Source organism: Gossypium arboreum, chromosome 8 (assembly GCF_025698485.1).
Source record: "Gossypium arboreum isolate Shixiya-1 chromosome 8, ASM2569848v2, whole genome shotgun sequence".
In the NCBI taxonomy this organism is placed as follows: Eukaryota; Viridiplantae; Streptophyta; class Magnoliopsida; order Malvales; family Malvaceae; genus Gossypium; species Gossypium arboreum.
In genome coordinates this window covers 100,007,065-100,079,153 of record NC_069077.1, presented here as the reverse complement: position 1 = coordinate 100,079,153, position 72,089 = coordinate 100,007,065, and the positions used below count along the sequence as shown (strand labels likewise).

At 36.9% G+C, this 72,089-nt stretch overlaps 1 protein-coding gene and 1 non-coding gene across 2 annotated transcripts; one reads left to right on the top strand and one right to left on the bottom strand.

Annotated features, from left to right (window-relative positions):
- Window positions 1–16,238: 16,238 nt before the first annotated feature.
- LOC128280082 (small nucleolar RNA R71) lies at window positions 16,239–16,345 on the bottom strand. Its single transcript, XR_008270263.1, has one exon. It is a non-coding gene; the product is annotated as a small nucleolar RNA R71 (small nucleolar RNA).
- A 29,728-nt stretch (window positions 16,346–46,073) lies between these two features.
- LOC128296634 (uncharacterized) lies at window positions 46,074–48,400 on the top strand. Its single transcript, XM_053032073.1, has 6 exons — window positions 46,074–46,306; window positions 46,352–46,699; window positions 46,901–46,970; window positions 47,087–47,264; window positions 47,640–47,833; window positions 47,942–48,400. The coding sequence occupies exons 1-6, from the start codon at window positions 46,074–46,076 to the stop codon at window positions 48,398–48,400; spliced, it is 1,482 nt and encodes a 493-aa protein (XP_052888033.1).
- The last annotated feature ends 23,689 nt before the right edge of the window (window positions 48,401–72,089 follow it).

The following is a 72,089-nucleotide window of genomic DNA, read 5'->3' as shown; positions in this document are numbered from 1 at the left end:
ATTCAATCGAATCAAAATCTAAGTTTCGATACTCGAAAACTTACCTCGGATGTTGTCGAGCGATTCCGATGGCTATTCGACTACTTTTTCCTTCCCTTTATCGGATTTGGTCCCCTTTGCTCTTGAGCTTAATTTAACAAATAATTTGATTCAATCATTTGAGTATCGAAAAGAAGAACTCAAGGCACTTAGCCCACATATATTCACTAGACATTAAAGTCACATAAGTACGAATTCATGAATCGACTCAACACACAAAGCCTTCAACATGCTTACTTGATGGCCGAACAACACAACCTCTTAGGCACTCATTCATGGCCGATTATGCATGTTGATGTTGAGGCCAATTACATGTTTAACACCACACATGAATGGCACACATTTTACTAGCTAATGCTTTACATATTGTAGCTCAATACTTATAATATAGCATCAAGCACTCATATGGCCGATTATACTTAGTCATACTTGCACCAATCAACAATAAATTCCAAGATTTTCACATCATATGAGTACTAGGCGAATGTACTTGCAATTTCACAACCATTCTTCAACATTTTCTTCTTTAAACAAACATATTTATCACTTACTTCATAACCAAAACATCATGTGCAAACATATACACACATATAGGTGCAAGGTCAATTCTCAAGGTGTTCACAACCATCTAAAACACAAATTTTACCAATCAAGTAACAAGCATAAATCATGCTCATGAATGCATCATGGCCGAATACATCACATTCATACCCCTTTCAACTTCGGTCATGGTTAAACAAAGAACTCAATGTCCTACTCAAGAATACTAAAAGAAATTTCAAGAGTAGTCAATCCTTCATTACATGCATCATCAACAAGCTTCACATTTAGCATGCAATGGCTTTAACACAATATCAACCTTGGCCAAACACCATTTTCATGGCATAACAAGGATTTGAACCATGGCTAACATGCACATCAAGTTAGCAACCAAAACAAGCATGAATCTCATGACACAACCTCAAACATACCTTAATCTTGATGCAAGTATGACCAAATCTCCTTCTAGTTCTCTTCCAAGCCAAGCATGAAGCAAAACTCCTATCTTCTCCCTTAGTATTTTCGGCCAAGAAGGAAAGAACAAGGATGAACAAATTTTTTCTTGTTTTTCTTTCACATACACGGCAATGGGGGAAATGCCACACTCACACACATTTTTTTTCTTCTCTTCCCACAACTTAATTATTAAATCATTTCCCTCATCATCCATTAACAAAACATGTTTCAACATGTTTTCTTTGCCCATAACCCTTGTCATGGCCGGCCACTAAGCTTCCTTTTGGGGAAATTTGACATGCAAATCCTTATTTTTGCATGCATGATTAACTAGTCATCACACATTTCCCCATCATACTTTCAAAGTTTACTACTAGGTCCTTTCTAGTGAAATTCACCTTTATAACACTAAATCGAATCATCAAAAATGCCACACACAAATGAACACATATCATAGGCATCAAAATAAATTTTAAATTATTTTTATGCCTCGATTTTGTGGTCCCGAAACCACATCCCGACTAGGGTCAATTTTGGGCTGTCACAAATAGAGGCATTTCCATACATCATCTCATTTCCGCAATAATCATGGAATCAAATGAACTTTCATCTATTCCACGATACTTTATTTACGGGAATGCAATTGAAATCATCACATATATTTAAAACTTACCAACTCAACCCCGAGCATGAACATAGCATCTATTAGCCATGAACTCAAGGTACTTACTTTTTCCGTTGTCCGTACTCAACTCGATAAAGTCACCCTTCCGTATAAATATTCAATCGGAAATATATATATAGAGTTCGCACACATAGTGCTTAATACTCGATCACGCACACTTAGTGCCATGTGATTTAAGCCCGCACACATAGTGCCATATAGTCCAAACTCGCACACTTAGTGCCATACATTTCAAGCTCGCACACTCGATGCCAATCTCAAATCACCGTACACATTTACTTCTCGACACTTAGTGCCGAAAGCCAACTTTCTACACATTTCACTATCTCTTTTACATTCAACAATATCATCTTTTCATCTCATTAAACACAATTGCATAGATTTTACAATCATTTAAGCAATATCAAATATATGCTTAATGACTTACCTTGGAGGTTGTCAAGCGCTTTCAACGGCTATTCTATCACCTTTTCTTTTCCTTTATCGGAGCTAGTTCCCCTTTGCTCTTGAGCTTTATGTTAACAAATAAATTGATTTAATTGTTTTGAATACAAAAGGGGAATCCAAGGTACTTAGCCCTTATAAGGCCGCACACACTTACATCCACATACTTAAGCTCAATAATTAAATATAGCATCAAGTACTCATTTTACTCATGTGGCCGATTGTTCTAAGTCGAGATAAAGCCATCAACATGCTTAGCTATGGCCGAATATACACAACATCTTAGGTACTCATTCATGGGCCGATTATGCATGTTGATGTTGAGGCCAACTACATGGTTAATACCACTCATGAATGGCACACATTTTACTAGCTAAAGCATTACATATTGTAGCTCAATACACATCTATCATTTACTTCATAACCGAAACAACATCACAAGAAAATACATACTTTGAGATAATATATATATCATACCAATACATCATGTGCAAACATATATACACATATAGGTGCAAGGTCAATCTCAAGGGGTTCATACCGTCCAAAACACAAATTTTACCTATCATGTAATAAGTATAAATCACACTTATGAGCATACCATGGCGAATACCTCACACACCATCCCTTTCAATTTTCGGTCATGGTTTAACAAAGAACTCCATGTCTTACTCAAAAATGCTAAAAGAAATTTCAAGAGTAGTCAATCCATCATTACATGCATCATTAGCAAGCTTCCCATTTAGCATGCAATGGCTTTAACACAACATCAACCTTGGCCTAATACCATTTCCATGACATAACAAGGATTTGAACCATGGGCTAACATGAACATCAAGTTAGCAACTAAAACATGCATGAATCTCATGGCACAACCTCAAACATACCTTAATCTTGATGCAAGTATAGCCAAATCTCCTTCTAGTTCTCTTCTAAACCAAGCATGGAACAAAAACTTCCTCTTCCTCTTTAGAATTTTTGGCCAAAGAAAGAAAGGAAAGGATGAACAAATTTTTTTGTTTTTTTTTCTTACCTACACGGCAATGGGGAGGGGAGAAGCCTTCACACACACATTTTTTTTCATTTTTTTATCACCCATACACCTTAGTTTAATGTTTCTCCCTAATGCACCAACAAAACATGTCTATGACATGTTTTGCCCATCCTCTCTTGTCATGGCCGGCCATCACCTATAAAAAGAGGGGTATTTGACATGCAAATCCCTTATTTTTGCATGCATGATCAACTAGTCATCACACATTTCCCCATCATACTTTCAAAGTTTACTACTAGGTCCTTTCTAGTGAAATTCACATTTATAACTCTAAATCAAAACATCAAAAATGTCACACAGGAATTAACACATATTATAGGCATCAAAATAAATTTTAAATTATTTTTATGCCTCGGTTTTGTGGTCCCGAAACCACATTCCGACTAGGGTCGTTTTAGGGCTGTCACAAGTGAAATTTAGTCTGTGAACCCCTCGTGTCCGACTCCGGCGACGGTATCGGGTACGGGGTGTTACAGGATACACGGCTGTGTCGCATGAATGTGTGTCACACATGGCTGAGACACATGCCCATGTCTTAGGCTATGTGGACAAGAAATTAGCCAAAATCGAGCCATTTCCTTCACCCACCTCAAGCATGCACCTAAACACAATTTGTACATATGACCGAGGCATCAAAACATATTCAAATATGCATAAAATGTCCAATTCAAATGATCAAATACCATTCAACTGATATGCCTTATAGGCACCTCAAAAGCCAACATAAAAATTTACTTAAGCATATACATGCACTTGATACTTTTCATTCATCAACACCTAAATCATTTTCATCTCAAACTTATCATAAATTGACCTATACCACTTCAGCTTAAACTAACCATTTGTACCATACCATTCACCCATAATGTAACCATCATCAAATTGGCACCAAACAACCAACTTATACATACCAAAATCCTTGTCTAAGCATTTAAATAAACATTAAACACAAGTCCACCTATACATGCCATTATAACCTTTGCTAAAACATTAAGAACTACTGATATAATCACTAGATAGTATGATAGATCTCTGGCAAACTTCCAAACTGATCAAGCTTCTAATAATCTGAAAAGTAAAGGAAAAATAACAATGTAAGCAATGAATTCTTAGTAAGCTTGTATAATTTTTAAACATTTTATTTCAATAATGAGCTTTATAAGGTAAACATAAACCTATACCAATGCCACAAGATTTATCAAACCTTCCATATACTTACTTTAACTTAAAAGACATTATCAACTCACAAATTAGTGTATTTATCCACAACCTAGATAAATTCATCCATAACTTAAGTAAATTTCTCACATATAAGTAAACCCTTTAACTCATCAATGCATTTACATTATTATCACATTACATCTCAATTATGAACTTATTATTTTATTACATTTCCTCACTCGTATCATTTGCATAACACAAGGCATAAGCATAAACATAGACCAATTACGCAAACTTGACACAAGCCTATATATAATCATCAATACACCAGTTAGTGCATATACTCATAATTCACTCGAAATATCATAAGGTACGTCATATCTATGAATAACATCACTTGAAATCATCAATTTTAGGAACATAAACATACTTTCCTAGAAAATTACCTTTTTATTCCTTTTTATAGATTCATGGCATAAGTCTTTTGAATACTTACCGATCCCTTCCTTTTTCATACCCGTTGAATCAAATGAAATAACATCAAATAATGGAAATAATATTTTCACTACAACTTACCTGGTACAATACATTGGCACGAAGACTGCCAGGCTCAAAGCCTGATATAACATACTGGCATAAAGCCTGCTAGGCACAAAGCCTGATATAATATACCGACACAAGCCTACTAGGTACAAAGCCTGATATAATACACCAACACGAAGCCTGTTAGGCACAAATCCTAAAATAATACACTGGCACGAAGCCTGCTAGGCACAGAGCCCGAATATCACTGGTACAAAGTCTGCTAGGCATAAAGCTCGAATATCACTGTCATAAAGTCTGCTAGGCACAGAGCCTGAATAACGTTACGTTTCTATTTCTTAAAACATAGCTAAATGACATTCAAGATTTAATCGGTAATGAAATAGTATGAAACATTCAATTCAATTAATAATAATTGTATAATGAACTTACTGGCTAAATTGTAGAAATATCAAAGTATAGGGGCTTTTTGGTAATTTTACATTCTTCTCGATTTTCCACTCGATCTTGATCTAAATTAATAATTTCATTCAATTCATTAGTTTAGATAGTAAAACAATTTATTTTATGCAATTTAGTCATTTTTGACATTTTTAAAACATTACCCCTAAAATTTTACATTTATTCAATTTAGTCCTTGAGCCTAAAACATGCAAATTAACCATTTTTAATGCCAATTCACATTAGCCAAATGTTCATGGCACACAAAATAGCCCACATTTGTAATAATTTCACAACATATCCTTGTATTTTTACTATTTCAACAATTTACTCCCTAATTAGAAAATTCATTAAAATTACGTAACAAATACTTTTAAATATCAACCAACATTGCAAATTCAAAATCATATAAATTCATCAATGGAAACATTTAATACCTTTAACAGTTTCAAGATCGAAGGTACGGGCTAGCTGGACCTAGTTGCAACGATCTCAAAAACATAAAAATTAAAAGAAACGAGGCTAAAATCACATGCCATGCATGAAATTTCACCATGGTCAAAACTTAGCTTCATGCTTCCATGGACATTCGGTGATGAAGTGAAATAGCTCGTTTTCAGTGAAATCGAAACAGTGGTTTCGGGACCACAAATTTGAGGTCGAAAGAAAATTTATTTTAATACTATTTTATAGTCTATGGTATGATAGAAATTTCGTATGAAAATTACGCTAAGAAATTTCACCAATTACATGTCTTATTTGTTAAAAAGGACTAGATTGAAAAAGTTGCAAAACTTGTTAATTAAAAGAAATAATGATTAAATAGCTTAAATAGTTAATAAGGAAGGACTTTAGGCATAAAATGCCTAAAGTAAATGGCTGAGGCATCATAAGCTTAGAAAAATGACAAAATGATGTGAAATAAGGGCAAAATTGTAAATTTTACCAAATTTAATGAAACAAGTGGAAAATTAATGGATTCTAGACATTTTCATCATCATTTTCAATTCTAAAATAGCCATTGAAGAGGGTTTAGGTTTGTTTTTCAATTTTTGCTTCTTGTAAGTTCAATTCTTACCTGTTTCTTACAATTTTTATGTTTTTGTGATTGTTACAATTAGGTCCAATTAACCTTTACCTTAGTTTTTGATTTTATTGAAAATCTTGGAAGTTACCATTGATGAATTAATATGATTTTAGTTATTAGATGATGAATTTGAGATGTTGATGAGTATTTAAAAGTATTTCATTAAAGAATTTTGATGAAAACATGATTTAGGGATTAATTGAAAAGATGTTGTGACATCCCTAAAGTGACCCTGGTCGGAAAGCGGTTTCGGGACCGCTAAACTGAGTCACTAAATCATTTGAGTATGATAGTTACTGTCTAAATATGTGAAAATGCATGTGTGAATTTTTAATTCTTTGATTTAGTTAATTTGAATGTGAATTGAAAGAAAAGGGACTCATTTGAAAGGATTCAATTATATGTGGCTAATTTTAAGAGGTTAATAAAGGAATGAAGTAAAATAAATGGAGTTGCATGTCAAATAATCCATTTGACAAGGATAGTGGCCGGCCATGACAAAATTATGGGCAAGGAAACATGTTTCCAACATGTTATGTTAGTGGGGTATGTAGAAAACAATAGAATAAAAGCTAGTAATAAAGAAAGGGAAAAAAAAAAGGAAAATGATGATAGCAAAAAAAAGTGTGTGGATGCCTCCCCCATTTGCCGTGAAGTGAACAAAGAAAAAGAAAAAAAAAAGTGTTCATCTTTGAACATGCTTGGCCGAATTGAAGAAGAAAGCAAGAGAAGGTTTGGTCACCCTTGAGCTTGAATTAAGGTAAGTGAGTTCATGTTGGTTCTTGAAAGGTTAGCATACTTTAAGCTAGCTACTAAAATTTCCTACTTAGCCATGTCAAAATCTTGGTTGTGTGGTAATATTGGGTAATCGGCCATGGAAGAAATTGAGGAAAAGGATTGTTGTCTTTGTGTTGTAATGAGTATTTGTGGATGGGTGAAGTTTGAGTTAGTTAAGTGTTCATGTAGATGGTTTGGGTGATAGGAAAAAATCGGCTTGTGTGTGTATGGATAGTTGCGAATGTGTGTATAGTCAAAGAAGAAATCCTTAAAGTGTCTAGTTAATTGATGTTAGGTAAATGGTGTGTGTAAATTATTTAAAATAAAATAATTGTATGAGTATTAAGGATGGTACATGAATTGACCTTAGAAGAAATTTTAGTATAATATGCTTGGATGTTAATAGGTTATTGCTTTAATGACCGGTGTGTCAAGGGATAATGCATGGACTAATTGATTAATATGTGTTAAGGGAAGGTGAATAAATGTCTATTTGATAAGCTATATATATATTCGCTATGAAGGCTGAAGGTTAAGTCATAGAGATTTTGGTGATATTCATATTCGGTCATAAGGGTTATATGTGTAACTTGGCTATGTGGGTTACTGAGTTAAGGTAAATTGCTTATTTGATATGGGTAATCGGCCATAAGCTAGCATGATGGGACTTTAATAAGATAAATTTGTTTGAATTAGCCCAAGAGCTTAGAGGATCGAAGTTGGACAAGGGGAAAGAAAAAGTAATTGAATAGCCGTTGAAGACATTCGACAACATCCGAGGTAAGTCATTAAGCACATATGTTTGATATTGCTTAAATGATTGTAAAATCTATGCAATTGTGTTTAATGGGATGATATATATATATAAATGAAAATGTATGTGTATGGAGTGATGACATTTGTTGAATGTAAAAGAAATAGTGAAATGTGTAGAAAGTTTGCTTTCGGCACTAAGTGTGCGGGCAATACGTGTGTACGGTGACGAGATTGGCACTAAGTGTGCATGCTGGAAATATATGGCACTAAGTGTGCATGCTGGAAATATATGGCACTAAGTGTGCATGCTGGAAATATACGGCACTGGGTGTGCGAGCTCGAAGGGTATGGCACTATGTGTGCGGGCTTAAATCGCATGGCACTAAGTGTGCGAAATCGAGTATTAAGCATCTTTGATGTGCGTACTCTATATATATATATATATATATATATATATCCGATCGAACAATTATATGGAGGGTGTGTCTCCATCGAGTTGAGTATGGACAGCGGATCGAGTAAGTACCTTGAGCTCATGACGAATAGGAAATACGTTCATGCTTGAGGTTGAGCTTGGTAAGCTTTAAATCTATGTGATGATTGCAATTGTGTGATTGTGGTGAAAATGAGTTAGTGTGTGAAAATGCCTCAAATATCTTATTGTGTAGAATATGAAATGTGGATGTATGACTTGGTATGAGATTGAACCGAAAGGTCCGAGGAATTATGGTATAGTTTCGGTATGGATGAGTACCTAGCCTCGTTTATTGTTTCATGTTGTGATAACTTTATTAATGGATGGTGGTTGAATGCTTATGACTTACTGAGTTATAAACTCACTCGGTGTTTTCTTGTCACCCCTTTTAGGTCTCTTGGACTCGTATTGTTTGCGTGTTCGGAACCGTCGTTGAAGTCATCACACCGCTGGAAATCTTTTGGTATTGTCTTCGTAGTTGAACTAGGAGAACATTTGGCATGTATAGGCTATTATGTTTTGTTGAATTATGGGTTGTAAACTTTAAGCCATGTGAAAATGGCCTATGTGGTCGTTGAGTGGGATGCTAGAACCTATAGCCACGAGTCTTAGAAACTTTAATTTTGATAAGGTGGCCATAATTTGTGTCATGTATGATGGATGATTAGTAAGGTCAAGGAAAGATTCATGAAATTGGCATAGTCTACTGCAGTAACTGTTGCGGACAGCAGCAGTGATATGAGATTGAAAAATCACTAAAAATAGTAGAAGTAGAATTAAATAGTGAATAAACTATGAAATTGAACCTTGATGAATCTATTTTCATATGGACGAAACGAAACGACCATATGAGCAGTATACTGAGAGATATTAAAGTTCTCGTGAGACAGGTCCAGAACGGTTTCTGGATCCCCTGTCTCGACTTTGAAAATTTACTATAAATTATCCAGAAAGAATTAGAAGTCATGCCTTATATGTGCAGATTCCATTATGAGTCTAGTTTCATTAGAAACAAACGGCACCAGTATTAAAGCCCTGTACAGAGAGATATTCAAGTTGTAATGCGCGAAGTTCAGTGTAGTCGACCCCTGTAGCATGGGTGACTTTAACTAATAAACTGTACCAATTGGCTCGACCAAAAATTCTAGAAATAAATCCATGGATGGATATATGAGTATAGTTTCAGGGAAAATTTACGGAATTGGTTTTCAAGTTCTGGAACTCGAGATATGATTTTTAAGGTAACAGTGATGCAGTTAGCTAGCCTGCCTGAAACAAAAACTTTCATAATTTCCAAGAGGGAAATAAAGGAAGTAAGCCCGGTAACACCTCGTGGTCGAATCCGGTGACGGTCACGGGTTTGGGGTGTTACAGATGTTGAATTTAGGGTAAATTCTAAATTTTATGGAATTCATGGGTTGTTAGTGTTATATATAAAAATTTCTAAGCTTGTAATGAAGATTAAATTTCATGAATTTCATTTTCCGAGCCTAGGGACGAAATTAGGATTAATTAAAAGTATAGGGGCAAAATGGTAATTTTTTCTAAGGTGTGAATTGGATTGAATTGAATGTAAATTGTATTAAATTGATGTTAAATTCATTCATATAGATCTGGATAGACCAAATACAGAGTTAGATCGAGGAAAAGAAAAGGTGTATATACGAATATTGTCCAGGTAAGTTCGTGTAACTATTTGTGTAATTAAATGATTTAAATTGAATATTGTTGTGTGTGAAATGTATAATTTCTATGTAAAAGTATTGAGAAAATATCCAAGTAGATTTGAAAAGTATTAAATTCCGTTTGAACAAATGAAATTCGATGGACACAAGGTTCCCAATTGATTGTGTTCTTGCATGTGTTGCAGACACGCCATAGCTCGGAATAACGTCCCGTTATTAGCTCTCATGAGCTTTCCATTATATGGTTCTTGTGAGCTTCCTGTTAATAGCTTTTCGGAGCATCCCGATTTGGTTGTGATCCTATTTTTGTTATGGATACTCTATAGCTCTTATGAGCATCCCGATACATGGCTCTTCGTGAGCTTCTCAATTAAAGGCTCTTTGCGAGCTTCTCGATTAATGGCTCTCCGAAGCTTCTTAATATTGACTCACTTGAACCTTCTTAATATTGGCTCGTATGAGCTTCCTGTTAATGGCTCCCTTGAGCTTCCCGTTATATGGCTCAAAAGAGCTTCTTGTTTATGTGCTCGAATGAGCATTCCCGAATATAAATTGACAAGATACAGATTTGTACACTTCAAGTGTACTACTCATGTATCCATCGATATTTCAAATAATTCAACAGGCCAAGCTCTAACATGAGACCACATGAAATTGAAGTGAACCATTACCTGAAAATACATGAATTACATGAAATTGATATATGAACACAAGATGTGAAAAGTTATGTACATGGAATTTTGATATTTAATGAGTTCATATATGTTTCTTGATATACAAATGTAATACATGACTAACATGTTTGCTGAATTTATTTGTTTATGCTATTGGCCAAATTGTTGAATGTATTTTGTATGCTTACTTTTAATGTAAAGGAATGGTACATTAATTTCTTGTTATATGAACTTCTAAGTGGAAACATAAAAATATACACACTTTTTCATGCCCTTTTTAACTCAAATTCATACAGCTTCGAAAAATTATTGTCAAAAATATATAAATAGTATAAAATAATTATTTTGTACTTAAATTATTAACATAATGAATTTTAATTAATTTTATAATAAAATTTGAGTAATTTTGATTATTTTCGACAGATTTACACAAAGGGCGAAAATTAGCTCGGCAAACACTGTTAGAAGTTCAAAACCGAGAAGCAATTTGAAGTATCAAGGTGAATTAATTTTCAACCTAAGTCAGTCCAATTATGTGTATTAATTCATGATATAATTAATTTTAATTTATATCTAATTTAATTTGGATCAAATAAATTATTATTAATTAATTCTGAAAAAAGTGGTCCAGTTGAGCCGAATCAAGTGAACTAACCGACCAAGAAGTGGACAGCCCAAAACCATCCATATGCTAACCCAAATCAGCTTATTGGCTGATTATTTAGCTTGCAAAGAGACCCTTGAAGACTTGTTCAAGTTGCAAACAAACCCCTCCATAATTGGTGGCTTTATAGATTTGCCCCAAGCCTAAATTAGCAAAGTTGAAACCATCAACCTTGCCACATGTGTTTCTGGCCAAGGGAGGGCTCTTTGGCTGATAATTTTAGCTATTTTCAGCAGCCCTCTTCAACTAAAAAACTCCTTTAGGCTGGTCATTTGAAACACATCTCAAGCATTCACATCTTTTCTCTCTTCTCTCCACTTTCTCTCTTTTTTTCCATTCCAAATTCCCTTGCTCTCTTGCCGATTTCTACTCTTGGAAATGGGGCATTCATCAGCAATTTGGAACACCAATTATGTGTTCATAGTAGCCTTGGTCAACGAGGACAACGAAGAAGGAAGAACGGAGCAAACTAGTCAAGCCACGGGAAAACACCGGATTTGATTCTTGTTCCCTATCTCTTTAATTTTTGTTGTTGTTATGATGAACATATCTATGGATATTTATGTTGTTGGGAAGGTTAATTTAATCAATTTAGCTGGAATTTAAATTGTGTTAGGTTGATTGCATTTCGTTTGCTAAAATTGTTAAAATTGTGTTTATGTTGTTATAGGCCTCAGTAAGATGCTTGATTAAGTAAAATCATGACTAAGTTATTCTTGAATTAAAATTGTGAGGTGGCTAATGAATTAATTATTTAAATAGATTGAAATTTTAATTAATAGACACAGTACTTAATCAGTTCATGTTTAATCATCTAAGGTAGCTGAGGGTTAAATTAGCAACAGTATCTGACGATACATTTGCCTTGCATAACTTGCAAGATTATCGTGATTAAACTGTTTCAAGGTAGGGATACCTTGTTACCTCACGTAATCTTTTATGTGCTTATTAGATTTAATTAATTGTTTTAATTGACATAGGGATATGTACAAGAGATTATTTCAATTTAATAAGTATGTATGTGCAATAACATATTTGTCTATTAAGATTTGTTTAATCGATTGAATTGACATAGGGATATAGTCAAGAGATGAATAGATTTTGGTAGGTGAGTATGTTCATAAGTTAGTAGATTATAGAGTTGCTGTGAATTTATTCGTAACAATATAAACATGAGTTTAATAATTCTAAGTTAAGACATGTAATTAATCTAACACAAGTATGTCATCTTGATTTAAATCATCTTTTGAAATCGTGCATTTAAACTTTATTTTTATTTATGTTTACTTTATTTTATAGTTTTTAATCACCTTCTTCAAACAAAATATTTTTCTTCACCAAAGTGTTTTAAATAGCATTCATAAATAATTCTTTTCACATTCCCTGTGGGTACGATAAATTGGCATTTACTTGTCACTTTATTACTTGTTGCGATTGTGTACACTTACACATTTTCGTCGTTCCATGTTTTTGGCGCCATTGTCGAGGACTGTTTTAGAAGACATTATTAGTGAAATTGTTAATTTTTCATTTTGGTCTATTTTTCTATTAAATTTTAATTCCATTTTTTTTGTTTCAAGTGTTTATGAGTATTGATGAAATTTTTGACTTACTTCCCGTAAACCCTGAAATTGAAAGGACTTTCTGACAAAGGAGAAGACAAGCAAACCAAAGAAGGATCGAAGATATGAATTTTGAAAATCTAGGAGGAATATTCGTTTCTAATACTCACAATCCGATCATTGTTGCCGATGATAGAAACTATGCCATTCAACAATATGCCATTCCTCTATTCAACGAGCTCAATCCAAGTATTAAGAGACCTAAAATAAAGGCACAACAATTCGACCTAAAGTCGATCATGTTCCAAATGTTGCAAAATATGGGTCAATTTAGTGGGATTCCTATTAAAGATCCACATCTTCATCTTCGGCTATTCATGGAAGTGAGTGACTCATTTAAACTAGATAGGGTGACTAAGGACGCCTTGAGACTGAGATTATTTCCATACTACTTAAGAGATAGTGTAACACCTCCTTACTTGTATCCGATGTCGGGACAGGGTACGAGGCATTACCGAACTTAGTCACAAGCAAACATACAAAATCAGGCTTTAAAATTTTGTTCAAATCCATTCCATTCATACATAAGCAAATTACCCCTTATATGGGTCTACGATGCCCAAAGCGTACACCGGGAGTGGTTTGGGACTAAACCGAGAACTTTAGAAAACTTTGGAAAAACTTAGAAAATTTTCCTACTTTGGAGAGTCACACGACCGTGTGGGTAGGCTATGTGGCTACACACGCCCGTGTGGCTTGGGACATGCCCTTGTGGCTTGGGACACGCCCTTGTCCTCAGCTCGTGTAACTCTCTGTTTATGACGTCATCAACTCAATTAGGGTCACACGGCCAAATTACACGCCCGTGTGTTTAGGCCGTGTGGTGATTTAAATTCCAAAAATTATGTACAGACTTCACACGGCCTGGGCACACGCCCAAGTCCTAAGGCCGTGTTCTTCATATGGTTGAGACACATGACCGTGTCTCTGCCCGTGTGTTTACTACTAGGCATTTTGTTTCACCTAATTAGGGTGTAGGGGACACACTGTCGAATCACACACCCATGGGGTAGACTGTATGTCACACACCCCTGTGTGTCTATCCGTGTAGACAACTTTGAGGCTATTTTCCAATCCATTTGTCACCCTTAAATGCTCACTCATACATTTTTGATGGCATGCAACATAGTATATTTAGTCACTCAAATACTCATAAACATATTTAACCCATGACTTTGTAATGTCAATATATCACCTATCAAAATCATCATGCTTTCATATGGCATTCCACACGAATTTCATATTCATTCATCATGATAAACCTACTTTCAATTTACTCAATTATACTTTCATATTCATTCATCATGATAAACCTACTTTCAATTTACTCAATTATACCATAGCTTTGGTCATACTTATTAGCCACGATTCATTCATTTAGCACATATGCTATTCATCACACATATCATTCACAAGTAACCACATCAAGCATAACACATTGCATGCATGCATAATTAATTAGGTTTACAACCCAAATAATCAATATGAACCATATAACATGGCCATATTCAAAATGAATCAAATATTACCATAAGCCAACACATTTGGTTAGACCAATATGACATATAACAAAAAGACCAAATCGATATACATGCCATACTCAAAATGTTGAGACTAACTATACCCAAATTTTCCAATTGATAGTGTGGTCGAATCTCTGACATCCTTCGATCCCTGAGCTAGCTTGGCGATACTATAAGAAAATGGAAAAAGAGGGAGTAAGCATATAGCTTAGTAAGTTCACATGCAAATAAATAGCAGCATAATCATTAATATATATAGATACCATTGACATAACATAGTTTACATACGTGTCATCATAAATTCATAGGCATAACTTAAATTTATAGGCATAACTTCCACATTTTCAACCCTACCAAAAGATCATCACACACAGGGTTCATTCATTAGAGCTTTTTGTACATACCTGTACTAACTCTAATACTTTCTCATATTTCCTCATCAATGACTTATTTGTCGAACAACTCACTAATTTACTCGTTGAACACTAAGAATACTATTGGATACACGGAAAACTTGCACATAGTGCTTCAAATGTAGCCACATGCTACCTCATATCACAACCCCACATTGCTTGCTCTCAAGCTAATCACGGGCCTGCTCACAAAGCTGACAGTCAGGACGTAACTACTCGAGCTGCTCACACAAGCTGACAGGTACCTGCAACACATGCCGGGCTACCTAGCCATCGGTAGGACGTACATGACTAGCACCCGGATTCACATAGTCACATATACACATAATATCATGAGCTCATAATCACATAGTTCTTAGTGACATGTCACTCGTATCCTAAAATATTCCTAAGGTTCAAACAGGATTTATGTGCTTATCGTATCACTGTCGGACTTGTTCGTAATGTCATTCTCGTTGACCATAATATCGTTTATACACTCATTATAAAAATCAAACATAGAAATTCATACATTAATAAAGTATTAAAACATGATACAATATTGCATTATTTACACATGAACTTACCTCGGTGCAAAATATGGACAAATAAATTCAATTTAGTCCAAAACCTTGTTCTTTCCCCGGTCTAGGTCCGGACTCTATTTTTCTTGATAATCAAGCTTGAAAGATGAAAAAACCCTAGCTATGGAGAGCTTGAGAATTTCAGCCAAGGGTTGGAGAAGATGGACAAATTTTGGCTTTATTTTCCCTTTTTATTCTTTTATTGCCTTTCTTTCAATTTTTTCCTATTCATGCCCATTTTTGCCCATAAAAATAGAAATTGGGAAAATTTCTATTTAAGGACCTCTAATTAATAATCCATGAAAATTTCATGCTTAAGGCTTCTAGAACTCACATGTTGTAACTTTTGCAATTTAGTCTTAAATGTCAAATTGGACACTTTATCAATGAAATTTCTTCATGAACTTTTCACACAAGCATGCATTCATATCATAGACCTCCTAATAATCATAAGATAATATTATTTCTACTTTGAATTTGTGGTATTGAAATCACTGTTTTGACAAGGCCCTAATTCGGGATGTTACAGATAGAGCACGAGCGTGGTTGAACTCCCTACCGTCTGGTTTCATAACTACCTAGCAAGAGTTCGTTGAAAGTTTCTTAATGAAATATTTCCCTCCATCTTTAACCGCTAAGATCCAAAATGAAGTCACTTCATTTCAACAACTTGATGAAGAATCTTTATATGAGGCATGGGAGCGATTCAAGGAGTTATTATGAAAGTGCCCTCATCACGACTTTCCTTGTTGCATTCAAATGGAGACTTTCTATATTGGTCTCAATATTCATACTAGAATGATGGTGGATGCTTTAGCAAATGGAACCCTTCTTTTTAACTCTTATAACGATGCTTACAAGATTATTGAAAGAATTACCAGCAATAACTATTAGTGGCCAACTAACCAAGCAGCCTTAGAAAGACGAGCATCAATAGTACATAAAGTGGAAACACTTGCTTCTTTGGTAGCCCAGGTATCCTCTATGTCTTCTATGCTTAAGAACATAACTATTAATGGTTTCAATGGTAATCTGGCAAGTCAGAAATTGAACCAGTTTGAGGATATTTCTTGTGAATACTATGGAGATGGCCATTTCTTTGAAAATTGCCCATCGAATCAAGAGTCAAAATATTACATAAGAAATTAAAATTGGAATATTCCACAGTCAAATTATTACAACTTTTCATGGCAGAATCATCCAATTTCTCCATGGACTAATCAATGGGTAGAACATAGTGACTCTTCTATGTCATTTCGACCAATTTGTCTGCCAAAATATTCTCAACAAGTGCAACAACCCACACCAACTGAATCTTCAAGAAATTTGGGAATTTGCTGAAGGCGTACATAGCAAAGAATGATGAACTAATCCATAGCCAAGCAACAACATTGAAGAATTTAGGAGACTAAATGGGACAGCTAGCCAATGAGCTCAAAAGCAGAACCTAAGGTATTTGGCTTAGTAATATAGGAAAACTGAGAAGCAGGGTAAAGAGCATTGCAAAACCACCACTTTACAAAGTGGAAAAACATTGGAGCCCAAGGTTATTGAGGTTCAAGATGAGCCTGTTGTAGGTTAAGACAAAGAGGAAGTTCAACCAGGGGTTGAAAATCTTGTATCATAGAAGTTAGATTCAATTATCCTTGATAAGGTAAACTCTAAACCAGTTAGTTCTGATTATCTAACTCTTTTTTAGATGCAAAAAAAATTCCACAGAAGAGTTGTCCGATTAAAGCTAAGATTCCACCATTGCCATATCCTCAACGATTCCAGAAGTAGCAATGAGATACTCAGTTGAAAGAAATTTTTGATGAAAATGTGGCTTTTAATGACTTCGATGTTGCTAAATCCCAAGATATAGTTGAAGACTGCTCTGCTATTTCGAAGATGGAATTGTTGGCTTCTACAAAATTAGAGTTCAATTCTTTAGACGATCCGTTAGAACATATTCTACTAGAGGATTCACCAAGTGATGATGAAGACAATTAATGCTTGGTTTGGTTAGAAGCTAATTCGAAGGAATTCACTCAAGAAGTTCCACTTGAATCATTAGAGTTATCATATTAGGAGTATACGCAACCAAAGTAGTTGGTTGAAGAGCCAGCTAAATTGGAACTGAAGATTTTGTCTCCTCATTTGAAATATGACTATTTGGGTCTGTCTTCGAATTTGCCTATCATTATTTTAGTTGAGTTCACCAAAGATCAAGTAGAAGAGGAACTTGTGATTTTGGAAAGGCATAAGAAAGGAACTGGATGGACTATTTCACATATTCGAGTCACGAGTTGGAGGACTTGTAAGAATTACAAGAAGTTAAACAAGGCCACCAGGAAAGATCATTACAGGTTTTCTTTCCCTAATAAGATGTTGGATAGATTTGATAGGAAAGAATATGAATACTTCCTAGATGATTATGGTTGGTATGAAAAATGGCCATTTGACACCATCATGGTCAATAACGATCCTAAATAAAATGGAAGGAGTTCTCTTTACTTTCTCCATCATTATTTTATATTTTTAGTTTTTTTTCTCATTTGAATAAAATGGTAGACTTAGATAAAATTTTCTTTGGTTCATTACATTAATTGAAACTCTGTCTAAGAGATTGGAGCTTAAGCGGGACCATCCATGGCCCCTCCAGTCTCTCCTAGGAGTTTAATTTAATGTAATTTTTCAAAAAAAATATTTTTTTAGTTTAATTTAATGTAATTTTTCAAAAAAAAATATTTTTCTAAGTAGCCTAAAGAATTTAGGTATTTGTTTTGTTAAATAAAGGGCCAAGTTTTAACCCAAGCACTAATTTCTTTGAGTTTTTTTTTTAGTTTATTTTCAGTATAGGAGCTTAGGATACAAAAAGGAGCTGCCATTGGGCTTAAGACACTACTAAGAAGGGAAATATTCAACCCTTTTCCGCACAAACCTATAGCCCTTACCTTGCTCCACCACCACTCCTAAGTAGCATCTCACTTAACCCCTTAATGTTACAGCCCTTAACTCCCTGAATCACCATCCTAACCACCTTCATTTGAAGGCTTCAACTACCACACCTGAACTATCCTTAAAACCACCACCCTTTTCAAGTCTAAACCTTACCCTCAGCTACTTACCCACTTGCCTAAAACTGAAACCACCCTTAACCAATTTCCTAAGTTTGACACTGAGAGTCCCTTTATCTAGCACCATTCCACGAAGTGAACAGTTTGGTATAACGGCTAAGCTACAACACATGTAGTTGCAGTTACAATATTACTAGAGATGCTCAAAAATACGGGATGACTCAATCAGAGATGCATTTAAATTATATATTTCATAACCTGTTTATTTTTGTGCATGAATTTTTGGACTTTATACTTGATGTAACACCCCTATCCCGTAACCGTCGCCAGAATAGGTAAGGGGCATTACCGGACTTGTAACTCATGTCAGAACAGTAAAATTTTGAACTTTTTCTTGAAATAAAGATCGTTCGTTTAAATAAGTACTAAGCACAACCAGAGGTAAAATTTAAACTTCACTAAGTAAACATTCAAAAGATGCCATTTTCGCATGGCTTATATACATTAACCAAAAATATTCTTCCGCCACTAGTCTATTTTATACATGCCATAAAATAATTCTAAACATAACAAGAACAAGCGGTGGATAGTGATAGTGTGACTAGTTGCTGACGATCCCCGAGCACAGCTTCAGAATGAGATCTATAAAACAGAGGAAGCAGAGTAAGCGGAGTAAGCATTACAATGCTTAGTAAGTTTTAAGCGGTGTCAACAGATAACAATCAAATTATAACATAGTTGTTCGTATATTTTATTTCACTCTTCCTTCTGGCATACCATCCCTTTACCGAATATGCACATCTCATCATATACAATAGGCGATAAACTTTCACATAAAAGTGAGCTCATGTGACATAAATATATTGTATGATTTCACATAACCTCTCACACTGATCCGATGTCACATAATCATAGGAATAGTCTCATAGATTGCTCTCGTATGCATCACATAACTACCTTATGATTTACTTCAAATCAAGCTCACATATAAACTTGGAGTACATACCTGTTTAACCTTTCGCATTGAATATATTTATAAGCAATTCTTATTACGAAGTCTTATAGCTTTAACCTCTACTCGGATTATCGGCGAGACGTTTAGCTCAAACGAAATCTCCACACGAAGTTATCGGGTCTTACCCGGACATAATCTCCACACGTAGTCATCGGGTCTTACCCGGAATATATTTCCAAGTTTCATGTACATTTAATCACATGTTACAACATTCACATCGACTGTCATATTTGTAATTCATTTGCCTCATCAAATATCTAATAATACACACCTTTCACATTGGTCATTCGGCCACAATATACGCACATCGCCTACATATTTCACACTAGCCATTCGGCTTTACCAAATAAACATATCTCATATATATATTTCACATTGACCATTCGGCTTTACCACATATGCATATCTCATACATATTTCACATTAGCCAGTCGGCTTTACCACATATACATATCTCATACATATTTCACATTAGCCATTCGGCTTTACCACATATATGCATGTTCACATTCATTACATTCGCCATTCGGCCTTATCTCACATATGAATGTTCATATTCACCACATTGGCCATTCGGCCTTATCACACATATGCATGCTCACATTCATCACATTGGCCATTCGGCCTTATCACATATATGCATGTTCATATTCACCACATTGGCCATTCGGCCTTATCACACATATGCATGCTCACATTCATCACATTGGCCATTCGGCCTTATCACATATATGCATGTTCACATTCATCACATTGTCCATTCGGCCTTATCTCATATATACACATTCACATTCATCACATAAAATCCTAAATCAAAATATAAATTTTCATGTATTCACATCACAATTATCCTAATATACTTCACATACCACATATACTATCATGTTTACACTTTGTCTTGACCGAATCTACATCAATCATTTTCCAATGAAAAATTCAATTTCACGCCATACTATCATTTCATATTCGAATACTCATAAACTTACAATTTCACAAATTTTAATATCAAAGATCCGTCTAACACTCATATCTCGTTTTACAATATCACGATTTAGAATTCACGTATGGGTTTAATCAATAGCTTATGAGCAACTAAAACAAGTTTTATCCATGTTTACAACAAAATCACATATTCACTACGAGCTATTTTCCTGAGCAATAGTCACTAAATTATTTATAACTGGAGCTACAAAACTCCAAATCACTTGCCGTTAATTTCCTGAATATAGACTCGTATATCTTCAATCCATAAAATTTTCATAATTTTAGGTTTAGCCAATCAATACCAGATTTTTCTTAAAGTTTCCCCTGTTTCACTGTTTGACTAATCTGACCACTCTTCACTACGAATAAAATTTTTCATTGTACAGAATTCATAATGCGTTCTATTTGATTTCATTTGAAACTAGACTCATTAAGGAGTCTAAGCATGTAAATATTATCTTATAACCATTTTGTACAAATTATAATGATTTTCCAAAAAGCGAGCAGGGATTTTGAGTCATTCGACCTTTGTCCCACACAACTTTAAATATCTCTTTATAGGAAATTTCTTTGCTTCCACGGTCTCTTTTATAAGAACCTAGACTAACTAAGCTTTGATTACATATTTTATTCAGCCTATAATTCCACACCAACAATTTATAGTGATTTTCTAAAATCATGTTACTCTTTGCTGTCCAAAGCAAATTATTACAATTTGCTCTTAAATTTCCAAGTCCAAACACTTATGAACTTACCATTTGAGTTTAAGACATATCATGGCCACATCATATCTTATTAAATCAACTCATTATGTCCTATTATGATTGAATTTACTCAACATTTAATCACTTAAAACTTACCTCGGATGTTGTCGAATCGATTTCAAGGCTATTCGATCACTTTTTCCTTTCCTTTATCCAACTTTGGTCCTCTAAGCTCTTAAGCTAATTCAAACAAATTTAACTTATTAAAGTCTCATTATGCTAGCTTATGGCCGAATATGACAATGAATTTGATAGGTCATATGGCCACCTTTAGCTCAAATACAAAATGGTCATACGCATTTTTAATCACATTAAGCAATTTAATACCATTAATCTAACATTTCCTCATGTGCAACTTTATGACCGAATACACATATCATTAACTCAATATCAATTAACTAAGCACTTAAACAAATTCTCTTTAACTATACACACATTCGGCAATGACAAAGACAATTTAGCAAACCTTAAATTCAACTTATAACAATATATATATATATTCAACATTCAAAGCATTTAACATCACTCCACCATAATTTTTACATCATGGCCGAATGTTCCTTTGAACCATTTACCCTTACATGGCATAAATTTCACCATCAAAACTAACAAGCTTATAATCCCATGACCGAAACCTCTAACAACACCAATTGAGAATACTTCATGGGTTTGAGGTAAAACCAAGAAAGAAACTCATAAATATCGAGATATAAGCACTAACATTGTTCATCTAGATTTAGCATGAAACAACATCCATCACCCTTATAATTACCATAGCCAAAAACCTTACTCATTCCAAAATCCAAATCTCAACTTGGGTCACAAAAATAACTTGATATCTCATCAACACAACATCAACACCAAGCAAGAATGATACATCCATGGCCGAGTGTCATCTCCATCACATAGCAAGATTTAGACCATGGGCTAGGTAGAACTCAAGCTAACAACTAAAACATGCATGCATCTCATGGAACATCATCAAACATACCTTAGTCTAGCAAACCACTATAGCCGATTTCCTCAAAGCTCTTTTTCCTTCTGTTTCTTTCTTCTATTCGGCCAAGAACAACATGAGAGCTTTTTTTTTTCTTTCTTTTTCTTTCTTCTATTCAGCCAAGAACAACATGAGAGCTTTTTTTTTTTCTTTCTTTTTCTTTTTTCATCATCATTTACCTTCCCCTTATTATTTTATTGCCCATACTCCTTATTTTATTTTTCCTAATATAAAGCATTAACCCAACATGTTCATGACATGTTTTTTTAGCCATAACATTTTGTCCACCCTCATGCTCATGGCCGGCCACTACTAATTAGGGGGGAAATTGACATGCAAGTCCACCCTTTTTATTACATGCACTAATAGATCCTTATGTTTTGACCTATCACATTTCAAAAGTGTCACACATAAGTCCTATTGACTAAATTCACATGCAATTTACTAAATCGAAGCTTAAAACTTTCACACATTCATATTCACATATTTTAGACAATAAATATCATATTCAATTAATTTGGTGACTCGGTTTAGCGGTCCCGAAATCGCTTTCCGACTAGGGTCACTTTAGGGGTGTCACAACTCTCCCCCCCCCCTTTAGGGAGTTTCGTCCCCGAAAATTTCTACCGATGCATAGTTTAGGATAACGTCCTCTTATTGAATTATATTCATATAAACATTAGCTCATCGATAGCAATTGTAATTCATTATTGATTTCGCATCGATCTATAAAATCATTTTCTTATCTTAAAACAAATACATAAACATTTCTACAAGTATGCACATATATCTCATTTTCTTGATTTCATAAGCAATAATCACTTAATTTAATTCACAAATGCATTTCAAACACATATTAAGCACATATTAACATGTATAATTCACATCATCAACCCACATATTTGTAACCCACATTTTCATTCATGTATAAGTCAGAACTCGACCAAAAGTACACATATACTCAAACATCCCAATAAATATCCTTTATAACGCCATCATATCTCACTATTCAACTTAACCTATTTCCAACAAAAATCAACTTCCACATACACGAACATTGAATTCATTTAGCACATTCAATCATCGTTAACGATACCCGTATACAATTGATTTGGCATCAAGCCTCATATTGTATACCGGCATGGGGTTTATTTTAGCACATAACCCATATATCCAAAATTATCAGCATTCATCAAAAATTCTTACAGACTTTCAAATGTCGAACTTAATCGAAATAATTTCTTGAATATGATTAACAAAAAAAAAATAGGGGTCATTTAGCAATAGCACATATGACTTCATATACCAAGCATTCCATAGACTAAATCCGTAACACATATATAACATGAATTCATTTCTTAACAACATATCCACCATCTTTTTACTTTCATTTGATTTTCTCATACCTTCCGTACATACCTGTATCACTTATTCTGATCTTACTTAATTTATCATCTTAAATATACCCGTTGAATCATTCGAAATCATTACGGATACTCATTAAGCACATATAGCTCTTACAATGCCATATCCTAGATATGGTCTTACATATTCTTACATATCGAGCCAATGCCATGTCCCAGACATGGTCTTACACACTATCTCAAATCAATGCCTTCGTCCCAGACGAGGTTTTACATGAATTCCACTTCACACACTTAGTGGCCACTGACCGATCTCGCACTCATAGTGCTCGGTTAAAGGAATTTGCACACACACAGTGCCTCTAATCATTCACACACATAGTGCTCTTATTCATTCGTTATTACACATTGAAATGACTTAACCAAGTCTATAAACATCATGTATGTACACTTTTAAACATATCATCTCATTTAAATTTGAATCCGTATAGTAATGAACACTTAAACTTTGCTCAAATTACCGGCACGAAGCCTACTAGGCACAAAGGCCCGAATACACGTCACCAGCATGATTGCTCTTTGGGACCTAGCCCGGATATAACACCAGCACGAATGCTCTTCGGGGCTTAGCACGAGTATATCACTAGCACGAATGCTCTTTGGAACTTAGCCCGGATACATCACTAGCACAAATGCTCTTCGGGACTTAGTCCGGATACATCACTAGCATGAATGCTCTTCGAGACTTAGCCCGGATATATCACTAGCACGAATGCTCTTCGGGACTTAGTCCGGATACATCACTAGCACGAATGCTCTTTGGGACTTAGCCTGGATACATCACTAGCACTAATGCTCTTCGGGACTTAGTCCGGATACATCACTAGCACGAATGCTCTTCGGGACTTAGTCTGGATACATCACTAGCACGAATGCTCTTCGGGACTTAGCCCGGATATATCACTAGCACGAATGCTCTTCGGGACTTAGCCCGGATATATCACTCTCAATTCTCATGTACATATACACATATGGCAATACACATTAGTATATCATTTACATTACTTGAATACAAACACAACATGCTTATCAACCATTCAACTTCCAGTTCCATAGCCACATACAAAAATCATATTTATAGTCATAACACTCTTTCAAAATTGCATCACTTATACCCTTATAATTGAATCCAAATCGACATTCAAATACGAGTACATGATACGTACCTAATCAACTTAATAATTTAGGCATATCTAAGTGAAGTTATATCGCAAATTGTCATAGTCAGAAGCTTGCTACAGCTCGATCGGGATCAAGATTCATTACAATACAGCAAACACATTTTAATAGTCAAAAATCATTACACTATCATTTTATCACTTTATGGCATGTATAAATAGACTCACGCGTGCTACGTTAGTCCTAGAATCGACTAAACCGTAGCTCTGATACCAATAAAATGTAACACCCCTATCCCGTAATCGTCGCCAGAATAGGTAAGGGGCATTACCGGACTTGTAACTCATGTCAGAACAGTAAAATTTTGAACTTTTTCTTGAAATAAAGATCGTTCGCTTAAATAAGTACTAAGCACAACCAGAGGTAAAATTTAAACTTCACTAAGTAAACATTCAAAAGATGCCATTTTCGCATGGCTTATATACATTAACCAAAAATATTCTTCCGCCACTAGTCTATTCTATACATGCCGTAAAATAATTCTAAACATAACAAGAACAAGCGGTGGATAGTGATAGTGTGACTAGTTCTTGACGATCCCCGAGCACGTAGCCGCAATGAGATCTATAAAAGAGGAGGAAGCAGAGTAAACGGAGTAAGCATTACAATCTTAGTAAGTTTTAAGCGGTGTCAACAGATAACAATCAAATTATAACATAGTTGTTCGTATATTTTATTTCACTCTTCCTTCGGGCATACCATCCCTTTATCGAATATGCACATCTCATCATATACAATAGGCAAATAAACTTTCACATAAAAGTGAGCTCATGTGACATAAATATATTGTATGATTTCACATAACCTCTCACACTGATCCGATGTCACATAATCATAGGAATAGTCTCATAGATTGCTCTCGTATGCATCACATAACTACCTTATGATTTAGTTCAAATCAAGCTCACATATAAACTTTGAGTACATACCTGTTTAACCTTTCGCATTGAATATATTTATAAGCAATTCTTATTACGAAGTCTTATAGCTTTAACCTCTACTCGGATTATCGGCGAGACCTTTAGCTCAAACAAAATCTCCACACGAAGTTATCGGGTCTTACCCGGACATAATCTCCACACATAGTCATCGGGTCTTACCCGGAATATATTTCCAAGTTTCATGTACATTTAATCACATGTTACAACATTCACATCGACTGTCATATTTGTAATTCATTTGCCTCATCAAATATCTAATAATACACACCTTTCACATTAGTCGTTCGGCCACAATATACGCACATCGCCTACATATTTCACACTAGCCATTCGGCTTTACCACATATACATATCTCATATATATATTTAACATTGACCATTCGGCTTTACCACATATGCATATCTCATACATATTTCACATTAGCCATTCGGCTTTACCACATATACATATCTCATACATATTTCACATTAGCCATTCGGCTTTACCACATATATACATGTTCACATTCATCACATTGGCCATTCGGCCTTATCTCACATATGCATGTTCATATTCACCACATTGGCTATTCGGCCTTATCACACATATGCATGCTCACATTCATCACATTGGCCATTCGGCCTTATCACATATATGCATGTTCATATTCACCACATTGGCCATTCGGCCTTATCACACATATGCATGCTCACATTCATCACATTGGCCATTCGGCCTTATCACATATATGCATGTTCACATTCATCACATTGGCCATTCGGCCTTATCTCATATATACACATTCACATTCATCACATAAAATCCTAAATCAAAATATAAATTTTCATGTATTCACATCACAATTATCCTAATATACTTCACATACCACATATACTATCATGTTTACACTTTGTCTTGGCCGAATCTACATCAATCATTTTCCAATGAAAAATTCAATTTCACGCCATACTATCATTTCATATTCGAATACTCATAAACTTACAATTTCACAAATTTTAATATCAAAGATCCGTCTAACACTCATATCTCGTTTTACAATATCACGATTTAGAATTCACGTATGGGTTTAATCAATAGCTTATGAGCAACTAAAACAAGTTTTATCCATGTTTACAACAAAATCACATATTCACTACGAGCTGTTTTCCTGAGCAATAGTCACTAAATTATTTATAACTGGAGCTAAAAAACTCCAAATCACTTGCTGTTAATTTTCCCTGAATATAGACTCGTATATCTTCCATCCATAAAATTTTCATAATTTTAGGTTTGGCCAATCAATACCAGATTTTTCTTAAAGTTTCCCCTGTTTCACTGTTTGACTAATCTGACCACTCTTCACTACGAATAAAATTTTACATTGTACAGAATTCATAATGTGTTCTATTTGATTTCATTTGAAACTAGACTCATTAAGGAGTCTAAGCATGTAAATATTATCTTATAACCATTTTTGTACAAATTATAATGATTTTCCAAAAACAGAACAGGGGATTTCGGAGTCATTCTGACACTGTCCCACACAACTTTAAATATCTCTTTATAGGAAATTTCTTTGCTTCCACGGTCTCTTTTATAAGAAACTAGACTAACTAAGCTTTGATTACATATTTTATTCAGCCTATAATTCCACACCAACAATTTATAGTGATTTTCTAAAATCATGTTACTGCTGCTGTCCAAAGCAAATTATTACAATTTGCTCTTAAATTTCCAAGTCCAAACACTTATGAACTTACCATTTGAGTTTAAGACATATCATGGCCACATCATATCCTATTAAATCAACTCATTATGTCCTATTATGATTGAATTTACTCAACGTTTAATCACTTAAAACTTACCTCGGATGTTGTCGAACGATTTCGGCGGCTATTCGATCACTTTTTCCTTTCCTTTATCCAACTTTGGTCCTCTAAGCTCTTGAGCTAATTCAAACAAATTTAACTTATTAAAGTCTCATTATGCTAGCTTATGGCGAATATGACAATGAATTTGATAGGTCATATGGCCACCTTTAGCTCAAATACAAAATGGTCATACGCATTTTAATCACATTAAGCAATTTAATACCATTAATCTAACATTTCCTCATGTGCAACTTTATGACCGAATACACATATCATTAACTCAATATCAATTAACTAAGCACTTAAACAAATTCTCTTTAACTATACACACATTCGGCAATGACAAAGACAATTTAGCAAACCTTAAATTCAACTTATAACAATATATATATATATTCAACATTCAAAGCATTTAACATCACTCCACCATAATTTTTACATCATGGCGAATGTTCCTTTGAACCATTTACCCTTACATGGCATAAATTTCACCATCAAAACTAACAAACTTATAATCCCATGACCGAAACCTCTAACAACACCAATTGAGAATACTTCATGGGTTTGAGGTAAAACCAAGAAAGAAACTCATAAATATCGAGATATAAGCACTAACATTGTTCATCTAGATTTAGCATGAAACAACATCCATCACCCTTATAATTACCATAGCCAAAAACCTTACTCATTCCAAAATCCAAATCTCAACTTGGGTCACAAAAATAACTTGATATCTCATCAACACAACATCAACACCAAGCAAGAATGATACATCCATGGCCGAGTGTCATCTCCATCACATAGCAAGATTTAGACCATGGGCTAGGTAGAACTCAAGCTAACAACTAAAACATGCATGCATCTCATGGAACATCATCAAACATACCTTAGTCTAGCAAACCACTATAGCCGATTTCCTCAAAGCTCTTTTCCTTCTTTTTCTTTCTTCTATTCGCCAAGAACAACATGAGAGCTTTTTTTTCTTTCTTTTCTTTCTTCTATTCGCCAAGAACAACATGAGAGCTTTTTTTTTTCTTTCTTTTTCTTTTTTCATCATCATTTACCTTCCCCTTATTATTTTATTGCCCATACTCCTTATTTTATTTTTCCTAACATAAAGCATTAACCCAACATGTTCATGACATGTTTTTTTAGCCATAACATTTTGTCCACCCTCATGCTCATGGCCGACCACTACTAATTAGGGGGGAAATTGACATGCAAGTCCACCCTTTTTATTACATGCACTAATAGATCCTTATGTTTTGACCTATCACATTTCAAAAGTGTCACACATAAGTCCTATTGACTAAATTCACATGCAATTTACTAAATCGAAGCTTAAAATTTTCACACATTCATATTCACATATTTTAGACAATAAATATCATATTCAATTAATTTGGTGACTCGGTTTAGCGGTCCCGAAATCGCTTTCCGACTAGGGTCACTTTAGGGGTGTCACACTTGAACAATGGACTCCTATGTCGAGGACGGAAAAAGTTGAGTCAGATTCTGAGGGATCTGCAAATAAATAAAAAGGGCAGATATTTACTTTATTTCATTTTCTTTCCTAGGTTATTTAATGTTATAGGGTTAGGTGCACTAATTTTTATTTTTTGCATAATAAAACAAGAGGTGAAAATCATATATAAAAATGAATAAGTTGCAAAGTACAAAGTGTGGCATTAAATATATACATGTCTAGGATTGGATTTAGAAAGAGCTTGGTACTTAAGCAGTCAAATTGACTCACCTCCTCTTTTCTAGAATCCTACCTGGTGTATAGTATCTATTCACTTTAAACAATGAGGACATTGTTCATTTTAAGTAGGGGACTGAAAAATTGAATTTTTTTTCCACTCAGAATAATTTTTTTCTTTTAATTATGATTAGGATATATTTTGTGCTATAAATTTGAAATTTTGTTAAGTATGCTAAACTTCAGTATAAAGAAAATTTGATTGTTTCAATAAATTGTTATGTTAGCTTAATAATGACATAAATGTATTTTTAATAAAGCATGCAAATCATACCATAAATTTTTTTTAGTTCCTTAGGAAAGTTTGGTATGCATGAAAGTTTAAGTCTCTAGAATTGACTTATTAGTTTCTTGAGGCGAAATCCTAGGGAGCATGGAATACTGAAAATGATTTAGTCAACTTTTGTTTGGACTGTTTGAGCATTTCAAGCCAACCTTAATGAAATTTTACCTTTTGAAACCAAACTTTGAGACTATATGGCCTAATTTTATTTGAACCTTTGCAATATTTAGCCATAACGTTTCTCTTAATTATCTTTAAATTGTCCCAAACACTAGACTTAGTATTATGCAGAATATTCTTTGAAAATAAGTTTGGGGGAGTTGAAAAGAAGTATCAAATGCTCAAAAAAAGAGAGAGAGAGAGAGAGAGCATACGTACTTGAAAGAAAATAGATGTACAAAAGAGCATGTGAAAGCAAAGTAAGTTGGTGCATTGAAGGTAAACATTTCAAAGGTCTGATTGAAGCTGAGTCTAGGGTTTTTAGCTTAAATTTATCTATCTCTTACCTACCCCTAGCCAAGCCACGCTGCAACCTTTATAAAGACCTATTGATTCAAGTTTCTATGCTACCTAAGTGGTGGAGAGAAATTGCTATGTTCAATATATGAAGGCATAAGTTAAACTTAATGATTGCAGCTTAATCTTGAATAAGGGAGCTTAATCTTGAATAAGGGAAAAAAATCAAATTGGTGGGGATTTACATGTTTTAATTAAGAAAGCATTCATTTTATTTTTGCTATCATAGTACTTATTGATATTAATTTGAATGATATGTATAAATAAGTAGCATAAATATCAATATTCTTGTTCTTGAGCATAAGTATACCTAATTCATAATTTTGGGAAGAATGTTGTTATGAATGAGTTTTTCAAAAGTGTTTCCGAGAAATACTTTTCAATTTGTTCATTAATCGGGTCAAGCAATGAATTAAGTTTTGGGGTGTGCAAAACACAAAAATATACACACTTTTTCATGCCCTTTTTAACTCAAATTCATACAGTTTCGATAAAATTATTGTCGAAAAATATATAAACATTATAAAATAATTATTTTGTACTTAAATTATTAACATAATGAATTTTAATTAATTTTATAATAAATTTTGATTAATTTTGATTATTTTCGATAGATTTGCATAAAGGGCAAAAATTGGCTCGGCAAACACTGTTAGAAGTTCAAAACCGAGAAGCAATTTGAAGTATCAAGGCAAATTAATTTTTAGCCTAATTCGGTCCAATTATGTGTATTAATTCATGATATAATTAATTTTAATTTATATCCAATTTAATTTGGATCAAATAAATTATTATTAATTAATTATGAAAAAAGTGGTCTAGTTGAGCTGAACCGAGTGAACTGACCGACCAAGAAGTGGACAGCCCAAAACCATCCATATGCTAACCCAAATCAGCTTATTGGCTAATTATTTGGCTTCCAAAGAGGCCCTTGAAGACTTATTCAAGTTGCAAACAAACCCCTCCACAATTGGTGGCTTTATAGATTTGTCCCAAGCCTAAATTAGCAAAGTTGAAACTATCAACCTTGCCACATGTGTTGCCAGCCAAGAGAGGGCTCTTTGAAAGATGATTTTAGCTATTTTTAGCAGCCCTCTTCAGCTATAAAAACTCTCTTAGGCTGGTCATTTGAAACGCATCTCAAGTATTCACATCTTTTTTCTCTTCTCTCCACTTTTTCTCTTCTTTTCCATTCCAAATTCCCTTGCTCTCTTGCCGATTTATACTTTTGGAAAAGAGGCATTCATTAGCCATTTGGAGCATCAATTAAGTGTACATAGCAGCCTTGGTCGACGAGGACAAAGAAGAAGGAAGAACAGAGCAAACTAGTCAAGCCACAGAAAAACACTGGATTTGATTCTTGTTCCCTATCACTTTAATTTTTGTTGTTTTTATGATGAACATATCTATGGATATTTATGTTGTTGGAATGGTTAATTTAATCAATTTAGCTTGAATTTAATTTGTGTTAGGTTGATTGCATTTCGTTTGCTAAAATTGTTAAAATTGTGTTTATGTTGTTATAGGCCTCGGTAAAATGCTTGATTAAGTAAAATCAAGACTAAGTTATTCTTGCATTACAATTGTGAGGTAGCTAATGAATTAATTATTTAAACGAATTGAAATTGTAATTAATGGACACAGTACTTAGTCAGTGCATGTTTAATCATCTAACGTAGCTAAGGGTTAAATTAGCAACAGTATCTAATAATACATTTGCCTTGCATAACTTGCAAGATTATTGTGATTAAAGTGTTTCAAGGTAGGGGTACCTTGTTACGTCACGTAGTCTTTTATGTGCTTATTAGATTTAATTAATTGTTTAAATTGACATAGGGATATGTACAAGAGATTATTTCGATTTAATAAGTATGTATGTGCAATAACATATTCGTCTATTAAGATTTGTTTAATTGGTTGAATTGACATAGGGATATAGTCAAGAGATGAATGGATATTGGTAGGTGAGTATGTTCATAAGTAGCAGATTACCTAGTTGTTGTGAATTTATTCGTAATAATATAAACATGAGTTTAATAATTCTAAGTTAAGAAATGTAATTAATCTAACACAAGTATGTCATCTTGATTTGAATCATCTTTTGAAATCGTGCATTTAAACTTTATTTTTATTTATGTTTACTTTATTTTATTGTTTTTAATCACCCTCTTCAAACAAAATATTTTTCTTCAGCAAAGTGTTTTAAATAGCATTCATAAATAATTCTTTTCACAGTCCCTGTGGGTACGATAACTCGACATTTACTTGTCACTTTATTACTTGTTGCGATTGTGTACACTTGCACATTTTCGTCATTCCACTAAGCATTAAATGATTACTTGGTTTTGTTTCCTCTGTTTTATAGTATTTAGAGGCTCGTAAAAGTTGGAAGTAGGTCAGAGCTACATCACACTTTCTCTCAGGCTTTTTGGTATATGTAATATACTAAAACTTGTTTATAATGACATGTATAGGATAGTTTGGCCAATGTTGGCATATATATGTTTTAATTGTAAATAGACATTGGGATGGCTAGTGAGGGCATGTTTTTATGTATATTTATATGTGAGGATATATCATGTTTGATTTGTGTGTGCTTGGTATAGTTGTGTTGGTTTAGTAAATTAGACATAAACATGTATAAGTGCGTATTTGATTAATGTTGTAACAACTTGTTTTTAGTCAAATCAAAATAGTGGCATGTTTTGATGTATATTTATATGTGAGGATATATCATGTTTGATATGTGTGTGCTTGGTATAGTTGTGTTTGTTTAGTAAATTAGACATAAACATGTATAAGTGTGTATTTGATTAATGTTGTAATAACCTGTTTTTAGTCAAATCAGAATAGTGGTTTTAGGACCATAAATTCAAAGTCAAAATATTTATTTTATTATTATTTTAATGCCTACAGTATGATATTATGTTCGTGTGAAAATTTCGTTAAGAAATTTTGTTGTTTGAATGACCAATTTGATAAAAAAGACTAAATCGCGTAAAGTGTAAAATTGAGCTCTATTAGTTAAAGGTATCTATTAGCTATAGAACATTAAAGATAATGTCCTTATGTTATAATTAGACCATTAAATTGGTCAGTGGACATTTATGGACATGTTATAAATAGTTTTAAAGGTTATTTATTAAAGGTTAATATAGTAATTATAAAATAACTTAAGTTAAAAAATGATAAAAACATTTTGTCTTCATCTTCATTAAACACCACCACCGAAATTAGGGCTTGTAAAACACCATTTGAGAGCTTGGAACATTCGGCTATGGTGTCTTGAGCATGTAAGTCTATTTTTAGCTCTGTTTTTAATGATTTCTATGTTTTTGTAATCATTGCTTCGTATTATAGCTAGTCCGTATCTTCAATTTCGAAACTGTTAAAGATTTAACATGTTGCCATTGTTTAATGTTTGAGTAATTTGATGAATTCTGATAGATTTGGAAGGTTTATTGATAGATTTACTAGTTCTGTAAAGTGATTTTTGACAAAAATGTCAAAAAGGGATTAATTTGTGAAAATGTAAAATTATATGGGTAAAAGTGTGAATAAATAAAAGATATGGGCTACTAGGGACTCCATTAAAATTTGCCTAAGCATGGGTTTGTCATTAATTGCATGAATTTGCAATTTTATGTGATAGGGACTAAATTGTAAAAGTGTGAAACATTAGGGGCAAATGTGTAAATTTTCAAAAATATGAATTAAAGGTTAAATTGAATAGATTGGATACTAAATGTGCTAATTTTGAAATATATATAGTTCAAGATAAGAAAGGATCGAATCTAGATCGAGGAAAAGGAAAGGTTGACGATTAGTCAATATTTGTTATTCGAGCGTACGAGGTAAGTTCATATAATTAGAATCGAACTTTTAAATACTTGTAATTATTTGAAATGAATGTATGTAATTGAGTAAATGATCCACTTGAAATTTGAATGCCTTATTGATATAGTCCGATGTTTACCGAGCCCGTTTGAACCGTAGGAATTCGTAAGATACGAGTGACATGTCACTAGAATTACCGTTTAGGTTGAGATGCTACATGTTTTGCAGACTCACCACAGCTCGTATGAGCTTAGTGATATATCAGCTCGTAAGAGCTTATTACTCTCAGCTCGTTAGAGCTTACTGTTTCTGTAACACCCCAAACCCGGCCTAGACGTTATGGCCGAATCTGGCGATGTCACATTGAAGTGTTTTTCGTAAAGCATGATATCGTTTGAAAAGCCCAATGTTTATTTAGCCTCTTTGCGTGATCTAGAAAGTAATTTTAAACCTTGCGTCACTATTGAAAGCATTTACTTTAAAACGTTATTAATTTCAAAATCTCGTTTATCGCAGAAGCTTTTGAAACGATTTTGCGTATTCGTGGTATTTTGGTAAATCCTGCATATCTTTTGAAAACCCGCATCCTACTACTAGCAGATATAAATCAAAGTAAATAAAACCCCCAAAATTAAAAATTATAGAGGCCTTATTACATAAAAATACCCAAATAAAACTACTTATAAATTAAAAATCCAATGAGGAAGCAAGAGCGGTTGTGTGCCCACTTTTGAGTCCTTCGTTGCACCGATCCGCCAAAGACTAGGGATTACCTGTACAGTTAAAACAGATGGTTGAGTTTACAAAAACTCAGTGTGTAATCCCATATAAGCAATCAATCAGACAACAAACACAGTCTGGGCCTAAGTCCTTTTGAGTAACAGTGACAAGATCAGTTTGGGCTTTAGGCTATCTCAATACAGAAACGGACATGTGTTTGGGCCTTGGCCATTTGCAGTAACAGTAAATAGTGTAGTAACAGTAATTAGTGCAGTAACAATAATTAGTGTAGTAATAGTAAACAATGCAGTAACAGTAAGCAGTGTGCAAGTCCTACCCATCCAGCCTCTACACTCCATCTCCATCTAACCCTACACTCCATGTGGGGATATAATCAACCCACCCATCCCTACACTCCAAAATTAGCATCAGTTGCGGCACTAAACAGTATTTGCAGCAGAGGTACCAGTATAATAGGCTTAGAGCCATCAGTGATTTGCAGCAAAGCTGCCAGTACAGTACACTTCCTCCAATCATATATATAAGCCCATCCCCATGCAATGCATCATGCAACATGTCATGTCATATCATAATAGTAAACATGTACTCAATACAGTTACACATAGCATGCTAAAATATAAACATACATCACATAGGGGAAAAACAATCATCCTACCACATAAGGGCAAAATGATCGTTTTACCTCATAAGGGCAAAACCGTTATTTTACCACTAAGGGAAAAATGTCAATTTAACACATAAGGGCAAAACAATCATTTTACTTTACAGGGGTATTACAGTCATTTTACCCTACAGGGGCATTACAATCCCAACATGGCCCAAAATGGCCCAAAACAACCTAAGCCCAAGAAATCGCCCATGATGGCCTCTCATAATCCGGTACCCACGTTTTATGCATTTGGGGTTACCACACGAGCGATTGCACGCCCATGTGGCATCAATGGTCTTATTTTCTGGCTTTTGTTGATTTACGGTTAAGACAGTGATTACACACCTGACCTGCTTTAGAGTTAACTGTGCTCCGAAAACTCCTATACCGAAGGCCAATCGAATCGCACCCTTGGTTCCTAAATGGCACACCAATCAACTTGCTCCATCAAATAATGACAGTACAGAGTATGACTCGGAGATGTAGTGAACCAAGACCGAAGAAGAGAATTGAAATACCAATGTTCAGCCAAGGAAAAATTGATAGAGGGAGAGGAATAGAGAAGAACATCGTGCACCCACTGAATGGTCGAAGATCAATTGTCAAAACCGAAACAAAAATAGAAAGATTAAGAGAGACGATGTATTTGGTCAGAGAAAATGATTGAGAGGGAGGGGGAGAGAAGGAAAATTCAGCCAAAGTAAAAGTGGAAAAGGGCTGTCTGATAAGAGCCGATTGAGAGAGAAGAAAATACAGCGTAAATAAAAATAAGTAATAAAAAGGAAAACGAGTAAAAAAAATTCCTGAAAGACCAATTGGGCACCACTCTCCCCATAACTCAAATTCCCAAATTTCCTCTTAAAATCCCTCCAACCGATCACACCTCAACAACAGAAAAATCCCCTTTTACTCCCCAAATTCGGCTAACAGCAACCCCATTCAAACTCATTCAAACTCCTTGGTGTTTTAGTCAAACACAACTTCCTCCCAAGGCCACCAGTAAAAATAATCTCCATTAGCACAAGCAGGGATTCGAACCGCAGACCCTTTGCACACTCCACACGCTACTTACCACTAGGCCCCCAGGCCCTTTCTGTCATGTTTTTAACAAATTTTACTTATAACCCTACTGTCCAAAGATAGAAGTTTTGTCCTTAAAAATTAAAATCTTGTGCAAGCCAAGGCTTGAACCCAAGACTTCTCAGACACTCCCAGGATACTCAGAACACTTAACCACTAAAACAGATACCTACTTGTGTCACTTTCTTACACAATTAATTATTTATGTGCAGTCTCCTAACTGTTCCCATGCTCAAAATATTATACTTCTAGGCCCAAATTTGGGGCGTTACAATTCACCCCTCCTAAAAGAAACTTCATCCTTGAAATTTCCAACTATTAGACCACTACACTCCCGCTACGCACTCCAGACCCAAAACAATACCACCTTTAACTTGAACGTTTTCGGTACAGTCTATAAATACACTGGGACAGTACGTTACTCTAGTACTCAGCCACACGGTCATGGGACCCAACTCGAGCACCTCCATGGCCTTCGCCACAACCTCTTGTACTGCTTCCGCAAGTACCTCCGATGTTCATAATCGAATTACGTTTTATCTTATTAATTGTTTTATGCATCAGTTTACAGTTCCAGTGTTTATTAACAGGTATCTTATGGAAAAACAATATTAGTATTTAAGAGTTTGTTTTCACGGTATGCAGTGTCTATCGGTGTCTACCAGTCTCACTACAGTTTCAGTATACGCTACCTAAGAGTTTGTAGTACTACTTATAGTAGTCTCAGTAATCCTACCTATGGCAGTTTCAGTCAAAATCAAAATACAGTTCTCAGAGAGAACTTACAGGATCAGTGCGGAGACTCGGTGTACCACACATTCAGTATAACATTTCAAAATATTTCAAATCATTTAAAATAGTTCTTTTAGAAATTCAAATCTAAAAATCCAATCCACAGTTGATTTTTGTAACCTGGCTCTTATACCACTAAATGTAACACACCAAACTCGGCCTAGACGTTATGGCCGAATCTAACAATGTCACATTGAAGTGGTTTTCGTAAAGCATGATATCGTTTGAAAAGCCCAATGTTTATTTAGCCTCTTTGTGTGATCCAGAAAATAATTTGAAATCTTCCGTCACTATCGAAAGCATTTACTTTAAAAACGTTATTAAATTTAAAATCTCATTTTTCGCAGAAGCTTTTGAAATAGTTTTGCGTATTCGTGGTATTTTGGTAAGTCCTGCATATCTTTTGAAAACCCGCATCCTACTACTAGCAGATATAAATTAAAGTAAATAAAACCCCCAAAATTAAAAATTATAAGGCCTTATTACATAGAAATAGCCAAATAAAACTACTTATAAATTAAAAATCGAATGAGGAAGCAAGAGCAGTTGTGTGGCCACCTTTGAGTCCCTCGCAGCACCGATTTGCCAAATACTGGGAATTACCTATACAGTTAAAACGGATGGGTGAGTTTACAAAAACTCAGTGCATAATCCCATATAAGCAATCAATCACGTCAACTTAAGCCTCATGAGGCGAATTACCCTACTCACGACTTGGAGTTGGCTGTGGTGGTATTCGCGTTAAAGATTTGGAGGCACAACTTATACGGTGAGAAGTGTATTATTTACATAGATCATAAGTGTAACATCCCGATTTTCGGCTTAGTCGAAACAGTGGTTTCGGGACCACAAATCCAAAGAGAAAAATCTCATTTTTATTATATTTTTATGGTATATGATTTCACGAAATGATTTCATGAAAATTTCGTTCGAAAATTTCAACGTTTTGGCACTCAATTTAGTAAAAAGGACTAAATTGTAAAAAGTGAAAAAGTTGAGTTTTATATGTTAGAGGTGTCTAATTGTCATGTAATTTTACATAGGAGGTCCTTAAATGATAATTAAACCATTGTATAACTTTTTGGACAAAAATGGCCTTATTTGGGTAAAATTTGAAAGAATAGTAAAAAGGGTATTTTGGTCATTTAGGGGTAAAATGAATTAAAAGACAAGTTTTAAACCCCAGATGTGTCCTTTTCTTCTTGATACAACAGAATGTACCAAGCTTCCAAGCTTAATAGTAAGTTATTCCGAGCTCTGTTTTTAATGTTCTATGTATTTTTGAAATCCTAGTAACATGATTTGCTCATTTCTACCATTATTTTGAGTTAGGATTTATGTTTAAAAATTTACCCATGAATTATATGCATGTATTTTGATGTTTAATGGTAGAATATGAAGCTTGAAATTGTGTTAAACAACTTTTTCTAAGCGATTTTACGTGAAAACGAGTAAAACGACATAATCGGTAAAAATACCTAATGTTCATAAGTACATGTTAGAGTGAAAATTTGATGTTTCCATAGAAGGAAAAAATGATCAGCATGTCATAAAACATAAGAAAATAGGAAGAAGTTAATTTCCGAACCTTGGGGAAAAAGTGCAAATATGCAAAAGTTTAGGGGTCAAAATGAAAATTTTTAAAAATATGATTTTTAGACCCATATGAATAGTGTGACTAATTATTAGGCTAAATGTGATATTATAGATCAAGGAAATCGAGATTTGGGCTTAAATCGGGAAAATACAAGGTTATGGACTAGAATGGTCAATTGCCATTTCTGGATCCAAGGTAAGTTTGTACGTAAATAATTTATCGATTCTTTTTATTTTATTATATTTTTTTATCATATGAAATGTGGCTGCCTATAGAATGATTATTTGTTGTAAATTGCAAATTGAAAAAAGACTATGAATAAATTGTAACATGTTGGAAAGTGAGGAATTTCCCGATTGAGCCCTCAGAATAGAAACAATACAAATGATCTATTGTGAGGTCACGTGTGTAGTACTAAGTACAAGCTACTACATCTACCGGATTATTGGTCGCATGTGTAGTACTAAGTGCAGGCTACTATGCGTACCCGATAACTTCAATCATGTGTGTAGTACTAAGTGCAGGCTGCTACGTGTATCAGATGGTTAGGTAACGTGTGTAGTACTAAGTGCAGGCTACTACGTGTACCGAATAATTGGTCGCATGTGTAGTACTAAGTGCAGGCTACTATGCGTACCAGATAGCTTTGGCTACAAGTGTGAAAATATGTGCAGGCAACTGAGTATCAGTTATTATTCCGAAGAGTTCAATGAGAAAATCGATTAAGTAAAAATACATGTGAACTTGATTATATGATGAATAAGTGCAGGTATATGTTTAAGAAAATTTTGAGCAATATGCTCGATATTTGAGTGAACTTCGATAAGACAAAATGGATTAAGTGAAATTGTGTAAGAGTGAATTTTAGTAGTAAAACAGTGTTGGACAGTAGCAGTTGTGTGACTTTGAAAATTCACCAAAAATTGTGTAAGTTGAATTAAATTTAAAATAAATTATGGAATTAAATCTCAATGAGTATATTTTTATATAAAAGAAATAGGGGGAGCAAAAGAGTTATATATTACGTGATATTCTAACTTTTGTGAGACAGTGTCAGAATGAATTTGAGATCCCCTATTCTGACTTGGAAAAATTGTTAAAAATTGTAGAAAAATAATTATGGGTTATAATTTATATTATTCGAATCCTTAATGAGTATAATTTCAGGATAAAGAGAAGAGAACATTACCCGAGTCTTGTACTATAAGATAAATAAATTTTAGTGAAGAAAGGTTAAAGCTGTCTAACAGCGAAATAGGGGAGACTTTTAATAATAAAATGTACTTATTTACACGACCAAAAATTCTGAAACTTTTATGGTGGAAATATAAATGAGTCTAGGTTCTTGGAAATTTACGTATCTTAATTTGGAGTTTTGTAACTCCAGATATAAATGATTTAGTTACTGTAACTCAAGAAAGCAGCTTAACCAGAACATGTGTAAATGTACAATTGGGTTAGTTTTACTATGGAAAGCATGTTAGTAAATTGTTTATTATTTTCATGTGAGCTTACTAAGTGTAAAGCTTACCCCCTCTTTTCCATTTCTTTTAGTGTTGTCAGGTTAGCTTAAGGTTTGAGATCGTCGGAGGCAGCATCACACTATCAAGCCAACACCTTGAGAGTATAAACACATATGCTAGAATTATCAAGTGAGTGGCATGTATAGGGACCTAGTTTTATAACATGCGTGTTATAGGCTTCAAAGGCCTATATAAGGGACGATATGTATGTGTTTAAGATGTTTTAATTTTGGACAAAAATTTTGTGGCCCGATTTTGCATGTTGTAAATGTTTAAGTTCGGTAATGCCTTGAACCCTGTCTCGACGTTGGATACGGGTGAGGGGTGTTACAATAAGAGCCTTACGCATCACGTCAGCTTAAGCCTTACGAGGTGAATTACCCTACTCACAACTTGGAGTTGGCTGTGGTGGTATTCACGTTAAAGATTTAGAGGCACCACTTATCATAAGAGCCTCAAATACCTTCTTACTCAGAAGGAGTTGAATCTTAGGCAGCGAAGATGGATAGAGCTACTTAAGGATTGTGACTGCTCGATTGAGTACCACCCTGGTAAGGCTAACGTGGTAGCTGACGCACTAAGCAGGAGGGCTGTATCAGATTTGAGAGTGATGTTTGCTCGTCTCAGCCTGTTTGATGATAGTAGTTTATTGGCTGAGCTTCGAGTGAAACTGACATAGACTAAACAAATTATGAATAAATAGTTGCTAGATGAGTCACTGGCTACTCACTTTTGACAAGTTAAGAATGGTGAGAGAGTATTGTGTTTTCATGGGAGAGTTTGTATATCGAAGGATTTTGATTTGAGGCAGTCTATACTACAAGAGGCACATAGTAGTCCATATGCTATGCATCCTAGCAAAAACAAGTTATAACGAGCTCTTCGTGTATTGGCGGCCTGGAATGAAACGCGAAGTTACAGATTACGTATGTAAGTTTCTGACTTGAAAGCAAGTTAAAGCTGAGCATCAGCTGCCTTCTGGGTTATTGCAACCAGTTAAGATTCCACTCTGGAAGTGGGAAAGGGTAACAATGGATTTTGCAAGTGGGCTACCCTTGACGCCTACTAAGAAGGATCCTGTATGGTTTATCATAGACAGACTGATGAAATCTGCCCATTTTATACCGATCGCATTGATTATTCACTGTAAAAATTGGCCAAGTTGTAGTGGCTGAGATTGTGAGACTGCTTGGAGTACCCGTTTCTATCGTATTCGATAGAGATCCTAGATTTACATCTCGATTCTGGAAGAAATTACATGAGGCTTTTGGCACAAGGTTGGACTTCAGTAGTGTGTTTCATCCTCAGACAAACGGTCAGTCAGAGAGGGTGATTTAGATACTGGAGAACATGTTAAGATGCTATGTAATTCATTTTCGAGGCAGTTGGAAAGACTACTTACTGTTGATAGAGTTCGCTTGCAACAACAGTTATCAATCCAATATTCAGATGGCATCGTATGAGGCGTTATATGGTCGTAGGTTTCGTACTCCTACCTGTTGGACGGAACTCGGGGAGGGGCGAGTTTTGGGGCCATAGTTAGTTTCTGAAACTGAAGAAAAGGTAAAGTTAATTCGAGATTGGTTAAAAGAAGCAAATGATAGGAAGAAATCACATGTAGACTTAAAACGTAAAGAGATCGAGTACTCTGTGGGGGATTATGTCTTTTTGGACGGAAGGGCAAGCTTAGCTCTAGGTTTATCAGGCCTTACCGGGTTTTGAAACGGTGGGACCAATTGCCTATCAGCTTGAGTTGCCTCAGATTTACATAGGATTCATGATGTGTTCCACGTCTCCATGCTGAGGTGTTATCGCTCTAATCCCATGCATATTATGCCAGTTGAGGAAATTGAGGTTAGGTATGATTTGACTTTCAAGGAAGAACCGGTGCAGATACTGGATCGTGACGTTAAAGTGCTAAGAAGGAAATCTGTCCCATTGGTCAAGGTGCTTTGGCGTAATCACAGTTCAGAGGAAGCCACCTGGGAGCCTGAAGAGGCGATGCGATAGCAATACCCTCACTTTTCTGATCAGGTAAATTTCTAGGCTGAAATTTCTTTAAGGGGGTAGAGTTGTAACGCCCCATAAATTTAGGGTCTTTGTTTTTGCAATCTTTGACATAAATATAATATTTTCTTTGTTGGTCAAGTAATCTAGGTATGTTTGGGGGTTTTTAGGAAGCCTGGGTTCAAGTATGGCCTTTGGAAAAATTTTGATTTTTGCTTTTTTGGAAACCTAGATGTTAGCTTATAGGGCATATATTAAGTTGTGTTTGTTTTGTGACACAAGAGATCTTGTGGCTTGGTGGCAAGTAGCGTGACTTGGCATGGTGAGAGCACGAGTTCGAATCCCATGGTAAGCAAGGGGATTTTATTTTGCTACTTGGGTGGCAAGTCTTTGTGGTGGATTCGAACTCTATGAAGTAGTTGTAGACTTGGTAAACGGGGGAGATTATCATGGGATAAGACGATGGTTGTTGGGGATTTGGAAGAGGAAAAGCTGGAGAGATAAGGGTAGAAAATCATAGAGCTGGAAAAGGGGAAGAGTTGTAGACGAATTGGGGAATTTGGTTGTGCAAATTCGGCCAGGGAACTCACTTTGTGCTTATTCGACAATTTGTGAGTGTGTAGGAGCCAATTTTCCTCTTTGACATTTCGGGTTTTGTTCTTTTGACCTTTCTGGCTTCTTTTCTCCTTAGTTTCATTTTCACAAGTGACCAGTTGGACTCTTTTACTTTTGTCGACTTTGTCTTCAGGTTACATTCTTGTTACCTTGCCGAATTCCCCATTCTTAACTTCTTCTTTGCCATTTTTACTATTTCTTTTCTTTTCAAGATAGGCAAATGTAGTCTCTTTTGTTTTTCTCTCTAAGTCATTTCAATATTTCTTTCGTGTTTCTCTGAGCTGACCATTTCTTCTTCTTCTTCTCTTTCAGTTTCTTGTCCGCCACTCGGTGTTGTGGGATTGTTTTGGTACGCTGGAGTGTGGTGGTATCGGTTTCATAAATATTTTGGTAATCAGTAAGTATTCGTAAGATCCCCTTTTTCTATTCGGTCAATTCTGTATGTATTCAATTTGTTTATTGAAACTTTGCTTTTGAGGAAGCCAAATGTTATGTTTTCCTCTTATCTATGCTAATTTCAATTCTTATTCATTCTTCGTGGTGCATTATACGATGGTTCTAGGGATCTCAGTGGAGTAAGGTGATCGTGAAGCCTTAGAACTTTTCTATCTCTTATCATTCATTTAAGGTAAACTCGACACCTTGTTTTAGGTATTGACCAAATACTTAAATGGGTTATAGTGAAATATTATTTTAACAAGAAACCATTATGGTGCAGTTAATCGCCAGGGTGCAAGGGTTGTTTTAGCCGGCGATTTTGGAGGAATTAGTCCAGATCATCTAATCGTGGTAGGTGATGACTGTTAGATCATGGTCTAAGTTCTTGAGAATATTAGCAGTTGTAAGACTGAATAATTAATTTTGATAATTTAGGTTGGTGTTCAAAGGGTGATTCGTAGGCTTTCGCGAACAGGTGTGTAATCGTACATCACTCAATCACAGTTAAAGCCAAAAGAGGTGTGTAATCACACCCTTGTTAAATTGTAATTCGGCAAAAGCTGAAAGGTTGAAATGCCAAAACGTCGGCATTCGAGGCCTCAAGAGTGTGTGAACACACATGGGGCGATCCAAACCCACAAAACATGGGCGATAGGCTGAAGAGGCTGCCACGTGCGTTTCCGTGGACTTGGGTCGTTATAGGCCTCGATGGGTCGAAATGGACCGTGTGGGCCCAATGCCCTTGTGGGCCCCACATGGGTAAAATCCTCGATAAGAGACAGTTAATGAATTGGATTATGAGGCTCGCGTTACCGTGTCTGAATTTGGGCTAGATGGGCCACACTAGCGTATGGGCCCACTTGGGCCCAAAAGCGGGTTTTAGGCCCATATTCACTATTCTGGCCATGTAGGTTATCTGAGTCACTCGAGGAGACAGTAGACTCTCTAAGAGGTCATAATAGGCATCGAGTCACCAAAATTAGCTAAATGACCAAAATACCCTTGAGGGGTAAATTTACCATTTTACCCCTAATTGTCGAAATGACCATTATACCTCTAGAGGTAGGTTGACTAATGAGTATTTGGTATACGTATGACTGTGTCTGAGTATGATCTTTTGTATGCATAATATATTTATAAGATGACATTCTGCATAAGGTTGGAGACTGATTTGGATAAAGGTCTGTACTAGTGGTTTTGCCAGGCATTTTAATTTTAGTGGCTTTGCCACATTTTCTATTATTAGCAACTTCGCTGCGTTATTGGTGTGTTGGCTGGGTGGGTCAATCGAATCCCCACATAGTGTGTTGGCTGGTACGAGTGGTGTGTTGGTTTGATTGGGTTGGGATACTTATTTGCTCTGTATTGATTCTGTTTTGGGCTTGGGCCCACTCTACTATTGTATAAGGCTACTCTGTTATTGAATAAGGCTACGGCCCAGACTATTTTGTATGTTCTGATTTTTGTTGTTTGTTAGGGGATTACACACTGAGTTTTCACAAACTCACCTTCCTTTTAACTGTACAAGTAATCCCCAACCATAGACGATTTGGAGCTGCGAGGGACTCGGAGGTGGCCACATGAATACTGTTATTTGGATTTAATTTTAATTATTTCAAAATTTTAGTTTGAGTTTTTATTTATGTAATAAGGCCATTTAAGAGTTTTAATTTTCCTAATTAGGTTTTCATTTTATTATCTCAAACTGCTTGAATAGGATAACGGGTTTTCAAAATAATAAACATTTTCAAGAAAATCACACGTTTCAAATCCAAACTTTAGAAGCTTCCACGCTTATTTTTTTAAAAATAACTGAATAAAACAAAGACAACTTTTAAGCAAACGTCTTGATGAAACGACAATAATTATAAAAAGGGCTTTGAAACTTAGAAATAAACTTTTATCGACAAGACTGATTTTTTAACGTAGTTTCGATGTGACATGCCAGATTCGACCGTAACGTTCATGCCGGGTTTGGGGTGTTACATTTAGTGGTATCAGAGCCAGGTTGCAAAACTTGACTGTGGAATGGGTTTTTGAAAATTTTTCTCAAAATTGAGTTTTCAAAAGTTTTTCTAAACCTTGGTTTTTGAAAGAGATGATTTTAAAGAATTTGAATTGTTTTAAAATGTTGACACTGGAGGTGTGGCACATCGAGTCTTCGGCACCAAATCTGTAAGTTCTCTAACATTGTTTACTATTATAGACTGAAATGTTATACTATAGGTAGTGGTACTATACTGGAAACCCTAGAGTCTGAGTTAACTTAGACTGTAGAAGACTAAAAACTGTAGTGAGATTCTGCTCTATGAAAACAAAACTTTAACTATTGCTTGATCATAAAATATCCGTTAATAATTACCAGAATTATGAATTGGTTCATAAGACTCTTAAAATAGATAATATGCTATAACGATATGAGCACAAGAGGTACTCGTGGAAGGGGTACACGAGGCCACAGTAGAGGCCGAGGAAGCGCTAGGGCTGGGTCTTCAGCGTCGAGCCACATGCCTGCTAGGGAGACGCCAACATCACCAGTGACTAATACGGGGTCTCATAATCGAGTTGTAGGGGATGATGCTTTATCCCAAGTGATGCTTCGTGTTCTAGAGAGGGTTGCTAGAGTGAGTACTGGATCAGTGGGCCGGAGGTCAATTTCTGAGTGACTCTAGGCTAATGGAGTAGAAATTTTCAGGGGTGTTTCTAGTGTAGCCCCAAATGTGGCAGAGTACTGGTTAGAGGCCACTGAGCGGATAATGGACGACCTTGATTGCACTGTGGAGCAAAAATTAAAAGGAATAGTGTCTTTACTGCGAGATGGGGCCGACCAATGGTGGCTCACCGTGAGAGATGGTAGACAGGTCGACCGTTTGACTTGGGACTTCTTTAAGGCAGCCTTTCAATGGAAATACATTGGGGCAAGTTATGTGGACGCCCGAAGGAAGGAATTTCTGAATCTGACCCAACGGAACAAGATTGTGGCAGAGTACGGGGCAGAGTTTCTGCGGCTGAGTCGATATGCCCGTGGTATTGTCGCAATTGAGTATGAACGCTATGTGCATTTTGAGGATTGACTTCGAGATAAGTTACATGTGCTGATAACTCCACTAAGGGAGCGGGACTTTGCTACCTTGGTTGAGAAAGCAAAAATTGCTGAGGATGTGAAGCGCTCAAAGCGCCAGAACTGCGATAAAGATATGGGAAGATTTAAGAGGGATTAAAGGCCCTCGTGTTCTTCTGGAAGGCCTGTAAAGAAGGCCAGATTTGAGGGGTCAGATCGCAAACTTGCACGGATTGTAAGAGGTCTCATCGGGGTGAGTGTTGGAGACGAACCGAGGCATGCTTCAGATGTGGGTCCATGGATCATCAGGTCAAGAATTGTCCTGAGAGGCCTGTCCAGATGCAAGCTATAGAATAGAGGTTTGTTCAGCCAGTAAGAGGTGGTCAGCAGCCACCGAGAGGCCGTGGTCAAGCCAGGGGTGGAAGAAATAATAGACGTGGTCGTAGAGCATTGGGTGGAGGTGCTGGTAATACTGAGGTGAGGCTGCCAGCTCTGGTCTATGCTACTTGTCACCGAGAGAATGGTGACGCCCCTAACGTTATAGCTGGTATGTTTTTTATTCATAACATGCCATACATTGCTTTAATTGATATTGGGTCTGCGCATTTATATGCATGCATTGTGTCTGAGATGTTGGGTATCCAATTTGAGAATACAACTAGTGAAATAACTATGATAAGTCCACTGGGATAGTCAGTTAGGGTAGACAAATTGTTTAGAGATGTGCCACTCTTTCCAGCGAATTTGATGGAATTACTATTTGGAGAATTCGACCTTATCTTGGGTATGGACTGGCTAGTGAAACGGCGTGCGAGTTTGGATTACACTGCTAAGTGAATGGTGTTGAAGACTACTGAGGATGAAGAGGTAGCTGTGATAGGGGAGTGAAGGAATTATCTGTCTAATGTAATCTTAACTGTAGGGGTAGAAAAGTTGGTTCGCAAGGGTCGCGAGGCGTTTCTAGCGTATATGAGCATTTCTGATTCTGAAGGTCCTTCAGTGGGAGATGTTAGAACTATCAAGGAATTTCTGGATGTATTTCCTGATGAGCTTCCTGCGTTTCCTCTGAACCATGAAGTCGAATTCAGAATTGAGCTACTGCCTGGAACAGCTCCGGTGTCCATCGCCCCGTATAGGATGGCACCAAAAGAGCTTGTGAAATTAAAGGCTCAAATTCAAGAGCTTCTGAACCAAGGGTTTATTCAACTAAGTGTGTCTCCGTAGGGAGCACCGGTGTTGTTTGTAAAGAAAAAGGATGGGACTATGCGCATGTACATCGACTACTGCCAGTTAAACAAGCTAAAGATCAAGAACATGTACCCCCTTCAAGGGATTGATAATCTTTTTGATCAACTTAAAGGAGCTTCAGTTTTCTCCAAGATCGACCTCCTCACTAGGTACCATCAGCTAAGGGTTAATGAGGCGGATGTGTACAAGACAGAATTTAGGACTCGGTATGGACACTACAAGTTCCTAGTAATGCCGTTTGCACTTACGAATGCACCAGTGGCCTTTATGAACCTCATGAATCGAGTGTTCCAACCCTCTCTAGACCGGTTCGTAGCTATCTTTATAGATGATATTCTGTATATTCGAGAACCAAGGAGGATCATGATGTGCATCTTCAAACTAAGCAGCTATATGCAAAGTTCAGCAAGTATGAGTTCTGGCTGCGAGAAGTGACATTTTTAGGTCACGTGGATCTGCTGAGGAGGTTAGGGTTGATACTTGAAAGATCAAAACCGTATTAGATTGGAATCCACCGAAGACTGCATCGGAGATTCAAAGTTTTTTGGGTCTGGCTGGGTATTATAGATGCTTTGTTAAGGGGTTTTCTGTGATTATTGCACCTCTAACTAAGTTATTGCGAAAAGGAGTACCATTTAGTTGAACTGATAAGCAACAAAAGAGTTTTGAAAAACTGAAAAAGGTTTTCACTAAGGCCCCTGTCTTAACACAGCTAGAGTCTAGGAAGGAGTTTATTATCTAAAGTGATGCGTCGCACATTGGATTGGGTTGTGTACTGATGCAGGAGGGTAAAGTGGTTACTTACACATCACGTCAGCTTAAGCCTTACGAGGTGAATTACCCTACTCACAACTTGGAGTTGGCTGTGGTGGTATTCACGTTAAAGATTTGGAGGCACCACTTATACGATGAGAAGTGTATTATTTACGTAGATCATAAGAGCCTCAAATACCTTCTTACTTAGAAGGAGTTGAATCTTAGGCAGCGAAGATGGATAGAGCTACTTAAGGATTATGATTGCTCAATTGAGTACCACCCTGGTAAGGCTAACGTGGTAGCTGACGCACTAAGCTAGAGGGCTGTATCTGATTTGAGAGTGATGTTTGCTCGTCTCAGCCTATTTGATGATAGTAGTTTATTGGCTGAGCTTCAAGTGAAACCGATGTGGACTGAACAAATTAAGAATAAATAGTTGTTAGATGAGTCACTAACTTCTCACTTTCGACAAGTTGAGAATGGTGAGACTGCAGATTTTGGGCTAAATAGTGAGGGAGTATTGTGTTTTCGTGGGAGAGTTTGTATACCGAGGGATTCTGATTTGAGGCATTCTATACTGCAAGAGGCCCATAGTAGTCCATATTCTATGCATCCTAGCGAAAACAAGTTATGCTGGGATCTTCGTGTATTGGTAGCCTGGAATGAAACGCGAAGTTACAGATTACGTATGTAAGTGTCTGACTTGCTAGCAAGTTAAAGCTGAGCATCAGCTGCCTTCTGGGTAATTGCAGCCAGTTAAGATTCCACTGTGGAAGTGGGAAAGGGTAACCATGGATTTTGTGAGTGGGTTACTCTTGACGCCTACTAAGAAGGATTCGGTATGGGTTATTGTAGATAGACTGACGAAATCTGCCCATTTTATACCGGTCCGCACTAATTATTCGCTGCAGAAATTGGCCAAGTTGTATGTGGCTGAGATTGTGAGACTGCATAGAGTACCAATTTCTATCGTATCTGACAGAGATCCTAGATTTACATCTCGGTTCTAGAAGAAGTTACACAAGGCTTTTGGTACAAGGTTGGACTTCAGTACTGCGTTCCATCCTCAGACAGACGGTCAATCAGAGAGGGTGATTTAGATACTAAAGGACATGTTAAGATGCTGTGTAATTAATTTTTGAGGCAGTTGGGAAGACTACTTGCCATCGATAGAGTTCGCTTACAACAACAGTTATTAGTCCAATATTCAAACGGTACCATATGAGGCATTATATGGTCGTAGGTGTCGTACTCCTACCTGTTGGATGGAACTCGGTAAGCAGCGAGTTTTGGGGCCAGAGTTAGTTTCTGAAACTGAAGAAAAGGTAAAGCTAATTCGAGGTCAGTTAAAAGAAGCAAATGATAGGCAGGAATCATATGCAGACTTAAAGCGTAAATAGATCAAGTACACTGTGGGGGATTATGTCTTTCTGATGGCCTCACCGTGGAAGAAAATCCTGAGATTTGGACGGAAGGGCAAGTTTAGCCTAGGTTTATCGGGCCTTAACGGGTTCTTAAATGGGTGGGACCAGTTGCCTATCAGCTTGAGTTGCCTCAGATTTAGACAGGATTCATGATGTGTTCCACGTCTCCATGCTGAGGTGTTACCTCTCTAATCCCATGTATATTGTGCCAGTTGAGGAAATTGAGGTTATGTCTGATTTGACTTTCGAGGAATAACAGGTGCAAATATTGGATCATGACGTTAAAGTGCTGAGAAGGAAATCCGTCCCATTGGTCAAGGTGCTTTGGCGTAATCAAAGTTCAAAGGAAGCCACTTAGGAGCCTGAGGAGGCGATGCGACAAAAATACCCTCACTTATTCTAACCAGGTAAATTTCGAGGCCGAAATTTTTTTAAGAGGGGTAGAGTTTTAACGCCACAAAAATTTAGGGTCTTTGTTTTTGCAAGCTTCGACGTAAATATCATGTTTTCTTTGTTGGCCAAGTAATCTGGGTATGTTTGGGGGCTTTTAGGAAGCCTGGGTTCAAGTATGGCCTTTGGAAAAATTTTGATTTTTGCTCTTTTGGAAACCTGGATGTTAGCTTATAGGGCATATATTAAGTTGTGTTTGTTTTGTGACACAAGAGATCTTGTGGGTTGGTGGCAAGTGGCGTGACTGGGCATGGTGAGAGCAGGAGTTCAAATCCCATGGTAAGCAAGGAGATTTTATTTTGCTACTTGGGTGGCAAGTCTTTGTGGTGGATTCGAACTCTATGGAGTAGTTGTAGACTTGGTAAAAGAGGGAGAGTATCATGGGATCAGATGTTGGTTGTTAGGGATTTGGAGGAGGAAAAGGTGGAGAGATAAGGGGAGAAAATCATGGAGTTGGAAAGGGGAAGAGTTTTAGCCAAATTGGGGAATTTGATTGTGCAAATTCAACTAGGGAACTCACTTTGTGTGTAACACCCCTTACCCGAGACCGTCGCTGGAGTCAAGCACGAGGCATTATTAGACTTATCTTACTTGTTCGGGTCATAATATTTTTAAAAAAAATTAATTCACTCACATTCATCCAATAAATCCCTAAAAAGGGCCTTCGAGGCCCTAAAATGTGCAATTCGAATGGTTTGGTACCAAACTGGGAACATTAAAATTTTTTCAATTACTTACACAAATCAAAACAATTTATTTCATTATTCATATTAAAACTACCCATCTACGTAACAGTCACTAAATTAATTATAACTCAAGTTACGAAACTCAAAATTTAAAACCGTAAATTTTCCTTGAAACTAGAGTCATATATCTTCTTACCATAAGTTTTTTAGAATTTTTTAGTTCGGCCAATTAGTACAGTTTATTCATTAAATGTTCCCCTCTTTCGCAGTTCAACGGACCTGACCTCTCTTCACTAAAAATAGATTATGTCATTATACAGAATTTGGATAAAATTTTTGTTTATTTCTAACGAAAATAAACTCACAAATGAATCTATAAATATAATCTATGACTTATAATTCTTTTTTTTAAAATTTCTAGTGATTTTCCAAAGTTGGAATAGGGGATCACGAAGTCACCTGAACTAGTCTTACAAAAATTTAAATATCTCAGAATATAAACTTTCTTTGCTTGCTCTATTTCTTTCCTATGAAAACAGACTCAATAAGATTTAATTCTATATCTTATTAACCATACCATTTCTAAAATTTTTAGTGATTTTTCAAAACCATGTCACTGTTGCTGTTTCCTAACTGTTCCATGGCCAACTCTTACTCCTTCATAATTTCTTTGCATCAAACCTCATTTAGGCATACATTATACCAAAACATGTTCTTAATTAGATATATCATAAGCTAATCATTACCAAGTATTCATATGTCATTCTTTAATCATATCATAAGGACATACACACAAAATAGCCAAGTCCCTATACATGCCATAACTTAAAGTATTTCTAGTTAGAAAATACCGAGATAACTCGTTGATAGCGTGAGGCGATCTTCGACATCCTTACTATTTTTTGAGTTGGATTTGTGATACTATAAAAAAAGAGTGAAAAGAAAGGGAGTAAGCATAAAGCTTAGTAAGTTTGCATGTAAATAATAACAACATTCTAAATGAATTATCAAGATAACTTGAACCTTTTGAACATGGACTTATCTTACCTTCCCTTTGGTACACTCTTTAAATTTTCCATTGAACCACTTGGAATACTAAGGATACATAGGTACCTTTCCTTTTAAAACTTACCATTTCCATGTCTTGACATGGTATTACATAGTATCCTTGCCTTATGAACTCACCATTTTCATGCCTTGGCATGGTCTTCCATGGGATCTTTGTCTTATTGTAGTTTATCAATGCCATATCTTGACATGGTCTTACATGATTTCCTTGCCTTGTAGAACTTACCAATGCCATGCCTTGGCATGGTCTTACTTGGTATCCGTAAACCCTAATGTCATGACATTTGTATCCTACACATTCCTAAGGTTCAACCGAGACTTTTAAGTATCATTTCTTCGTCAATTCTTTCTTGAATCATCAAGGAATAAATTTACAAAATAAATATATAGATGCTGAAAAATAACATCATTAATTATAAATAATAAAAATTTGCATTTATTTACTGCAAACTTATCTCGATACAAAATACGATCAAATATTTTGATTTAGTCCTCAACCTTTTTCTTTCCTCGGTCTAACCCTGAATTTCATTCTTCTTGATCTATAATAGCAAATTTAACTTATTTAATATTCACATTTATCAAAACAGTCCTTAACTCTAACTTTGGCAAAATTATGATTTTGCCCCTAAACTTTTGCATATTTACACTTTTCCCCAAGCCTCGGAAATGAAACTTTATCCCTAATTCTTATGTTTATGACATGCTGATCATTTATTTACCTACGTCAACATCAAGTTCCCACTCTAACATGTACTTATGACCATTAGGTATTTTTACCGATTATATCATTTTACTCGTTTTCGCTTAAAATCACTTAGCTCCAGTCGTTTAGCATAATTTCAAGCTTCATATTCTACGATAAAACATCAAAATAAACACATTTCACCTATGGGTATTTTTCCAAATATGAACCTTAGTTTAAATTATTGCTAGAATAAGCTAAATCAAGTTACCAGGACTTCAAAAACGTAAAGAACATTAAAAACGGGGCTTGGAATCACTTACTATGAAGCTTGGAAGCTTGACAAAACCCTAGCTATGAAGAACCCTTGAAATTTCGGCCTAATGTAGAAGGTGGGCACATTTTGCCATCTTTTTCCCTTTTTTAATATTTTAATTACCAAATGACTAAAATCCCTTTCATTAAAACTTTAGTTATTTTTATCTATGTATGTCCATTTTTGTCCATGAAAACTTGTCTAATTACCATTTAAGGACCTCTACATCAATTATACTCTTTAATTTAATTCTTTAGCATCTAAAACTCATATTTATCAACTTTTGCAATTAAGCCCTAGTAGGTAAATTAAGCATGCTATCTATAAAAATTTCCATCGATATTCTAACACATGCATCTAATCACTCGATAAATTATAAAAATTAATCAGAATAAACTTTTCTACCCCGAATTCGTGGTTTATCAACCACTGTTCCGTTTAGGCCCTATTTTGGGATGTTACATTTCTCCCTCTTTAGGTATTTTCGTCCTCGAAAATCTTGCCTGTGAAAAGATTTGGATATTGTTTTCGCATTACCTTTTCAGGCTCCCATGTAGCCTCGTCTACCCCATGTCTATTCCATAATACTTTCACAAGTGCAATACTTTTGTTCCTTAGTTGCTTGACCTCTCGAGCTAAAATCTTTACCGGTTCTTCACCATAAGTCATATCTTGCTGAATCTCAACCTCTGTCTGTGAAATCACATGTGAAGGATCATAACGATAACGACGTAACATGGACACATGGAACACATCATGAAGCTTCTCTAACTCTGGCGGCAAAGCTAACCGATATGCTAATGGTCCAACTCTTTCAGTCACTTCAAATGATTCAATAAAATGTGGACTTAGTTTGCCTTTCTTGACAAATCTAAAGACTTTTTCCCACGGGGATACTTTCAAGAACACTTTGTCACCAACTTGATACTCAATCTCTTTTCTTTTCAAGTCTGCATAAGATTTTTGTCTATCTGAAGCTACTTTCAAGAAATCTCTAACAACTTTCACTTTCTCTTTAGTTTCTTTAACTAAATCAACCCCGTAAATCTGATTTTCTTTAAGCTCTATCCAATACAAAGGTGTGGGACATTTACGTCCATACAAAGCTTCATAAGGTGCCATTTTTAAACTCGACTGGTACCTACTATTATAAGCAAACTCTACCAACGGCAAATATTTCTCCCAACTACCTTGAAATTCTAAGACAGAACATCTAAGCATATCCTCAAGTATCCGAATAACTCTCTTTGACTAATAACGATTTATTCATTTAACTTGTTCCGTAGAGATCCCTAAGTTATGTTATTATCCCTATTCAATACTAATAACGTCTAATCCCTAGGTTGAATAATTGAGGCTTTTCTCTACTTAACACCCTAGGGTTGCATTAACTCGATCTATGGATCCCCTTATTAGGTTTCACCCTAATCCTGCAAAATCTTGTCACCCCTTATTAGGTCGTGAGTGTTGACGACGCCAGTGCTCTCTCGCCTTCCTATAATCGTGTGAGCCAAAATGGCGTGTAGGTACCTCAAAGATGGAGGAAGAGCCAATGCCTTGGAGTGGCGAGGATTGTAGGTGGCCTAACCTGGTACTAGTGCGTCCCAGCACCGTAAAGGAGAACGATGGATGTGGCGGTTTAGAGCATGTAAATCATTCTCCTCCTTGAATTCCTTCGTATATAAACCTATTGCCGTACCAAATTCTGGGATGCTGAGCTGGCGGACTAATTCGCCTAAGCAAAATTGGACCGTGCTTGGATCATCGTAGTTTGTCATTACGGTCTGAAGATGGAATGTTGAGCATAGTTCCATTGTGATCTCGAGGTATATTGGCTCGATGATCCCAAAGAACAGCTCCCAAGGGTCGGTGGTTAGGAGGGCCCGAATCACTTCAGCCAACTGAACTTGTTCTACCGCAGCTTAGTCGATGCAGCGGCCCGCAATTTAAGGTCGGGCCTAGAGTATTTGGAATAGTTCTTCTTGGGGCCAGATGGGGAACCTCAGGAAAGGGTGACGAACTTCTGCGGTAGGACCCGAGAAAGATAATGCTCCCTTTCTTTTCTTTGAAGCAGGGACAGCAACCTTTTTACCACGTGAAGACGACGTTGTATGCCTGCAAGTGGAAACATCAATTCGTGTTGATGAGTAGACAAGGAAAAAAAATTGCGACTAAATTCGAAAGGAAAATGCATAAATATGTTCAACCACAACTACTAAGTTTAACTAAAACAATAAGTTCAATGACCTATTTTTGTGGCATTAGCATGGTGATATAAGTAAAAATGGCAAAGAATTGAATGCACATACTATATGAATGAATAGAAATGTCAACACAAAAGGCATGATTATTTCAACTATCCTAACCATGAATATTCACTTCTAACTAATTAAATGGAGTAAAGAAATCATGTAATGAGTAAGAATTTGAACATGAAAAAGATGATAACTTGTTCTATAAATGAAATTTGTGTAATAGAAAGATGAAAATAACATGAAAATATAGATTACTATGATAAATAGCATTACAAATTAGTGAAATAAAAGAGAAAGGAATAAACAAACACTAAAGGAAAGAGATTGAGCGTCGCGAACGAAGTTGGGAGCGGCGCACGGGCGTGGCAGGGAGGGCGTGTGGAATGCAGCGGCTAGGGTTAGGGTTTTTGAGTGGGGAAGACAATGAATAGTGTAGGGTATTTATAGATTTTGGAGCACACGACCAGGTAACATGCCCATGTTCCCCAATTTCAACCCGTGTGATTCGTGAATTTTAAATTTGGGCGCGTTTGACATTTAGTACACGCCCGTGTTCCTTAGGCGTGTGGGTGCACACGGTCGTGCCGCATGGTTGTGTCTGGCATAGTTCGCTTCTCCCATGCCCGTGTATGTAGACCCACGCCCGTGTCAATCTAATAGGTTTGACCATGGGTGCTAGACATGGGCGTGTTGCACGCCCGTGTTGTTTTGACAGGTTCGACCATGGCCATGTCGCACGGCCATGGCATTTTATCATAGCCCGTGTTTGGGAAAATATTTGCCCTGTTTTCACACGACCTTAAGCACGCCCGTGTGCTTGGCCATGTCTCTGTGGAAAACCTGTATTCTAGAGCTCTGTTAGTAAGTTAGGTGTTGAAAACTAAATTTTAAAGAAGTTAATACAGTTAGTGCTCGAGTTGCCTCCCAAGAAGCGCTTATTTATAGTCTAAGATCGACTGACCTCTCCGTGGAATGAACATGGTGGTTTGAGGAGTTTATACTCTTCATTCCTGCTATCAATCTCATCAAAATAAGGTTTTAAATGGGTGTTGTTTACCTTAAAAGTGTCAAACTTGGGATGACTCAACTCGACTGTACCAAATGGGAAAATGCTGAGTACCGTAAGAGGGATTTCTTCATTCGGTGTGGTAGTGACAATGTGAGTATCGTGTGTTCTCAGTTTATGTGTCCACCATTCATCTAGCTCCTCGATTTGTAGCCTTCGATTTTCATGAACAAGTACTCTACTATTGCTTGAGAATGACTCATGTGCTTCCTTCAGACTCATTTCCTACAAAGTAGGTTGTACCGTATTGTCAGTTTTAGTAGAATGGGTGAAACGATCACCTTCAATTTCCGAGGCGTTACCAGAATTGCGAGCTTGAAGAGTGATTGTTTTGTCTCCCACATGGAGTGTGAGTTCACCTGTACCAACATCCATAATTGTTTTATTGGTTGCTAAAAAGGGCCTTCCTAGAATTAAAGGAGTGTTGCAATCCTCTTCTATGTCTAAAACAATGAAGTCAACGGAAAATATAAATTTATCGATTTTAACTAGCACTGTAACACCCCAAACCCGTGACCGTCACCGGATTTGACCACGAGGTGTTACCGGGCTTACTTCCCTCATTTCTCTCTTGGAAATTATGAATTTCTGTTCCAGGCAGGCTAGCTAACTGCGTCACTGTTACCTTAAAAATCATATCTCGAGTTCCTGAATTCGAAAACCAGTTCCGTAAATTTTCCCTAAAAGTAGACTCATAATTACATATACAAATTTTTTTCTAGAATTTTTGGTCTGGAAAATTGGTACAGTTTATTAGTTAAATTCACCCCTGTTTCAGGGTTCGACTACACTGACCTTTGCGCATTACGACCTGGATATCATCTCGTACAGAGCTCCAATGCTCATACCGTTTGTTTCTAATGAAAATAGACTCAAAGGGGAATCTATTCATATAAGGTATGACTTCTAATTGTTTCTTGATAATTTATGGTAAATTTTCAAAGTCGGAGCAGGGGATCCAGAAACCGTTCTGGCCCTGTTTCACGAAAACCTGAATATCTCTTAAAATCTGACTCATATGACCGTTTCGTTTCTTCCATATGAAAGTATATTCATCAAGGTTCAATTTCATAATTTATTCACTATTTAATTCTACTTCTACTATTTTTAGTGATTTTTCAATCTCACCTCACTGCTGCTGGCAGCATCTGTTACTAAAGCAAACAATGACTATTTCATAATTCTTCCATGGCCAACTATAATTCATCATACATAATACAAGCTATGGCCACCTTATCAAAATTAAGGTTTCTAAGACTTGTGACTATAGGTTTTAGAATCACACTCAACCGACCACATAGGCCATTTTCGCATGGCTTAAAGTTTACAACCCAAAATTCAACAAAACAAAATAGCCTATACATGCCAAATGTTCTCCTAGATCGACTAAGGAGACTATACCAAAAGATTGTTCGCGGTGTGATGACTTCGACAACGGTTCCGAGTACACAAGAGACGAGTCCAAGAGACCTAAAATGGGTGACAAGAAAACACCGAGTGAGTTTATAACTCAAGAAGCCATAAGCATTCCACAACCATCCATTAACAAAATTATTACAACATGAAATAATGAACGAGGCTAAGTACTCCATCCATATCGAACTATATCATAGTTCCTTGGACCTTCGGTTCAATCTCATACCAAGTCATACATCCACATTTCATATTCTATACAATAAGATATTTGAGGCATTTTACACACCAACTCATTTTCACCACAATCATACAATTGCAATCATCACATAGATTTAAAGCTTACCAAGCTCAACCCCGAGCATGAACATATTACCTATTCGTCATGAGCTCAAGGTACTTACCCGATCCGCTGTCCATACTCAACTCGATGGAGACACACCTCCATATAATTGTTCAATCGGAGATATTTATATATATATAGAGAGTACGCACACACAAGCTTAATACTCGATTTCGCACACTTAGTGCCATGCGATTTAAGCCCGCACACATAGTGCCATACCCTTGAGCTCGCACACTTAGTGCCATATATTTCCAGCATGCACACTTAGTGCCATATATTTCCAGCATGCACACTTAGTGCCAATCTCGTCACCGTACACACGTATTGCCCAAGACACTTAGTGCCGAAAGCAAACTTTCTACACATTTCACTATTTCTTTTACATTCAACAATTGTCATCACTCCATACACATACAATTTCATTTATATATATATAGCATCCCATTAAACACAATTGCATAGATTTTACAATCATTTAAGCAATATCAAACATTTGTGCTAATGACTTACCTTGTGTTGGGCAAATAATTCTAAGTCGGCTACTCGTTGACCTTCGATTTCCCTTGTTGGACGCCTCTCCTTTAGGATCTTGAGCTTAAACAAACAAATTAACTCATTCAATCGCTTTGGTACATATGTTGGTATCCACATTCTAATGATCATATAACATACGAACGACATGGTAATATTTTTATCTTGCTACCTTATGTTCTTGGCTATTCGCCAATAGCCTTATGCAATTTACTATTCTATCAATAATCCAATCACACATACACATATACATATTCAGTATATTAAATAGCCACCCTCACTAACCACCCATTTTAGTTGATTTTATACAATCAAAGGCAATATCATGATTGGGTATACCTAAATAGCGAATGTGCTAAAATTGATCTAACATCACCTATACCCTTGATTGAATGGCCGAATACTTATACTATCAATTATAGTATCGATTTTATTCTTTCAAACACATAGTCCCCATTCGGCCCTAACCATTTACTTAACGTATGTGTACAAATTCCATCTCAAAATTAGGAGTTGCAACTACAACTAGGTTACCACAATGCTCATCAATGACCGAATGCCTAAGCACAACTCTACTAAAAATTTATCCAACATCATTAACTTTGCCCTTCACTATTTTTTTTTTCTAAACATCATATACAAAGCAACTTACATGTATATATAAAACCAACCTTGCTAGCACAATATCCCTTAACCGAATATCATAAACCCAAGCCACATATATAGTTCATCAAGGCCTTTCATTGGCCACATTCGGCACCCCCTCCCCTTATGAACAAACCAATTTCAACTTTCATGAAAAATACATGTACCAAGAGCTTCAACTACTTGGCCAAATACCAAACCTCCAAACAACCAAATTTAATCCATGGAATGAATAGAACTTGAACTAATCACCTCATTTACATCTAAATTTCCAAGGGTTTCAAAGTGCTTACCTCTTCCTAAGCATCAACCAAGCCAAATCATGCACAAAAGAATTCCTTCTTCTTCCTCCTTCAAGCCACGGCAATGGAGAATAGAATGAGCATTTTCCTTCTTTTTTTTTGTTTTTCTCTCTAGTTACGGCACAATGGGGGGCATCCATGCTCATTTTTTGTTCATTTCTTTAATGCTAGCTATTATTTTATGGCTTCCTACATACACCACTAGCATAACATGTTGGAAACATGTTCCCTTGCCCATAATTTTGTCATGGCGGCCACTAACCTTGTCAAATGGGTTATTTGACATGCAACTCCATTTATTTTACTTCATTCCTTTATTAACCTCTTAAAATTAGCCACATATAATTAAATCCTTTCACATGAGTCCTTTTCTTTCAATTCACCTTCAAATTAACTAAATCAAAGAATTAAAAAATTCACACATGCATTTTCACATATTTAGACAAGAACTATCATACTCAAATAATTTAGTGACTCGGTTTAGCGGTCCCAAACCGCTTCCGACTAGGGTCACTTTAGGGATGTCACAACTCTCCCCACTTAGGAAATTTTCGTCCCAAAAATCTTACCGTAAATAGGCTCGGTATCGCTCTTTCATAGAGTCCTCAAGTTCCCAAGTGGCTTCTTCCATTCCGTGTTTATGCCACAACACCTTCACTAGCGGGATTTTCCTATCGCGCAACTCTTTTACTTCACGCCTCATAATGCGAACCGGTTCCTCTTCATAGCTCAAATTAGGTGAATCTCAATCTCGATGGAGCGATTACGTGCGATGGATCGACCTATATCGTCAAGCATCGAGACATGAAAAACGTAGAATCTTTTCGAGCTCGGGGCAAAATTAATCGATATGCGATCGCCCAACTCGTTCGGATACTTCATATGGCCCGACGAACCTCGGACTCAATTTGCCCTTACGACCAAATCTAAGCACCTTCTTCCAAGGTGAAACTTTGAGAAAGACCTTGTCTCCAACCTGATATTCAATATCTTTTCTTTTCAAATCCGCATACGACTTTTGGCGATCCGGCGACTTTCAAACTTTCACGAATTACTCGAACTTTTGCTCGGCATCCTTAACCAAATCAACCTCAAGAATTTACCTTCACTAAGTTCACCAGAATAATGGGGTACGGCATTTACGACCGTATAAAGCCTCGTAAGGCGCCATCTTAATACTTGATTGAAAGCTATTGTTGTAAGCGAATTCAATCAAAGGCAAATACCGTTCCCATGAACCACTAAACTCAAGGATGCAACATCTCAACATATCCTCGAGTATTTGAATTATCCGTTCGGATTGACCATCGGTTTGGGGGTGAAAGGCGGTGCTGAAATGCAACTTGGTACCCAAAGCTTCTTGCAACTTCTTCCAAAATCGCGAGGTAAATCTCGGATCTCTATCCGACACGATGGAAATAGGCACCCCGTGCAATCTCACAATCTGAGAAACGTATAATTCGGCTAGTTTGTCCATTGAAAAATCCGTGCGTACGGGGATAAAGTGAGCCGACTTAGTCAATCTATCTACAACGACCCAAATCGCATCCTTCTTACTCGCTGACAATGGCAGTCCGGATACAAAGTCCATTGTGACTCGATCCCATTTCCACTCGGGTATCGTGATCGGCTGAAGTAATCCTGAAGGCACTTGATGTTCCACTTTCACTTGTTGACATATTAAACATCTCGAAACAAAGTTGGAGATGTCTCGTTTCATACCATGCCACCAAAACTGACGTTTCAAATCGTTGTACATCTTCGTACTCCCCGGGTGGATTGCCATTCGGCTACAATGGGCTTCGTTCAGAATAATCGAAATAAGTTCTGAATTCTTTGGAACACACAGATGACTTCTTAACCTCAAACAATCGTTATCATCGATTTGAAACTCCGATTCCTTGTTCGGAACACACTCAGCCCGTTTTGCAACCAACTCATCGTCAACTTTCTGAGCTTCACGAATTTGATGAGTCAATAATGGTTTGGCCTTTAATTCGGCTATTAACACATTCTCGGGTAGAATAGACAAGTGTACATTCATAGCTCGTAAAGCAAACAGTGATTTTCGGCTTAAGGCGTCCGCAACCACATTAGCCTTTCCCGGGTGATAATCAATGACAAGCTCATAATCTTTTAACAACTCGAGCCAACGCCTTTGTCGTAGATTTAAGTCTCTTTGAGTCATCAAATATTTGAGACTTTTGTGATCCGAATACACATGGCACTTCTCACCAAATAAGTAATGTCGCCATATCTTTAAAGGCGAATACGATGGCGACCAATTCGAGATCATGGGTCGGATAATTTTTCTCAAGTGGCTTTAATTGTCTCGACGATAGGCCACAACTTGACCTTCTTGCATCAATATGCAACCTAACCCAAGTAGGAGGCGTCGCTATAGATGACAAACTCTTTGCCGATTCGGGTTGCACTAGAATTGGGCCTTCATCAAATAAGTTTTCATTGATCGAAGCTTTTCGACATTTCTCCGTCCATTCGAACCTAACATCCTTTTGGAGTAGCTTCGTCATTGGTGTGGCTATCGTCGAGAAACCTTTTACAAATCGTCGGTAATAACCGACAAGTCCCAAAAAGCTCCGAACCTCAGTAATATTCCTCGGAGGCTTCCAGTTAAGTATGGCTGAAATTTTGTTCGGGTGTACTTGAATACCCGATGCAGATACCACATGACCCAAGAAGCTAACCTCCCTCAACCAGAACTCACACTTGCTGAACTTAGCATATAGCTGCTTATCTCGTAAAATTTGCAACACTAACCTCAGGTGTTCAGCATGTTCGGTCTCATTTTTCGAATAGACCAAAATGTCATCAATGAACACAACTCCGAACCGATCCAAATATGGTCCGAAAATCCGATTCATTAAATCCATAAATACCGCAGGGGCATTAGTGAGCCCAAACGTCATCACCAAGAATTCGTAGTGACCGTACCTCGTTCTAAAAGCGGTTTTGGGTATGTCCGATTCTCGGACCCTCAATCGATAGTACCCCGACCTCAAATCTATCTTTGAAAACACTGAGGCTCCCTTTAATTGATCAAACAAATCGTCAATTCGTGGCAACGGATATTTATTCTTTATCGTCACTTTATTCAACTGACGATAGTCGATGCACAATCTCATAGTTCCATCCTTCTTCTTCACAAACAATACTGGTGCGCCCCATAGAGAAAAACTCGGTCGAGTGAAACCTCTATCCGTCAATTCTTGCTATTGAACCTTCAATTCCTTTAATTCCGTTAATGCCATACGATACGGGGCTATTGAAATCGGCGTAGTACCCGGTACAACTTCGATGCCGAATTCCACTTCTCGAACCGGTGGCAATCCCGGTAACTCCTCAGGAAAAACATCCGAATACTCACAAACCACTAGTACCGATTCGAGTTTCCTTTCCATCTCTTTACTTTCAAACACATACGCAAAGTATGTTTCACATACATATGAATGAGTAGAGCCGGGGTCAATCAATGCAATCACACTGGTATCAAAGAGAGTAAAAGTACCAGTGATAACGTCAGGGGAGGATGCCTCCTCTCGTGCGCGGATGGCATATGCTCTAGCAGGAGCACGGGTCTCGGATCGAACAGCCGTATCAGAGGCTCCTCTCTGATTACCACCCATACCTCCTGAAATCCTCGGGGGTCTACCTCTAGCCGTCGTCCCACTAGATCTTGCACCTTGCATCTTATTCTTCTCATCTAGCTCCGTGCAATCTCTAATGAAGTGGTCCTTCGAACCAAATCCGTAACAGGCCCTATTAACAGACTTACCCCAACATTCACCTAGGTGTCGTCTTCCACATTGGGGGCATTCAGGTTTCTCTTGACGATTATTGCCCACACTAGCTATCGAAGTAGCTCGAGAGTCCGTCAATGGTCGGGCTCTGATGGAAATTCCTGCAGTCGCCCTCGACTTATTTGTGTCCTCCCTGAACTTCTTTACCGCCGAGAACGGAGCTTTGCCCATCGATCTTTTACGATAATCTCTAGCTTCAAATTCAGCCTTCTTCTTCTCCCTTCCGAGTTCTTCCGCCTTGCAGGCTCGTTCAACTAGTGTTACAAATTCTTTTATCTCCAAAATACCCACCAGTAGCTTTAACACTTCATTCAATCCTTCTTCAAATCTTTTGCACATAGCAACCTCATCAGCCACACACTCCCGAGCATACCGACTAAGTCTTACGAACTCATGTTCAGATTCGAGATCTTGTCATACGGCCTTGCTTGAGCTCCAAGAATTCCTTACGCTTCGATCGATGAACTGTTGACTAATATATTTCTTCCAAATTCGTTTGAAAGAAATCCCAAGTAACTTGTTCCTTTGGGACTATGGAAATCAAAGTCCTCCACCAATAGTAGGTGAGTCCCGCAACAAGGATATAGCACACTTAAGACATTCATCGGTGTGCATGATAGTTCATCAAACACCGAATGGTGTTATCGAGCGAGTTCGCCCTTTCGGCATCATCAAGAACTATGGCCTTGAACTCCTCGGCCCGCGCCAGTAATCAAGTCCACGGTGGTTTACTCAGCCTCACAGGATCAGTAACTGGAGGCATTGCGGGCTTTCGGGGTGGAGTGTTTAAATTTGGGAATGGTTGGACAGCCGGGTTGGTTCGGGCATATTGCGCGACCCACTCATTCATCATGGTGAAGAAGGCTTGTTTTGCCCCTTCATTTTGATTATTCGCGGATGACTGAGGCTCAACAGGCGGTGTCCCTTGCGCGGGAGCAGCCGCTACACTTTCAACGTCATCCGCCAAGGGTCTCTCTACCCCGGGTTCCATTTGCTAATCAAAACAAAAATTTCAACCGTCGAAGTCATCACATTATTAAGCACTAACGATTTGGCATGTATAGCTAGACTCACACGCGCTATGGTAGTCCTAGAACCGACTAAACCATAGCTCTGATACCAATAAAATGTAACACCCCAAACCCGTGACCATCACCGGATTTGACCACGAGGTGTTATCGGGCTTACTTCCCTCATTTCTCTCTTGGAAATTATGAATTTCTGTTCCAGGCAGGCTAGCTAACTGCGTCACTGTTACCTTAAAAATCATATCTCGAGTTCCCGAACTCGAAAACCAGTTCCGTAAATTTTCCCTGAAAATAGACTCATAATTCCACCTACACATTTTTTTTTAGAATTTTTGGTCGGGCCAATTGGTACAGTTTATCAGTTAAAGTCACCCCTGTTTCAGGGTTCGACTACACTGACCTTTGCGCATTACGACCTGGATATCATCTCGTACAGAGCTCCAATGCTCATACCGTTTGTTTCTAATGAAAATAGACTCAAAGGGAAATCTATTCATATAAGGTATGACTTCTAATTGTTTCTGGATAATTTATGGTAAATTTTCAAAGTCGGAACAGGGGATCCAGAAACCGTTCTGGCCCTGTCTCATGAAAACCTGAATATCTCTTAAAATCTGACTCATATGACCGTTTCGTTTCGTCCATATGAAAGTAGATTCATCAAGGTTCAATTTCATAATTTATTCACTATTTAATTCTACTTATACTATTTTTAGTGATTTTTCAATCTCACCTCACTGCTGCTGGCAGCATCTGTTACTAAAGCAAACAATGACTATTTCATAATTCTTCCATGGCCAACTATAATTCATCATACATAATACAAGCTATGGCCACCTTATCAAAATTAAGGTTTCTAAGACTTGTGACTATAGGTTTTAGAATCACACTCAACCGACCACATAGGCCATTTTCGCATGGCTTAAAGTTTACAACCCAAAATTCAACAAAACAAAATAGCCTATACATGCCAAATGTTCTCCTAGATCGACTAAGGAGACTATACCAAAAGATTGTTCGCCGGTGTGATGACTTCGACAACGGTTCCGAGTACACAAGAGACGAGTCCAAGAGACCTAAAATGGGTGACAAGAAAACACCGAGTGAGTTTATAACTCAGTAAGCCATAAGCATTCCACAACCATCCATTAACAAAATTATTACAACATGAAATAATGAACGAGGCTAAGTACTCCATCCATATCGAACTATATCATAGTTCCTTGGACCTTTCGGTTCAATCTCATACCAAGTCATACATCCACATTTCATATTCTATACAATAAGATATTTGAGGCATTTTTACACACCAACTCATTTTCACCACAATCATACAATTGCAATCATCACATAGATTTAAAGCTTACCAAGCTCAACCCCGAGCATGAACATATTACCTATTCGTCATGAGCTCAAGGTACTTACCCGATCCGCTGTCCACACTCAACTCGATGGAGACACACCCTCCATATAATTGTTCAATCGGAGATATTTATATATATATAGAGTACGCACACACAGTGCTTAATACTCGATTTCGCACACTTAGTGCCATGCGATTTAAGCCCGCACACATAGTGCCATACCCTTCGAGCTCGCACACTTAGTGCCATATATTTCCAGCATGCACACTTAGTGCCATATATTTCCAGCACGCACACTTAGTGCCAATCTCGTCACCGTACACACGTATTGCCCGCACACTTAGTGCCGAAAGCAAACTTTCTACACATTTCACTATTTCTTTTACATTCAACAATTGTCATCACTCCATACACATACAATTTCATTTATATATATATAGCATCCCATTAAACACAATTGCATAGATTTTACAATCATTTAAGCAATATCAAACATATGTGCTTAATGACTTACCTTGTGTTGGGCAAATAATTCTAAGTCGGCTACTCGTTGACCTTCGATTTCCCCTTGTTGGACGCCTCTCCTTTAGGATCTTGAGCTTAAACAAACAAATTAACTCATTCAATCGCTTTGGTACATATGTTGGTATCCACATTCTAATGATCATATAACATACGGAACGACATGGTAAAATTTTTATCTTGCTACCTTATGTTCTTGGCTATTCGGCCAATAGCCTTATGCAATTTACTATTCTATCAATAATCCAATCACACATACACATATACATATTCGTATATTAAATAGCCACCCTCACTAACCACCCATTTTAGTTGATTTTATACAATCAAAGGCAATATCATGATAGGGTATACCTAAATAGCCGAATGTGCTAAAATTGATCTAACATCACCTATACCCTTGATTGAATGGCCGAATACTTATACTATCAATTATAGTATCGATTTTATTCTTTCAAACACATAGTCCCCATTCGGCCCTAACCATTTACTTAACGTATGTGTACAAATTCCATCTCAAAATTAGGAGTTGCAACTACAACTAGGTTACCACAATGCTCATCAATGAGCGAATGCCTAAGCACAACTCTACTAAAAATTTATCCAACATCATTAACTTTGCCCTTCACTATTTTTTTTTTTCTAAACATCATATACAAAGCAACTTACATGTATATATAAAACCAACCTTGCTAGCACAATATCCCTTAACCGAATATCATAAACCCAAGCCACATATATAGTTCATCAAGGCCTTTCATTGGCCACATTCGCACCCTCCCTTATGAACAAACCAATTTCAACTTTCATGAAAAATACATGTACCAAGAGCTTCAACTACTTGGCCAAATACCAAACCTCCAAACAACCAAATTTAATCCATGGAATGAATAGAACTTGAACTAATCACCTCATTTACATCTAAATTTCCAAGGGTTTCAAAGTGCTTACCTCTTCCTAAGCATCAACCAAGCCAAATCATGCACAAAAGAATTCCTTCTTCTTCCTCCTTCAAGCCACGGCAATGGAGAATAGAATGAGCATTTTCCTTCTTTTTTTTTTGTTTTTCTCTCTAGTTACGGCACAATGGGGGGCATCCATGCTCATTTTTTGTTCATTTCTTTAATGCTAGCTATTATTTTATGGCTTCCTACATACACCACTAGCGTAACATGTTGGAAACATGTTCCCTTGCCCATAATTTTGTCATGGCGGCCACTAACCTTGTCAAATGGGTTATTTGACATGCAACTCCATTTATTTTACTTCATTCCTTTATTAACCTCTTAAAATTAGCCACATATAATTAAATCCTTTCACATGAGTCCTTTTTCTTTCAATTCACCTTCAAATTAACTAAATCAAAGAATTAAAAAAATTCACACATGCATTTTCACATATTTAGACAGTAACTATCATACTCAAATAATTTAGTGACTCGGTTTAGCGGTCCCGAAACCGCTTTCCGACTAGGGTCACTTTAGGGATGTCACAACTCTCCCCCACTTAGGAAATTTTCGTCCCCGAAAATCTTACCGGTAAATAGGCTCGGGTATCGCTCTTTCATAGAGTCCTCAAGTTCCCAAGTGGCTTCTTCCATTCCGTGTTTATGCCACAACACCTTCACTAGCGGGATTTTCCTATCGCGCAACTCTTTTACTTCACGCCTCATAATGCGAACCGGTTCCTCTTCATAGCTCAAATTAGGCTGAATCTCAATCTCAGATGGAGCGATTACGTGCGATGGATCAGACCTATATCGTCGAAGCATCGAGACATGAAAAACGTTGTGAATCTTTTCGAGCTCAGGGGGCAAAATTAATCGATATGCGACTGGCCCAACTCGTTCGGATACTTCATATGGCCCGACGAACCTCGGACTCAATTTACCCTTACGACCAAATCTAAGCACCTTCTTCCAAGGTGAAACTTTGAGAAAGACCTTGTCTCCAACCTGATATTCAATATCTTTTCTTTTCAAATCCGCATACGACTTTTGGCGATCCGGCGACTTTCAAACTTTCACGAATTACTCGAACTTTTTGCTCGGCATCCTTAACCAAATCAACCCCGAAGAATTTACCTTCACTAAGTTCAGTCCAGAATAATGGGGTACGGCATTTACGACCGTATAAAGCCTCGTAAGGCGCCATCTTAATACTTGATTGAAAGCTATTGTTGTAAGCGAATTCAATCAAAGGCAAATACCGTTCCCATGAACCACTAAACTCAAGGATGCAACATCTCAACATATCCTCGAGTATTTGAATTATCCGTTCGGATTGACCATCGGTTTGGGGGTGAAAGGCGGTGCTGAAATGCAACTTGGTACCCAAAGCTTCTTGCAACTTCTTCCAAAATCGCGAGGTAAATCTCGGATCTCTATCCGACACGATGGAAATAGGCACCCCGTGCAATCTCACAACGAGAAACGATAATTGCTAGTTTGTCCATTGAAAAATCCGTGCGTACGGGGATAAAGTGAGCCGACTTAGTCAATCTATCTACAACGACCCAAATCGCATCCTTCTTACTCGCTGACAATGGCAGTCCGGATACAAAGTCCATTGTGACTCGATCCCATTTCCACTCGGGTATCGTGATCGGCTGAAGTAATCCTGAAGGCACTTGATGTTCCACTTTCACTTGTTGACATATTAAACATCTCGAAACAAAGTTGGAGATGTCTCGTTTCATACCATGCCACCAAAACCGACGTTTCAAATCGTTGTACATCTTCGTACTCCCCGGGTGGATTGCCATTCGGCTACAATGGGCTTCGTTCAGAATAATCGAAATAAGTTCCGAATTCTTTGGAACACACAGATGACTTCTTAACCTCAACCAATCGTTATCATCGATTTGAAACTCCGGTTCCTTGTTCGAACACACTCAAATTTCGTTTTGCAACCAACTCATCGTCAACTTTCGAGCTTCACGAATTTGATGAGTCAAGAATGGTTTGGCCTTTAATTGGCTATTAACACATTGTCGTAGAATAGACAAGTGTACATTCATAGCTCGTAAAGCAAACAGTGATTTTTGGCTTAAGGCGTCCGCAACCACATTAGCCTTTCCCGGGTGATAATCAATGACAAGCTCATAATCTTTTAACAACTCGAGCCAACGCCTTTGTCGTAGATTTAAGTCTCTTTGAGTCATCAAATATTTGAGACTTTTGTGATCCGAATACACATGGCACTTCTCACCAAATAAGTAATGTCGCCATATCTTTAAGGCGAATATGATGGCAGCCAATTCGAGATCATGGGTCGGATAATTTTTCTCAAGTGGCTTTAATTGTCTCGACGCATAGGCCACAACTTGACCTTCTTGCATCAATACGCAACCTAACCCAAGTAGGGAGGCGTCGCTATAGATGACAAACTCTTTGCCAGATTCGGGTTGCACTAGAATTGGGCCTTCAGTCAAATAAGTTTTCAGTTGATCGAAGCTTTTCTGACATTTCTCCGTCCATTCGAACCTAACATCCTTTTGAAGTAGCTTCGTCATTGGTGTGGCTATCGTCGAGAAACCTTTTACAAATCGTCGGTAATAACCGACAAGTCCCAAAAAGCTCGAACCTCGAGAATATTCCTCGGAGGCTTCCAGCTAAGTATGGCTGAAATTTTGTTCGTGTACTCGAATACCCGATGCAGATACCACATGACCCAAGAAGCTAACCTCCTCAACCGAACTCACACTTGTTGAACTTAGCATATAACCGCTTATCTCGTAAAATTTGCAACACTAACCTCGGTGTTCAAAGATGTTCGGTCTCATTTTTCGAATAGACCAAAATGTCATCAATGAACACAACTCCGAACCGATCCAAATATGGTCCGAAAATTCGATTCATTAAATCCATAAATACCGCAGGGGCATTAGTGAGCCCAAACGTCATCACCAAGAATTCGTAGTGACCGTACCTCGTTCTAAAAGCGGTTTTGGGTATGTCCGATTCTCGGACCCTCAACCGATAGTACCCCAACCTCAAATCTATCTTTGAAAACACTGAGGCTCCCTTTAATTGATCAAACAAATCGTCAATTCGTGGCAACGGATATTTATTCTTTATCGTCACTTTATTCAACTGACGATAGTCGATGCACAATCTCATAGTTCCATCCTTCTTCTTCACAAACAATACTGGTGCGCCCCATAGAGAAAAACTCGGTCGAGTGAAACCTCTATCCGTCAATTCTTGCTATTGAACCTTCAATTCCTTTAATTCCGTTAATGCCATACGATACGGGGCTATTGAAATCGGCGTAGTACCCGATACAACTTTGATGCCGAATTCCACTTCTCGAACCGGTGGCAATCCCGGTAACTCCTCAGGAAAAACATCCGAATACTCACAAACCACTAGTACCGATTCGAGTTTCCTTTCCATCTCTTTACTTTCAAACACATACGCAAAGTATGTTTCACATACATATGAATGAGTAGAGCCGGGGTCAATCAATGCAATCACACTGGTATCAAAGAGAGTAAAAGTACCAGTGATAACGTCAGGGGAGGATGCCTCCTCTCGTGCGCGGATGGCATATGCTCTAGTAGGAGCACGGGTCTCGGATCGAACAGCCGTATCAGAGGCTCCTCTCTGATTACCACCCCTACCTCCTGAAATCCTCGGGGGTCTACCTCTAGCCGTCGTCCCACTAGATCTTGCACCTTGCATCTTATTCTTCTCATCTAGCTCCGTGCAATCTCTAATGAAGTGGTCCTTCGAACCAAATCCGTAACAGGCCCTATTAACAGACTTACCCCAACATTCACCTAGGTGTCGTCTTCCACATTAGGGGCATTCAGGTTTCTCTTGACGATTATTGCCCACACTAGCTACTGAAGTAGCTCGGGAGTCCGTCAATGGTCGGGCTCTGATGGAAATTCCCGCAGTCGCCCTCGACTTATTTGTGTCCTCCTTGAACTTCTTTACCACGAGAGCGGAGCTTTGCCCGTCGATCTTTTACGATAATCTCTAGCTTCAAATTCAGCCTTCTTCTTCTCCTTCCGAGTTCTTCCGCCTTGCGTGCTCGTTCAACTAGTGTTACAAATTCTTTTATCTCCAAAATACCCACCAGGTAGCTTTAACTCTTCATTCAATCCTTCTTCAAATCTTTTGCACATAGCAACCTCATCAGCCACACACTCCCGAGCATACCGACTAAGTCTTACGAACTCATGTTCGTATTCAGATACTGTCATACGGCCTTGCTTGAGCTCCAAGAATTCCTTACGCTTCTGATCGATGAACCGTTGACTAATATATTTCTTCCGAAATTCCGTTTGAAAGAAATCCCAAGTAACTTGTTCCTTTGGGACTATGGAAATCAAAGTCCTCCACCAATAGTAGGCTGAGTCCCGCAACAAGGATATAGCACACTTAAGACATTCATCGGGTGTGCATGATAGTTCATCAAACACCCGAATGGTGTTATCG

Excerpts from the sequence above, each read along its gene's own strand:
- LOC128296634 (XM_053032073.1), top strand. The coding sequence starts at position 46,074 with ATGAGCACAAGAGGTACTCGTGGAAGGGGTACACGAGGCCACAGTAGA. Across the intron at positions 46,971-47,086 it reads TTGTAAGAGGTCTCATCGGG|CCAGTAAGAGGTGGTCAGCA; the intron begins GTGAGTGTTGGA and ends AGGTTTGTTCAG. Across the intron at positions 47,265-47,639 it reads CGCCCCTAACGTTATAGCTG|GGGTAGAAAAGTTGGTTCGC; the intron begins GTATGTTTTTTA and ends TCTTAACTGTAG.